Source organism: Lactuca sativa, chromosome 3 (genome assembly GCF_002870075.4).
Source record: "Lactuca sativa cultivar Salinas chromosome 3, Lsat_Salinas_v11, whole genome shotgun sequence".
NCBI lineage: Eukaryota > Viridiplantae > Streptophyta > Magnoliopsida > Asterales > Asteraceae > Lactuca > Lactuca sativa.
In genome coordinates this window covers 277568273-277640361 of record NC_056625.2, presented here as the reverse complement: position 1 = coordinate 277640361, position 72089 = coordinate 277568273, and the positions used below count along the sequence as shown (strand labels likewise).

The 72089-nt window shown below is 39.6% G+C and overlaps 1 protein-coding gene across 17 annotated transcripts; it reads left to right on the top strand.

The window, feature by feature from the left end:
- The first annotated feature begins 38948 nt into the window (after positions 1-38948).
- Positions 38949-69916, top strand: LOC111884864 (phosphoglycolate phosphatase 2). 17 transcript variants are annotated; one of them, XR_006189657.2, is made up of 6 exons: positions 38949-39249; positions 39347-39410; positions 39692-39802; positions 40507-40937; positions 42354-42523; positions 45719-47036. XR_006189657.2 is itself a non-coding variant. In XM_042900422.2 (6 exons), exons 1-5 carry the CDS (start codon positions 39224-39226, stop codon positions 42367-42369), a joined length of 258 nt encoding a protein of 85 aa, XP_042756356.1. In that variant the 5' UTR covers positions 38949-39223; the 3' UTR covers positions 42370-42523; positions 45719-47036. The 17 variants fall into 17 exon arrangements, 2 of the variants coding, with proteins under 2 accessions (XP_042756356.1, XP_042756355.1); XR_006189658.2 differs by having other exon boundaries at positions 40496-40937; XR_006189656.2 differs by having other exon boundaries at positions 39347-39802; positions 40507-40559; positions 40839-40937.
- The last annotated feature ends 2173 nt before the right edge of the window (positions 69917-72089 follow it).

The window sequence follows — 72089 nt, the reverse complement described above, 5'->3', positions numbered from 1 at the left end:
CAGAGATAAGATTTTTGTGGTTTTCAGTTTCGCTTTTAATGAATTCCGAGCAGTCAACCGTATCCTCTACAGAAATTTCACTCATGTTTTCGTCCTCGTTAAGCTCAGATGCATTTTCAACATCGATTTTATTTTCTGAGCTTACGTTGGCGTTGAGAGAGTCAAACTTTTGCATGGTTTCAGTTCTCAGTTTAAGTTTGTCATTTTCGTCCAAAAGATTTTTGAGCATGTCCTTGTGGTCTTTAGATTTAATGAAGGACTCAATTTTGTCCAGTCCATACATGTAGGTCGGATTGACATCATCAGATGATATCACACTCTCACAATTATAGGCTTCGGCATCGATTTCATCCTCCTTAAATTCTAGGAAGGGCAAAATCATGCGATGGATCTTTTGGCCTATCTCACAATCCAAGTGAAGTTGAGTAATATTGGAATATAAACGTTTAGCTATTAAACAAAAAACATTTCGTTGTTTTAACAATTTCAAATTGTCTCTCTGCAAATAAATGTTTTCGTCTTTAACTTTAACTAATTCCGACTCTTTTAACTCAATCCACATTCGCCGCTCCTCACTCTTCGATGCCACCCTGCTTAATTGATCAGTCAGGTTAGAATTGGTGACTCGAGTTTGAGTTAAGCTACTATCTAAATGAGAAATTCTTGTATTAACATTTTTTAGTTCTTTCTCATATGAGGATGATGGTACTTTAGATGAAATAAAAACAGATTGTACATTCTTTATCAGTTCATCGAGCTCATTGAACTGTTGGCTGAGTGGTTTGGCCGTAAAGCACATATCCTCCTGCACCTTCGGCCCATTGCTTCCTCCATCGGTATTGTATCCCCTCATTTGAGATACGTCAGTCACCATGAAGCATTTTCCACCACTGCTTTCCTCCTTAGCCATATAAGCCTTTCCATGAGTAGGCTTCCTCACTTCTTCGTCTTCTGAGTCAGTAGACCAAACTTCTGTGCTACCGAACTCATCGTCATTAACCGAACCCTGCACAATAAGAGCATTAATAGAAGGGTTAGCGGTAGACTTCTTCTTTCTCAACTCATCCAATCTCTTCTGCAGCACGGCTTCCTCATCCTTTCCATCGTCCTTTTCAGCCATCTTCTTAAGAACACAGTCCTTAGCATAGTGGTTCTTGCCACCACAATAGAAACAGCTTACTCCGGAATCGCCATCTGCCTTCGGTTCCTTCTTGGGCTCCTCAGCCTTCGGTTCATTGTTTGCTTTTTCAGAGCTGTAACTCCCCTGCCAGTTTTGGTTTTTGTTGCTGGGGAATCTCTTCTTTATGAACCTCTTAGGATTGGATACCATCATGGCATAATCCTCAGTTGTGAGGTCATATTCTTCCAAGTTGAGTTCTTCATCCTCCATCACAACTTTACTTTTAGATAGGAGGGCCAACGAACCAAGACTAGAAACAACGTTCTTTTCTTAAACCACAATCTTCTCTTGGGACTTTAGAATACCCACCAGTTTCGCCAAAGAGTAAGATTTAAACTGTTCATGGGCTTTGACTGTGTAAACAACTGCTCTCCATTCAGATCTCGGTCCGTTCAAGAAAGTAACCTTTTGTTCGATGAGCTTCCTTTCAATGTCGTGTTTGATCATCTTGCTGAGAAGATGATTGAAGCGATCAAACGTCTGAGTCACTGTTTCTTCGGCCCCTTGCCTGAATACACCAAACTCAGATAGGAGCAAGGTTTGGATGGAATGTTCAAGATCTTCGTCTGTGGAATACAGTTCACGAAGTCTATCCCATACTTCCTTCGTCGTAGTGCATGAGCTGACTAGTCTGAATGTGTCGGACTGAAGGGCGAATCTGATCAACCTTAGCGCCTTAATATTGCACTGGAATTTGTCTTTTTCATCTTGCGCAATATTCGTCACGTCCTTAAGCAGATCGTTGTATTCTTTTTGCGTCTTAATGATTCTGGATGTTGCAAAATGTGAAAACGGTCCATTGATGATGGCTTCCCAGATGAGATAACCATTGTCCTCCGATCCAATCACGTAATCTTCAAAATGATGCGCCCATACCTCATAGTCATGGGTGTATAAGATTGGAATCTTTGTCGTCGAACCGATGCTATTGGAAATATTAATGGGGTTTGATTGCGTCGCGTCCATTATGATCGTAAAAACATGTTCAAAGATCAGACTTGTAATAAAGCAGATTAGGGCAAAACAATAAATATTAAGATACGTCAATTAAGATGACGGCTCAATAAATATCGATGATTGCGGAAAAACCCTAATGGAAATCTTTTTCACAGAAAAGATGTGTATCGATTACACAGCCTCCTGCTCTGATACCAATTGATGGGATTAAAACAACTTTTAATCTATGAAGATCGATTACATCTTGAACAAGTATATGAATATGAAACAGCAAGAACGCAATATTAATAACAAAGCAGAACGCAATATTAAGAACAAAACAGCTTGAATCAATCGTGTCGAATGATTAAATAAAATCCTTAGAAGAGCTCGATTAAGAACATCAACTGTAAAGGATTAGAAGATTACAAGAACGATTAAAGAAAATATAATACTCTTGATGAATCGCTATATCGACAATCTCTGCAATCTTAACCTAATATGCATGCAAGCATTAAACTTATATACAATACATAAAAGGCTCTCGGTTGGATAGGCCCAAACCGGAGAATACAAGGCTAAACTTACGAGCCCAAAAGACGCAACATTAAAACTATCTACAGCCCAACATATGGCTTAGGGCATAAGTGTTAGAACGAAGTTCTATCAGGATCGATTGATTCTAAGCATGCAAACAAATAAGTATGTAAATGTAAACACGAGTATGGCTTGAATACATTGAATGATTAATGCTTCAACACCTCAGAAGAGCTCGATTAAAAACTTCGACTGTAGAGGTGTTTTAGGGTTACAAAACTCAAGCGTAATTAAAAAGACGTCTTTCAATAATGCATACATGCATGCATATATATAGTCTAACCCTACGAGATAATCACGGATGGACAGGCCCAATCCAGATATATGCAAAAAGCCCTAAGACGCAACATAATAAGCCCCAACAATCTCCCCCTTTGCGTCTTCGGGACCGAGACTTCAACTCTATTTAGCAACCGAAGGCTTCTTCACCATCTTGAATAGTCTCGGAATGATAGCTAACAGATGGTACCGAAAGGTAATATACCACCGAAGCATATCAGTAAAAAATTTCTTGTCAGCATCCGAGTTCTGCTTGCACCGATGTATCAAGTTGATAATGTGCTCCAAGCAGTCAGTAGAAAACAGATGTTTATCTACCAAAGCAAACAAAAACCTGTGAGCTTCACCTTTCATAAACATCACAGTCAGATGTATTGAATCAATTTGTCCAATTTTCATCTTGTTCACATCCCCTGGCTTTTTAGTAGTCTTGACTGTCGGCTTCTTATTCATTACTTTTGGTATCTCCTGATCCATTGTTGCAACTTCATAGATGTAGGAGGCCAACATTCTCTTTAAGTGCTCTAGAATCGGCTCATACTCCTTCGAATTAGTGAGCAGAATGTTGTATAGCAATATCCAATCATGAGGATTGAGATTGGGAAGATCTGCTAAAGATATCCTCGAAACAGAGTTTGCAGACCCTCGTGTAATCTTGAAATGCACGTTCACTAATTTACCAGTGGGAGTCGGTTTCAATACCTTGATAGTTGTAATTTTCTGCGCACTCCATGTCAAGTATTCAGGTTGGCCATACTTTAAGTAAAAGTCGATAAGCTCTCGGTCAACCTTTGGATTTGGAAAAGGAACCTCAACAGTTGAATCAAAACAATGAAATGTAAATGCCTTCCTTGTAATTGGCATATCAAACTGTGAGTCCTTTGAGTTATCACAGTCAAAAGAGGCAATCGGTTCCAACCAATAAATACTTGGTGATTCAATTGCTTGACTGATCAGCACCTCCCTAGTCCATTCAGGAAACAGAGCCTTCTTACACTTAAAGATATCTTCTTCTTCTTTGTTACGCCTCTCTGTTTCCTCAGCCTCCTTTGTTATTTTTAGATTGTCATCTAACTCTTTATCTCTCTTCTTTCGTTTAAGGGCTTCAACAATAGTTTCTTCAACATCACTATCACTGTCATTGACAATCTGTTTCAGCTTATCTTTTGGACCAGAACCTGAAGCTACATTAACCTTCAGTTCTTTTGTTACAATTACTTTCTGTGGTCCCTCTCCCCCTTGTTTTGGAGTAACGAAAGGCTCCAAAACACCTTTAATTTCATGAAGCATGACAAGAGCAGGGAACAGTTTGCTAGTAAGATGATTGCGGATGGTGAGAGTGAGAATCAGATCATGAGCACCAAGGAGATTGGTCAACATGTCCTTGACATCGTTTGCACAGCTTCGAAAGACAGCTCTCTCGGTTTTTAACAAGGAAATCTCCTTCTCTGCTTGAGCAAGTTGAACTTGCTGAACTGCAATTGTAGAGGCTTGACGAGATATCTCTTCTTTCAAATCACTCTCTTTGGCAATGTCTGCATGCAGTGAGTCCAGTCGAGAGGATACTGAACTTATCAGAGAAGTGTTGTCAGCATTGATGGAGGAACGAACATCATCAAACTTCTGTTGTTCTTCCTTTAAAAACTGTGAAAGAGATTCAACTGATTCACGAATTTTGGCAGCATTCTTATCAGCATGCCCTTTTAAAGAATCCTAAAATATTTGTGTGGTTTGAATAACTTCAGCAACATCGGCAGAGGCTTTACGGCAAGTAGAAGTTGATTCTTTGATTGCATCAGTGGATTTATCCATAGCCGTTGTATATTGCTCGATGGCAGTCTCCACAAAAGCTTTAGGAACCACCCCTCCATAAGCTTTGTTATCTGCAAGCAACTTATCCAGCTTTTCATGAATGCTCTGTAAATGTTGGCGATTGACAGGAGCATCATTGTCTTCATCAGATTGAAGTTGATAGGGACTAAAGTATGTAGAGTCATACTCATCATTGTCTCTGTTGGGTTTTGAGCATTCTAACACTCCTAAGTGTACATGCAACCCTAAATACCTTGGATCTATGTTTTCTCTATTATACATGCAAATAAGAACTTCCAAGGTATTATCCTAATCTAGCATACAAAACAATAACTATAGCAAGAAAGAATACATACCTCTTTGGTGTAGAAAGTCTTCATGAAGCTTGAGTGCCAAGTGCCCCAAGTGTGACACCTCAAATGGTTCACACAACACCAAATACACATGGATTAACTTGAGAGAATTCTACACTTCATGAAAATCGTCTAGCCCTTTCTTACTCTCTCTAGTGACCGATTTTTCCCAAGAATGTGATCTTTATATAGTGTTACAATTAGGGTAAACTCTTAATTGTCATGGCTTTCCATTTCCTTGGATCCATGGGTTCAAATACACCATGGAGCATCCATGAACCATCCTATGGGTTTTAGCCCAACTTGATTATCCATGGAGCATTAGCCCACTATACAAGTATGGATGATTTACACAATCAACCCATATATTTAATTAGTCTTCTTTTGATCACTTAATTAATCCTAGATTAATTCTTGATCAATACTAATTAAATAATCTCATTATTCTTATTATTAATATACTAGAACTTATAATATATTAATAACCATAAGTGTCTTATTTCTCTCATTTAGTCTATCCAAGTGCATGATGCCATGCAACCCAAATGGACCATGCCGGGTCGGGTCAAGTCATACCAATTATAGTTATGGACTTACACATTAATCCAACAGTCTCCCACTTGGATAAGTCTAAAACTATTATTGCGTATGACTTCAGGAACCAACTGGCAATCGTAGCTCTCAAAAGCTTCTGTCGAACTCTGACCTTGTAGATGAACTCTGACCTTTGTCAATGACTTGTCCATTAGATAAGGGATCATATATTCCCCCATTCTAGATATCATATGGACTGAGACATGGATTATAATCATTCTCTCTGTCCATTTGTTGTTTCCCGATTTGCGATTTATGACGACTGACTAATTGAACAAATCAAATCAGTCCTGGCCCGGCCGAGCACTTCCATTTGTCATCATCAAATCATCGAGGGGCCCACAGATATCGCTTTTATCCCGAAGGTAAAAGGAACGGATAAACTTCGACTCATATGGCTTGTTCTACTACTTGTTGAATCATACACAAAGGCACGTTTTATAGCACCGAGTTACCAAATGCGTTTTCGTGCAATCAATGTACTATCAACTCATAGTAACAACTCATATCTCTAGGTTTGAAGAATATAAGATATTATCGTCTCATGATCACTCGTGATAAAATCCATGAAGTGATTCCAATGAGCGCGGGTTGAATCCAATACTCAGAACTTATGAGCACTCATGAGTGTTGTAGCTCTTTGTCCAACACCTTAGACCTCTACAAGCCAACCCATGACAGTCTTAATTCATATATACTTCCAACATATGACCGACTGTGGATGATTTGAATAACTTAGTCATTCCGGAAGAATAACCTAGTTTATTCGGGAAGTCAAAACATGCAAAGTGAAACACAATAATAATTGAATCCAATATGGTATCAACCCTTTGAACATAAATAAAACACCTTTTATTTATCACCATATGATTACACATTATTCATTGTATACTATTTCAGCTATCAACTTTATTCTTGAATTTAAAACAATAGTTGTCCCATGCTCCAAGCATGTACACTATGTTTTCTAAACACTAGTCATGCCAGACACCAAGTATGCATACTATGTTTGTCTATGACCTTTACTTTGTGAACTAGATCAATTGAACATAACTTCAATGATTCTCTTTTCACACTCCCAAATCCTTACCGCAAATGCAAGAATTCCAAATTCATGTCATTTACTGAAATCTGTTAGATTCTAAACTTATATGCATTGATCCTCTTGTAATGATTATGCTTAAAGTCATAAAGACTTGACAACAAACATTACAGAGCATTCCAAAAGAGATCAGCTCCTTGGAAACATCCTTCTTGCATTAAGTTTCCTAATCTTACACAGATTGAAAATTCTAACTTTGAAACATTTCCAGATTCCATTTTTGACTATCTCTTCTGAACAAGAGTTGCCTCCATACAGACTATGTCAATATGGTCCTTCCAGAATTATCACTATACTTCCAACTGTCCTTGAGCAACCAATCTTTGGTAAACCTTAGATTGTTCTCGACAATTGTTTAATCCTTTTAGTCATATCCAGTTCTAAACCTTTTCCCTTCTTAATGCCCTAGGCATTTGGAAAATTTTAGAAAGGATAAATATAGCACATGTAATCGATCCTATATCCGAATCATATGGGACACGATTCATGAAGTCTCACATAAAGACTAAACCAGTCTTTTGCTATAACATTTCCATTTCTATTTGCCAAGTTCTCATAATTCAGATTATGAAAAGGGATGCCGTAATCATAATCAAATTTTAGAACGCAAATAATGGACCCATATACAGAATTTCCTTATGTTGAGCCTTTCCAACATGAAATTCATATATATATCCTTGACTAAATGATTAAAACCTCATGATCTAAGCTTATAGATTTGAGATGAAATATAATTTCCTCTCCCTTAATTATAGCAAAACAACTTTTCCAACCCCTGCAACCGCACGAATTGAAACTTTTTGTTTTCTATAATTAACATTGCTAACTTGCAATACTTATCATAATTATCATGCTCCCACTAACATGATGATTATTAGCATAACACTTATGCTCCCACTAGCTTTGACATGTACTCAAAAATCAGCTAACTTTCTTACCAAAGTTCAGATTTCTGATACTAGATTGTTTTGATAAAACTTTATCAAAAGTCATACACCTTCCCTTAGATAGCACACTTGTGTGTCTAAACAACTATGAAGAGGTATGTCGTAATCATAATGGTTAGACCTTTTTGCCATTTCTCACAAGTCCAGGTTAGTGTGCCGGTAAACCACACACGCTTCACTAACGACTTTAAGAATGCAAATATCACAATTGCTATCTAGATAAAATCTACTTAGTGAAAGTGTTTCCTCACCATCATTTTCATGAATCGGAGAGAAACCTTATGACACTTAGATTTACTGGTGTATGTGTTCTTATCCATGTGAATGGTCAAAATCATAGTCACAAGACAAGGATAATGACAAACCCAAACTCATATGGACTGAACTCAATCTTAATTTCTTGCCACCTGACAGCTCAAGGGCCTACCATTGCTTCCAAGTTGTTGTGCAACAAATTGAGAACTCTAAGAACTCATATGCATAGCCAACTTACTGGAATGGGCACAGAATATGTCGACACGATAGATTGTAAACCTCAAGTCGTGTGCTAGTGAAGAACTTCAGGTTTTATTCTTGATTAGTTCTTGAGACTTTCAAGACCTTTAAGACTCCCACTGTCCTCTTGACCTATAAGACTCCCTTGTCAAACATCCAAGAGATAGTGCGGATTCTAATCAAGACAAACACTTCACAACATTGGCCTTAGTTGGTCTTTGTTTTATCCAAAACATCACAACTTACCAATTTCAAATATACAAGAGTAGAAAACTTTTACTCTTACATTTGACAAGTGTTTTAAACCTTCTTTAAGACATGTCACTCAAGTTACAATCTTGGAGTATGACTCTAAGACTTGTATTGGAACGAAGTATGACTCATCTTCTTGATTTAACCATTTCAACAATTCAAGATCCCTCTTCTTAGTCATAAGAATGCACTAAGACTTCTTTAGAGAACTAATTGTGCTATGGTTTCTTAATCTTTAAGATGATCACAAAACTGATACTAAAGTACTCTCCCATCTTTTCAGATTTGAGAAACTTTTATCCTTCTGCCTTATTTGATTCTTCTTATTCGCTTTGCCATACATTGGAACCTTTTCCAATGTCTCAGAGTTACACTTAAGCTTGTAAGTATAATCATATTTACTGAGCTCTAGTAAACTATGACGAATAGTCTTATCAATCTTTTGTGGTGGACTTAATCAGTGCACAAGAATGTGTACTCGATCCCTTAGTCCTTTACTTGACTCACACATCCATGTGACCAAGTAATTAGTCTTAATTTTCCAAAACTTGAAAGTTCTCATTCATCATGCTATACAACTTGCATGATTCCAAGTTCCAGTCCAATTGAAACTTGGGTGATGAGAATCTTTCCTTATTTGGTAAATCTAGACATTACCACAAATGAAAGAATCAATTTCATATTTCCACTCTTGCTCTTAATGGAATCATATAAGCAACAATTTTTCCTCAAATGCCATTGTAAGGATATTTTAAAAATAAATAAAATCAAAATTTTCCTTAAACTTTGCGGAAAACTTACTTATCCTTACAATCCATATGAAAACTTGTTGTTACCTATTCCTAAGCAATATCTCATAACTCCTAAGAAGTAGCTCAAGAATCCGATCTTCAAATTATGCGATAGAAATCCATCTACGTGATCAGATTTAGCATATTCTTTCTTTAAGTTTCTTCACTTTTCTGTGATTCTTAAAACACCACCATGCGACCCGGTCACATCATGTATCAAGAATCTCATAATAGAAACTTAACAGAGTTAGATAGTGGACTTTACCTGAAGTAGAGTCAAACTTATTGACTTTAACATCCTTAGGTAAAATTTGGCAGCTTCGCAACCAATGCCCCTTCCTTTGGCAATATAAACATATGGACCCTTTGATAATGGTACACGGGACTATCACATACTTAGCTATTCTCTTTACCATTTGGTCAACCGAGTTGACTATGGCTGATCCCTTTCCACTGGGAAGAGAGAGCTTTACTAGATATCCAATGTCATCATTGTCAATGTCCATAAAGATTTAGGAAGTTGATCTTAGCAAATAGATAAGATCATTAAGGGTCTTGTCATAGTCTGTTTCATAGGTGTCCCAAAGGAACTCACTATGTGACTTAGAAAGTGATTGAACCACCAACTTTCTCAAGACTTTGACACCCAACTCTCCCGGCTTGTCAATATGTGAGTACATCTCCAAGATGTGTCCACACCTAGACCTTGCCTTGCCAATAAGGCTTGAGTGACCTTAAACTTTTTTTAAGAACATGTGGGTTAGGGAGAATAGTTGGAGGAGGTGAAAGAAGTATGATTTCCAAGGAACATCATCTTCATTTAGGAAACCTTGTTTCAAGAGATTTGGGAAGATCATAGGTGTCTAAACCAGACATCTTTTGGGAGATATTCAAGATAGTTGATTTAAAGTCCTTAATATGACACCCAATATGAAATATTAAGGCTAGGACCCAACAAACTATTTTATAACTTAGAAGAGGTATGCCGTAATCCAAGCTATAAAATATTTGAAGGTAGGTGAATGATGATTCACCAATTTCCACCAAGATAAACGAAATGTATAATTAGGTTTTAATTGGATTTGAAACTCCTAGATCTTTGAGATTCATTGAACTGTTCAAAGGCATGTTTCAATCTCGAGTGTGCCCTTCAGGTTTTGTGAGTGGGATGCCGAGGATCACAAAACAAGGTGTGAAGTAACCATGCAAATTACTTGGTACCCTTAAGTGTTTACCCCTTAATCGATGTGCCGGTTAACCACACACGCTCCATCGATACTATGATAAACATTAAGTTACCCTTTGCCTACCTTGTTAAATACGAGTTAGTGTGCCGGTTAACCACACACGCTCCACTAACCGACTTAAACAAAGTGCAAAGTGTAATTTCATGGATTAGCACCTTATTCACTTTTTCCTAAGTAACTAAGATTGGGTATTTATTAAGAGTTTAGTTGCTTAGTATTTATCATTAATAATTTTAATGAAGGGAGAATTATAGTCCTGTCAAACCCGTTCGGCTAACGACCCTCCACCAGTCAAGCAAGCGGTGGGTGAGAGTGGACACCCATTAAGTTGCCATTTTATAGGCAACAACCTTATACCCACCTTATAGACCGACTTCGTGAATGAGGCGTACTAGCGGTAAGACTGACTTTACTCTTATACATATATATATATATATATATATATATATATATATATATATATATATATATATATATATATATATTATTAACTTATAATATTATAAAGTATAAGGGTTGAATTCTAACTTTTAAAATTCTAAGGGCTAACTTGGAATTAACGTATTCATAAGGAAAACTTTTCAAATTCCAAAACTTGAGGGCAAGTTTTGAAACTATTCAAAACTAATTAATTCCATAACTTATGTGTTTAAAGTAGTTTTAATCCAAAAACTCTTCAAGTTCCATAACTTGAGGACAAGTTATGGAAGACTTTAAACTAATAAAAGAACTAAATTTTCCTTTATTTTATAACTTATGGATTTAATTATGGTTACATATTTTTCTTTAATGAAGTGACTCTTGAACTTCCATAACTTGAGGACAAGTTATGGAGTCATAAAAAATTATTCAATGACACAAGACTCTTCATTTTGTAACCATTGCCAACTTTTATGAATTTTATGAGTCTTTAATGTGACTCTTCATGTAACTTGAGGACAAGTTACACAAACACATTTTATACTCAACTCTTAGATTAAAATGGATTGAAAACAACTATTTCAATTAACTTTTCTATTAATCTAAGCAACTCATAAGTACAAGATAATTCAAATCAAACTTTTTCATGTAATTAGTCTAAACCTTAAACTAATACAAAACATGAATCTATTGACAATTATCTTTGAAAATGGATTAGCATGAACATTACCACATCAAAAACAAGTTTATAAGTTCAAAAACAACATAGGGTAATGTTCCTAGTCCATTTCTAGCCAAAAACGTCGAATATACGCTGTCTGGGGCTCCTACTCGGCGAGTGCATGAACCTACTCGGCGAGTAGGATGATTTTACTCATGGACTCGGCGAGTTCATCAGTGGACTCGGCGAGTCCAGTGCCCAGAAAGCCAGAAAATCGAGTTTTTCAGCATTTTTCAGCAATTTGCATCAAGTATAATAGAAAACAAGCCTAGGCTCTGATACCACTGTTGGGTTTTGAGCATTCTAACACTCCTAAGTGTACATGCAACCCTAAATACCTTGGATCTATGTTTTCTCTATTATACATGCAAATAAGAACTTCCAAGGTATTATCCTAATCTAGCATACAAAACAATAACTATAGCAAGATAGAATACATACCTCTTTGGAGTAGAAAGTCTTCATGAAGCTTGAGTGCCAAGTGCCCCAAGCGTGACACCTCAAATGGTTCACACAACACCAAATACACATGGATTAACTTGAGAGAATTCTACACTTCATGAAAATCGGCTAGCCCTTTCTTACTCTCTCTAGTGACCGATTTTTCCCAAGAATAAGATCTTTATATAGTGTTACAATTAGGGTAAACTCTTAATTGTCATGGCTTTCCATTTCCTTGGATCCATGGGTTCAAATACACCATGGAGCATCCATGAACCATCCTATGGGTTTTAGCCCAACTTGATTATCCATGGAGCATTAGCCCACTATACAAGTATGGATGATTTACACAATCAACCCATATATTTAATTAGTCTTCTTTTGATCACTTAATTAATCCTAGATTAATTCTTGATCGATACTAATTAAATAATCTCATTATTCTTATTATTAATATAGTAGAACTTATAATATATTAATAACCATAAGTGTCTTATTTCTCTCATTTAGTCTATCCAAGTGCATGATGCCATGCAACCCAAATGGACCATGCCGGGTCGGGTCAAGTCTTACCAATTATAGTTATGGACTTAGACATTAATCCAACAGTCTCCTCCTAGAGTAGCACCTGACTCGGTTGAGTGGGTTAGAGAGATAGGGTTAGAGATGACTGGGGGTTCGGTTTCAGTAGGTGCCCCCGTATCAGATACGTTGACCCTTGCTATTTGTTCAGGGAGTGTTGTGATGGTTGATTGGGAAATGATAGTAGTTGGTAAAGTTGTTGGAGGAATGGAAACATAAGAAATGGGTGGTGATGTTAAAGAGGTTTTTGTTGTGGAAGTGGTAACAACCGAAGCTGGGACTTTCGGTGTCGGCGTTGGAGGTTTCGGTTTCGGTGATGGAGGTGGGGTTGAAATTTTTTGAGGTGGAGATTCAGTTTGTGGAGGTGATCTAGGAGGACTATTACCTCATGGAGATTCCGGAGGAACTTCATCTTCTTCATCATCTTCAGGATGATCCGAACTTGGAGGAGTTTGAATTGTTGATCTTTTCGCCATTTTCTTAATTTTCTTTGGCTTTGAGGAGGACTCCTTTTCTGACTTTCGTTTCGTGGATTTGGAGGGCTTAGGTTGTTCCTCCTCGGTTGTTTCCTTCTTTGTTGTCACCCTTTTTCCTCTGTTGCTGGGCTTGTCAATAGCATCCAAGGCAACCTTTTGCTCAGGAGAAAGAACTCTCAACTCCTTGGGTGGAAGTTGTCTATAAGCAATCATCACCTTACTCTCGGTTGTAACACTCCTGTACATAGTCTCCGGAATGGAACCATAATGAAGGAACTTTTTTGGGTCCGAGATGATGATCTTCTTTGTATGAAAAGTTGCAATGGACGCGATGAGAGCATCCTTCATCACCGGAACTTCCAGAGTGTCAATTGCCCGTCTTGTAATGAGAGTCCAAAACCTTCCACGAGAATTTTCGGACTGACGAGTGGAAGTATTTAGGCTCTGCACAACCTGAGACCATATGATAGACCCATAGTCCAGGTTTATTCCATTGTACAGACCATAGAGAATGGTCAGGAATCCTTTACTAGTGCTATCTGATCCAGCACTTCTTTCTGCTAAGCCTTTGATAAGAAGAGTTAGAAGACCGTTCCACTGAGATGGCAGAAACGACATCTTGACTTTGGCAATGGATGTCAGCACATCTGTGTATCCCATTTCATACAACATTGAGAAGATTTGTGCTGTTGTGATAAAGTCGGGGGAAATCACAGAAGAATCCACGGCGAGATGAAGTAAGGAACAAAACCTCCCTTTTGAAATAGAGGCCTTCTTGGAGTGGATTTGAAAGAATATTCGTTCCTTGTTCTTGTCATATGATGCAGAAGAATAAACTTGAGACAATAAAGACATCGGAACAGCCTCGAATTGGGTTAGGGCAATAACCAAAGGAGAGTACTTCAAGCATTCGACAACTTGTAACATGTAAGAATCATATAGAAATGAATTTAGTTCTATAATCATGTTCTGATTTTGCTTGATGGTAAGAAAGGCTGATGAAGTAATCTGATCTTGTGCAGAAGAAGAGGTCGCCATTGTTGAACAAGGGAAGAAGATGAACAGTTGAAATCGCCGTTACAGTTTAGAAATCTTGATGCTGGTAGAAGACAAAGATTTGTGGAAACCCTTTATATACCACTGCCAAGAGAGAGAAAATCGTGATGATTGTGACGCTATCTCTAAAATGTAGCCTGAAAAAGCGTGATTTGACAGGTTGGGTGTTCCTAGGTATGCGGCAGCATGTGTGCGTATAGTGACCGTTCAAATTCACGCACCCAAAAGGATTTCAACAATCTGCATTTGAAATAGAACGCGCCATCCGAACCTGAATTGCCCTTGATGCACTAGAGGACAAATAAACTCAAATATACAAACAACAGAATGTGGGAAAATTAAAAAATTTCGTGATTAGAGTGACAAAAGATAAAGTAATAAAGCAAATGTGTATGGGATGTGAGTGATGTCTGATTATCAGACAAAAAACAGGGGATTCCGGGCAAGAATCTCTTCCTTCAAAGTCAAGAATGACTTGAAGTGCTTGTGTGGTTTCCCAAGAATACGATCAAGTGTTTGTAAATAAACATTGAAAGGCTTCTTTTCATGACATAGGCTCAAGGTGGCTTATCTTCAACCGAACATATACTCTTAAAATAAGAACGAGTTTTGGAAGAAGTACTTGTGAGACCGATGTGGTCTGTTGAACAAGTAGGCATGTTATATTTTGTGATGACAAAAGAGTGTATAGAAATCTCAAAAAAAATTAAATTGGATCTTTATGGGAAGAATAGTCTTGGTTTTAGACAAACTCGTAAAAGACCTCGCAAAGAAAAGAGATTTCATTAGGTAACAAGTAAGATCTTGAATATAGAAATTCACCATTAATTCATTATGGATGTTGAATTTTGGGTTTCACTCAGCACGTGGTATTCGCATCTAAGATCATAAACACAGATTTGGTGCAACCATAAACCACAGTGGTAAGAACCGAGAGTCTCAAGGGTTACAATTGTGAACCGAGAGTAGATGGAGATTGGTTTGAGGATGGTGAAAGAACCGAAAGTACCTTCTGCTATAAAACAGGACAAAGCAGAGAAACTCTTAACTCATGTGAGAAGAGTAAGGTAGCTCTAGACCGAGTAAATAAAAACAGCTTGATTGGGAAGAAACGATAGGTATTGATCGAATCATTAAGGCCTTGCTCTAGGTCGTAGAGGCTTAGGTCAACATGCAGCAGCATGTTTCTAGGGACCCTTAACTAGTTCATAAAATAAGCATCATACCTGTCCCAGCTCCAAATCGTGTGATACTTGTACCCTTGTGACTAAATAGAGGCAAGAACAAACAAATATACCACACAAACAAAACGAAAAATATTTTCGAGTGATTGAATATTCTGAAAAATAATAAAAACAGAAAGAGAAAATATTTTTGATTTTGAAGTGTTCTGAAAAAGAATAAAAACAAAAAAAGAAAATATTTTTGGATTTTTGAAGTTTTTTGAAAAAGAAAAAAAACAGAAAAAGAAAATATTTTTGGATTTTTGAAGTTTTCTGAAAAAGAATAAAAGCAGAAAAAGAAATTTAAATAAGCATAAAGCATATTAAAGATGAGAAAAGAAACGTACACAGTTTACAACCGAAACCTTATCTCAGTTGAGTGAAGCGAAATAGACCGAGCGGTTGGTTCATTTCGGTTCCCAAAATTTAAGGAGCCGAAATAGACCGAGCGGTCGCTCCATTTCGCTTGTCTAATTTTTAGTGAGAGAATTGAGGATTCGGTACCGACTCTGCTTCCATCATACCCAAGCCTTGTAATATTTTGTTAAAGAGTGCTTCAGGTAATGCCTTAGTGAATATGTCAGCCAGTTGATCACTAGATTGAACAAAATGTACTTCCACGTTCCCATCTTCTACATGATCCTTAATGAAGTGATATCTAATTGCAATGTGCTTAGTTTTTGAATGTTGCACCGGATTGTGACAAATCCTTATTGCACTTTCTGAGTCACAATATAGAGGTATCTTCTTCATACTTAGCCCATAATCTCTCAGTTGACTTTGAATCCATATTACTTGAGAAGTGCAAGAGGCTGCATCAATATACTCAGCCTCAGTTGTAGACAGTGACATGCAAGTTTGCTTCTTGGACTGCCAGCTAACAAGTTTTCCATCAAGAAATTGGCATCCACCTGTAGTGCTCTTTCTGTCCAGTCCACATCCTCCTAGATTAGCATCAGAATAAGATTGAATGAAGAATCCAGCTCTTGCAGGATACCAGAGACCGAGAGATGAGGTTTGCTTTAGGTAACGAAATATGTTCTTCACAGCTACCATGTGAGGTTCTCTTGGATTAGCTTGAAACCTAGCACAATAACACACAGAAAACATAATGTCTGGTCTACTAGCTGTTAAATAAATAAGTGACCCTATCATTTGACGATATTGTGTTATGTCAACAACAGGTTTTTCCAGAGATTGTGTTAATTTAGTGCCAAATGCCATTGGAACCTTCACTTTTGAGTCACCCGTCATACCGAGTTTCGTCAGTAAGGTCTTTTTATAAGCCTCCTGGTTGATGAATATACCTTCTGTTCCCTGTCTAATGTTTAAACCAAGAAAAAAGTTAATTGGACCCATTGCACTCATTTCAAATTTAGTCTCCATCAACCTTCTGAATTCAGCTGTTAAGTTAGGATTCGTAGAGCCGAAGATGATATCATCAACATAAATTTGAATGATCATTAGATGTTCGCCTTCTTTCTTTCGGAAGAAGGTAGGGTCAACCGAACCTCGCTTAAATTTTGACATTTTTAGAAAACGAGTTAAGGTTTCATACCAGGCTCTTGGTGCTTGCTTTAATCCACAGACTGCTTTATCCAGCACATAGCAATGATTAGGGAATTTATCGTTCACAAACCCAGGTGGTTGCTCAACAAAAACTGTTTCTTCTAATTCTCCATTCAAGAAGGCACATTTGACATCCATTTGGAAGACTTCGAAGTTTTTATGAGCAACATATGCCAAGAAGATTCTTACTGATTCCAACCTAGCTACTGGAGCGAAGGTTTCCTCATAATCTATCCCTTCTTCTTGACAATATCCTTTCACCACCAATTGAGCCTTGTTGCGAATGACATTCCCTTCTTTATCCAACTTATTTCTGAAGACCCGTTTCAAGCCAACTACAGACGCATCCTTTGGTGTAGGTATCAGCCTCCAAACTCAGTTATGTTCAAACTCATGAAGCTCATATTGCATTGCCTGGACCCAATTTGAATGATCGAGTGCAACATTTACCGTGTTTGGTTCAATCTTGGAAACAAACGAATTGAACATACAAAATTCAACTTTAGAGAACAATGCAGTTTGTTTTGCTTTCAATTGAGAACGAGTAAGGACTTTTTCTGAAGTGTCACCAATAATCTGTGCTTTGGGATGGTCTTTGGTCAATTTCACTAATGGAGGATAATTTGGGTCATATGCTGGATCCAATTCAGCATTCACTTCGACTTCAACTTCATATAGATCACCCTCGCCTTCATCAGTTGTACTTTCGTCAGTTGTACTTTGGGATTATCTATGTCTTCACTAATGATTTCATTCTGTGTGGGAGTTGGATTCTCCCCCTCGGTTGTACTACCGATAGGTGGATTTTGAGCAGAACCATCCTCTTTTTCTGAGCCTTTATGAGATGGAGACGAAATTGGATCCTCCCCCTCGAAAGATGCTTTGTTTGTTTCTGATGTTGTTGAACTCTCCCCTTGAAATGGTGGATTGCTCTTAGCAGTTGGAGGTTCATTTTCCATCTCTTTGGCAGCTTCATCGATAATTTTCTTGAGGCTTTCAATTGTGTTATATGGGGCTTTTGCTTCTGAGTTTGTTGCTTTCTCTAGTTCATCAAATAGGCGCATATATTCTTCAAACAAGTTGGCTATTGTAACCGAGACTTGTCCTGATTCTGGAAAAATATCTCCCAAGTCACTTTCACTTCTTTGAACTTTCTTCATGTAACTATCGTCGAAGGTGACATAATAGGTTTCTTCAATTCGTTTTGAGCGTTTATTCAACACTCTGTATGCTTTCGACGTTAGTGAGTAACCCAAAAAAATTCCTTCATCAGCTTTGACATCAAACTTATTTCGGTTCTTTTTGGAATTGAAAATAAAACACCTTGAATCGAATATGTGGAAAAACTTGACATTTGGCTTTTGGTTGTTTAAGATCTCATATGGAGTAATTGAGAATCTCTTGTTTAGCAAAGACCAATCTTGAGTATAGCATGCAGTTGCAACAACATCAGCCCAAAAATATAATGGAAGTGAAGCAAAACTGAGCATGGTTTTGGCTGCTTCACACAAAGAACGATTTTGTCTTTCAGCAATCCCATTCTATTGTGGTGTATAATGGGCCGAAAAATTATGATTTATCCCTTTGTCAGCCAGAAAGCTCTCAAAATCATTATTCTTAAATTCCAGACCATTGTCACTTCTGATATTCGTTACTATTTTCCTCAACTATACTTCCACTTGCTTGATGAATGTTTTCAGCTTGGGAGTCGCATCTGATTTCTGTTTAAGAAAGAAAACCTAGGTGAAGCGTGAAAAGTCATCTACAATTACAAGAATATACTTACTTCCACCAAAGCTTTCAATAGCCGAAGGTCCACATAAGTCGATGTGCAAGAGTTCAAGAGCTTCAATTATCTTTGTATTGATTCTTGTAGGGTGGCTCTTTCTGCTTTGTTTTCCCATTTCACATGATGCACATAGATGGTCCTTGTCGAACTTGAGAAGATGAAGTCCACGAACATGATCACCAAGCACCAACTTATTAATGTCTTTGAAGTTCAGGTGCGATAGTAGTCGATGCCACAACCAACTATCATCTGTATTTGCCTTTGACAGCAAACATATTGTTGGTTTTCCTCGTATAGGATTGAGATTTAAAGGATACATCTCTCCCTTTCGTTCAGATTTCAACAGAACCTTCTTGGATTGTTTCTCAATGATCTCAGAGCCCTCATCGTCAAATGATACTTTTAGACCTATGCCCACAACTAATTGTGACACACTAATGAGGTTGTGCTGCAAACCTTCTACATAAGCCACTTTTCGAATCGTGAAGTCTCCATTTGTTATCATACCATATCCCTTGATTATACCATATGAGTTATTTCCATATTTCACACAGCCACCATCTTTAAGAGATCGAAACTCCCTCAGCTCTTCCTTCCTTCCTGTCATGTGACGCGAGCATCCACTGTCTATATACCATTCTTCGTCGAACTGCTCGTCACTGATTACCTGCAAATTCAAGCAGATTTAGGAACCCAAAGTTGTTTGGGTCCTTGTGAGTTTTTCACAGAAAAAGGAATTGCAGTAGAAATATCAACCAAGTATGTTCTTCTTACTAAAGTGGTTTGATCTTTTCTTTTAATTGTATAAACATTGATTTTGGTTTTATCTATTTTGAATTTGAATTTGTTAGTTAGTTTGTTTGATGGCATTTGACACCTAGGATTAGCTGATGATTGCTTATTGTGGATCTTAGAATCAGATGTTAGCTTTCCTTTTCCTTTGATGTCTTCCCTAGAATTTGCTTTGCTTTGGGGTTTGGTGTAACCGAAACTTGACTGAGGACCGAAACTGGGTTTAGAACTTGTTGGGGGACCGAAAGTGGACTTAGGACCGAAACTGGTCTGTGGACCGAAAGTGGACTTTCGATTTTGAGTGACGTTCGGTCCGAAACATGACTTTCGATTCTTAGACTTTGAATAGTACGAACTTGGGCTGAAAATTTCCTTTACTTTTTCCTTTCCCTTGTTCGTTGAGATCTTCTTAGGAGGAACATAGTTGGGATTTTGGGAATGCTAGTAACTCTTTCGCTCATTCAGATTCTTTGCATATCTTTGATTTCTTAAGCGTTTCTGTTCAGCTAGCTCCTTCTGCGATTTGTGGATATTGAAGCTGGCCTTTGATTTCTCTTTTGGAGTTTCGGTTGTTTTGACTCGAACTTTCGGTTCTTCTTTTGGTTCCACAGGGATTTCTTTGGTTCCACTTGTGTCTGGTTTGTCAAAACTTGAGGGTTTGTTTATCGGTTCAGCTACGTATCTTCCTTTTACTCTCCAAGAAGTCTGGTCAGATAAGCCTACAATTTCGTCTGCATTATCAATAGGAGCAGACCAGAAGAAATCTTCGCACCCTTCTGCATTGTCTTTTTCCACCAAGACTCTTAGTTCTGCTGTTTGTCTAGAAGTGACTCCTTTAGCTGCATATACCTGATTCGACACAGTTTGAACCTTTTGATAAACCACAACCTTTTCTTTGACCTTCTTTTCCTTATCCTTTGCTAGACTCCAGTGAATTTTCTGAGATTAGTGGTTTCTCATTCTCAGTTTCGCTCTTCATAAACTCAGAGCAATCAACTACGTCTTTTACAGATATCTCACTCATCTCACTTTCTTCATCAAATTCAGACGTATGTTCTAAGTCTAATTTATTTTTAGAAGCTAGTTTGGCATTGGATTGGTCAAATGAGTGAATAGTGTCCGACTTAATTTTCAACTTATCATTTTCATCTAAGATGTCTTTTAACATACATTTGTGTTCCTTTGAATCAATGAAGGTTTCTATTTTATCCAGTCCAATTTTGTATGACATGGACTTCTCTTCTGATGATACTTCTGATTCACATTCTGCCATTACCTCGTCTTCCTTAAATTCAAGGAATGGCAAAATCATCTTATGAATTTTCTTTCCTATCTCACAACTTAAATGAAATTGAGATATATTAGTATATAAACGCTTAGCAATTAAAAAAACATTTCTCTATTTTAAAAACTTTAAATTGTCTTTTTGCAAATAAAAACTTTCATCCCTAACTCTAATTAACTCCTGCTCCTTCAGCTCAATCCACATCCTTCTCTCCTCACTCTTCGAAGACACCCTGCTGAGTTGGTCAGTTAGGTTAGAATTCGCTAAGCGATTTTGCATGAGACTACCACTTAAGTTAGTGAATTTAAATTTTAATTCATTTAATTCTTCTTCATACTTTGTTAATGGAACTTTAAGTGATTCAAGGATGGATTGTACATTTTTGATCAAACAATCACAGTCGTTGATCTGCTCACTGACGGGCTTTGTTGCAAAACATTTGTTTTCAGTCAGGTTCGGTTCTTCATCTGCACTTTCGGTTGATGATCCAGCGGTGATCATTAAGCACTTCCCAGCCGAACCTACTTACTTTGCTACATATGCCTTTCCATGAGAGGGATTTCTCACCTCTTCATCTTCAGATTCGGTTGACCAAACTTCCACGCCACCGAACTCATCTTCATCGGCATTTTCCTGCACAATTAAAGCATTCATAGTACCTTTTGCACCGTTAGTTGTCTTTTTGTTCTTGATTTCTTCCAGCTTGCGCATGTAGTACGCCTCATCATCTTCACCATCTCTTTTCTCAGCAATTTTTCTCAGCATGCAATCCTTGGCAAAGTGGTTCTTGCCATGACAATAATTGCAGTCATATCCAGAGTCTCCTGCAAGTTTGCTCTCCCTATTGTCTTCATACTTTTGAGAAGAGATCTTTGCTTCATCCTTCAGCTTTTCAGAGCTGTAACTTCCCTGCCAATTTCGGTTCTTGCTGACTGGAAATTTTCTTCTTACAAACTTCTTTGGATTGGTGACCATCATAGCATACTCCTCACTTGTAAGTTCACACTCAGACAAATCCGACTCTTCTTCATCTTCTGCAATACCTTTTGCTTTTGAGACAAAAGCCAACGATCCTACACCAGAAACCACTTTTGCTTCTTTGGTTACGACACTTTCATGGGACTTAAGTATTCCCACAAGTTTCGCTAGCGAGTAAGACTTAAATTGTTCATGTGCTTTGTCACACCCCAAAACCGATAACGGCGGAAAACGTTTCGGGGTGGAGGACGTCATGTACAGTATCATCACAATTGTATAATAGTAAACAAGAAACATACAACCATTGCATTTACATAGTGAATTTAATTACAAGCGTGTTTTGTATTGTTCAACAAACACCAAAAGTAAATCAAAAATAAGAGATGGGTGTTGTATGCTCCACCTTCTCCAAAAATGCTGCATCTATACCTGTCTATCTTTGACCTGAGGACACAAGTTATTTTGAAAACGAATATCAGCATAAAACTGGTGAGTTCATAAGAGTTTAGTGTGAGTTCTTGTATAAAAAGCATTAGAACCGATAGTGTGAAAAGCTGCCATTTACAGTCATATGTAATAGTAAAACCTAGAAAATTCTATATTTTCCAGAAATAGATTGTAAGTGAAAATCTTGAAGAAACATGTCATTCTCATCTTTGAAAACCATTTGTCATAAAAGTATAAAAGTGACTCTCAAATAAGTGCTACAATATGGTAAATTATGCCTGAAGTCAGTAATAGTGCTACCAACTTCCTTTAGTATTAGATACTTGATTACTTCGGGATATTAACTTAACCTTTCGTTTAGTATTTTAGTGTGATTATAGTGTATTTCTTGTATGCTATCAATAGCGTGAGTATAGCGGACCCCATGACCTTCCCGGTCATGCACAGTGTAGTGAAGTAGTGGCATCCCTGGGCCTGTACGGCGCGGACTGAAGTTAACAGTCGGGATGATATAGCGTCTGCCCCGTATAGATCTATACCTGTAGTGTCGTCTTCCTGTCGGAAAACTCCGGGCGTAGTGGGTAGCGAATAGAGTATCTCGTAGTGGGTTAGTGTGTTATCGTCTGTTTAGTGCTTTCTCTTTTGTTATAGTGTAGTAGTCTTTTAGTATGGATCATAGTGTATTCTCTTACTAGTGTATTGTCTGGTAATGGTGGGTATTATAGTGTAGAGAGTAGTGACTATAGTGAGTAGTCGCAGTAGTAGCATTAACTATACTTATTATAGTTAACTTAGTGTGTATGGTTCTTGTCATGATAGTGATTTTGGCATCTAGTGAAATGAGAAATATTCGTGTCCCATACTAATATACAAGTTATATAACTAAGAAATCAACGACAGTCGGACGGATAACCACTACCCTAAGCCCACAATCAAACAAGAACAGGAAATAAGGCGAGTTATCGGTCCTAAGTCCTCCAACTCTTACTTATATAAATATATTAGTGTGGTTATATTTTATAAGAAGACTTGTTTAATAAAAGTATTGTCCAAAAGAAACATTTAAAAACTTGCTTGTCTGTCCAAAATAGTTTTGAAAACGTAAAATCTGTTTATAAGGCATAGTGATAAATCACATGTGATTTGAACTACGGATAGTGAATCACATGTGATTAATTTTCGTAACGTGGAAAATCGTATTGTATAAATTTCCATAAACATGTATAATCAACTTGTATCCCCCCCCCCTAAAACATATAAAACATTTGAAAGGTTCATTAAAGGGGTATGAACTCACCTGAAATCGCGTAAATCAGGTGAATCGGGTAAATCGGTTAAAAGTGTCGGTTGAGCGTTTGGTACCAAATAACGACTTGTGCACCTTTTTAGGACCCTGATGTCATATGAAATATGCATTTTACAAGAAATTAATCATTTTATGCTTTTCATTAAAGTATTTAGGCATTCTAGCATCAATTCGGGGTTTTATGGCCTAGAAGGGGTTCCCGGGAGTGGTACAAGGCCAAGAAAGGTTTACGGGGGAGTCCATGAGCTCACTCCCTTGGAATTTACGGCCCAATGGCCACTCCTTGGGAGTTTACGGCCGTAAGCCCCCTAGGCTTGGCCGTAAACTCAAGTGGTCCTCCAAAATTGCAAGTTAAGGCCTTCATTCGCTTCCCTAATTTCCTAGCAAGTGTCTTGAACTAAATTGGAGGGTTTAAACCCTCGTTTTGTGACATTTTGGGGAGTTTACGGTCCAGGCTTGTGCTTGGGCCGTAAACTCCATTTTGTTCTTCAAAATGACATGGTAAATGGTCCAAAACACTCTCCTACATCTTAGATAAATTTATGAAGGCCTTAGGTGGGGTTTTAGGGGCTTTTGGAATATTTATTAGGTGTTTATGGCCCAAGCTTAGGCTTGGCCATAAACTCCTCTTTTTGTTCCCAAAAGGTGTGTTTTAATGGCCTTAAACATTTCCAAAGGTCATAGCAAATTTACCCCATGCCCTAGATGAGTTTTTGGGACTTTAATCAAAGATTTTTGGGTGTTTACGGCCTAAGCATAAGCTTGGGCCGTAAACTCCTTTTTAAGCTTCAAACTCTTATGTTTTAATGTCCAAATTCCCCTAGGTAAATCCCTTAATTAGTACATAAGCTTAAAGGAAGGAAAAATGAGTTATTTGGCCAAGTTTTGGGTGTTTACAGCCTAAGGGACTTCCTAGGCCGTAAACTCCACTTAATCCCCTAATTTCTATGATTTTTGGCCTCTAAATGCTATGGGCTATGATTAGAACAAGATAGGGAAGAAACCCTTACGTTTGGAAGCCGGAATTCGCGGTTTTGGAGTCGGGTTCGGGTCTAGAGAGAGAAAGTAGTGAGAGAGAGTGAATGAGTGGTAAAAGAGCTTAAAAGTGGTGTCCATTTGCTTATATATGTCTCGGGTATTGCACCCGATGCACAGCTACCCGATGCTAAAGTTTAACGGGGTTAAAACTTTTTACCCGGGTGAAGTGGTTGAAAAGTAATATAACTCTATTTAGTTAAACGGGGTTAACACATACAAGTTATAATTACTTATAATAATATCAAGACATATAAATAACTAAATATTTATTTATTGACGACTCCAACATTACAGAAAATAACATATAGCGACGCATTCCGCTAGTGAAGATGGAATTTGTAACGGCAATAAATTTGGGGTTGTCACATGCTTTTACAGTAGAAACCACAGCCGCCCATTATGGTCTGAGTCCGTTCATGAACGTTACTTTCTGCTCAATCAACTTCCTCTCTATTCCATGCTTTATCATCTTACTTAAGAGATGATTGAACCGATTAAAGGTCTGTATTAGCTTCTCTTTAGGTTTCAGTTCGAAAACTCCAAATTCTAACAGCAGCAAGGTTTGAATGGAGTGTTCTAGATCTTCATCAATCGAATATAGCTCCTTCAACCTATCCCAGATTTCTTTAGCCATTGTGCATGAACCGACCAATCGAAAAGTGTCAGATTGCAAGGCGAATCTTATCATTCTCATGGCCTTCACATTACACAGCAACTTGTCTTTTTCATCCTGTGGCATCTTCTGTTCATCAGTAACCAACTTGTTATATTCCTTTTGCGTCTTGATGGTTGTGTTTGTCCCTGAATGAACAAACGACCCAAGTGTGATAGCTTCCCAGATGAGATAGCCGTTTTCTTCAGATCCAACCACATAGTCTTCGAAGTGATGTGCCCATACTTCGTAGTCTTGAGTGTAGAGAATGGGTATCCTGGTTGTAGATCCAATGCTGTTTGAGATGTTGATGGGATTTGTGTGCGAATCTTCGTGAGACATGGTGAGCTTTTAGAATCAAACCTGTAAACTTGAGATTAGGGTTTTATCTAAAACAAAGTTTCCGTCGAAACAAAGAAGACGACTTCTTATTTATACGATAAAAGCGGAAACCCTAAGGAATTCTGAATACACAAGGAATGTGTATTGATCACATAGTCTCCTGCTCTGATACCAATTGTTAGAACGAAGTTCTATCGGGATCGATTGATTCTAAGCATGCAAACAAATAAGTACGTAAATGTAAACACGAGTATGGCTTGAATACGTTGAATGATTAATGCTTCAACACCTCAGAAGAGCTCGATTAAGAACTTCGACTGTGAGAGGTGTTTTAGGGTTACAAAACTCAAGCGTAATTAAAAAGACGTCTTTCAATAATGCATACATGCATGCATATATATAGTCTAACCCTACGAGATAATCACGGATGGACAGGCCCAATCCAGATATATACAAAAAGCCCTAAGATGCAACATAATAAGCCCCAACAATAAGGCTTATGACATAGGAGATAAGGTTAAGGGCTTATGCCTTATGGCTTATGGCTAATAACTTAAGACTGATGACTTGGGGCTTAGGGATTAGGACTTAAGGATAAATGCTTATGCTTATGGTGTTTAAAGACTTATGGCTTACAACTTATGTTTTAAAGCTTAAGGCTTATGTTTTATGGCTTACGACTTAATGCTTAAGGCTTATGACTTAGGGTTTAAGGCTTGGGGCTTAGGTGATTAAGGTTTATGTTTTATAACTTATGGCTTAAGGCTTATTATTTAAGGCTTCTGTATTAAGTCTTATGTATTAGGGATTACAGTGTGTGGTGTATGAATTATTGATTATGTATTATGGTTTATGGATTATAACTTATGATGTATGGCTTAGGCCATATGGCACATGGCTCATGGCATAAGGCTTGGGGTTTAGGGCTCGGGGCTTATATTTTATGGTGTAGGGTTTCGGATCAATGCTTATGGTCTATGGCTTAATGAGTAGTTGTAACATCCGGAATTTCAGGTATTATATTTATTCGATTTAATTTCTAGATTTGTGGAAGAACTCGGCGAGTTGATGCGTAGACTCGCCGAGTAGGGAAGCGAATCATTATCCGGGTGGACGGCTGGACTCGGCAAGTCGCCCCAAGGACTCGGCGAGTCCACGCTGTTTAATGAAACCCTAATTCCTCGAGTTTGGGGCATATTTAAAGGGCCTTATGGCTGTCAGTTGTGGCTACCAGACCCCAGAGAGAAACCCTAAGTGAGCTAGAGCGTTTGTGAGAGGAAACAAGCTATTTCTTGATCTTTGTTGGTGTTTTTGCAAATAGAAGAGGATCAAGACAAGAGGAGGCTGAAGAGGGTGCTAGTCTAGTGATTCCAGGGCTCAGAGATTTCATTTTGAGGTATTCATTCGACCCTTCCATCAGTTTATGGTGTAATTCTTAGAGTTAGGGCTTTTTAGCCCCATTAGAGGATGGTTTTATGGAGTAATTGGTTCCTTCTCGTGTTGGTGCTGTAGATCTGGACCCAGAGAGGTCCAGAGACTCTTTTCCCTTGAGCTTTATGGGTATTAATGGAGGTTATGAACTTAGGATGTCATTTTAGAGGCCATATCTTCAAATAAGGCCTATGAGCCTTTGCATGTGCACCAAGATGTTAGATTTACGTGATTATAATGCTTTGGGAAGCTGGATCTATGGTTTAGAGGAGCGGATCTGACCTCAGGAGGTCAGTTCAGCTTGAGCACGGCATGGACTCGCCGAGTCCTTTAGCCGACTCGCCGAGTAGGACGAGGGTTTTCCCGATAATCACACAGTTGGTGACTCGCTGAGTTGGGGAAACGACTCGGTGAGTCAGAGGGACTCTAGAGGACAGAGGGCACGATGGTACTCGCCGAGTCAGGAGCCGGACTCGGCGAGTTGGGTCGAGACATTTCACAGATGGTGATCAGTGATGATTTGCAGAGTTGAGGTTGACTCAGTGAGTCGAGTGAGGACTAGGAGAGTAAAGAGCATGTGTGGACTCGCCGAGTCACAGTTGCACACTCGGCGAGTTTGGTCAAGGTTGACCGTTGACTTGTTGACTTTTAGGGATTAGTCAACGTTTGGACTTTAGAGTCATCGGAAGGGTAGGATAGTCTTTTACCCTTCCTAGAGGATGTATTGAGAGGAAGAGATTAGCCTAGCCCTGAGAGTCGTATTAATTAGAGTATTTATTTCATGTGATTAGGCAGGGGCTAGACCAGAGTTACCGAGTCAGAGATTTACTGAGATATCCAAGGTGAGTCTTCTCACTATACTTTACCTTGCGTAGGTAAACAGAGTTATATGATACAGTGTTTGTATGCTATATGTATATGTTATGTGTTGCACTGCATTCTTCTATGTGATTTATGTTGTGCATGCCTGCAGAGTTAGAACCTGAGGGTTCACAAAGTTTGGGTGCACGGACCCACAGAGTTATAGCCTCGAGTGGCTAATATGTGTTATATGTGGTATTTTGGGGAACTCACTAAGCTTTGTGCTTACAGTGTTCTGTGTTATGTGTTTCAGGTACTAGTAAGGATCGCGGGAAGGCGCTGACTTGATCAGTACTCACACGGGATTTTTATGCTATGAGATCTTGGGATTGATATATGTTATGAATTGAGTTTCCAAACAAAGATGTTTTTATAAATAATAAATGAATTATGTTTTATAAAATGCGAAAAATTGTTTTGGAAATTTACATTGTTACAAGTTGGTATCAGAGCCTTGGTTTGAGGGATTCGAGTACACTTTCGGGCGTATTTGAACTCAAACTGAGGATTTGAAAAAATATTTTCAAAAGAGAACCAAGTTTTCTAAAAGGAGTAAAAGATCTTTAGAAAACGCAGAGTAGAGTCGTGTGTACGATCAGTCCGCGCCCGAATGGTGATTTCCCAAAATACCCTTATGTTATATGTTATTGAGATTGATATGATGTATTCTCGTGCTAGAGTGGGCTAGGTATTCCTATTAGGACTAGAGTGGCCTGATTTGTTATGCCTTAGCCAAGGGGGAGGTGAGCTGCTATGAGATGCTTGAGAGTGAGTAGGTAGCAGTGAGGAGCTTATGAGAGATCTGTAGAGAGTGGATTATGCATAATAGAGTACTTGGGACTTGGGATCCTAAGAGGAGAACTTGGGGTGTATACTGATATGGTGCGGACAGTAGTATTGGGCCCGTACTACTGAAAACATCGGGGCGGTGTACAGTTCAAGTAAGAATCTTCGGGATGCCAGGGATCAAGGAGGGATGAGTTATCGAGTGCGAGTATGCTCGAGTGAGTTTCTAATATATCGTTTGTTGTATTTCAGAGGCAGATCATGGTGAGGACACGTCATATGCCAGAGAGCAGCGAGACTAGTGATGAGGAGATCTGCCAGATCATCCATGAGGAGGTGGCTGCGGCCATCAGGGCAGAGATACCAGAGATGTTCGGGTCTATTAAGACCACATTGATTGAGACTTTTGACGAGCGTTATGCCGCACTTTCTGAGGCTGCTGTTGCAGCGGCCACTGCAGCCGTCGCTGCTGCTAGGCCGCAGGGGGGTGACTCGTTGTTGTTCAGGGAGTTCAGCAACACGAAGCCACCAGAGTTTGATGGTACGCAGGATCCGATTACAGTGATGAGATGGGTATCTGACATTGAGGGGTGTTTCTATACTTGCTCGTGCCCAGAGCACTTGAGGGTTTGGTTTGCGCTGAACCAGCTTCGCCTGGGGGCGAAGGACTGGTGGAAGTTCGCGAAAGCACACTATTCTCCAGCAGAGCTTGTTGCGGTGACCTGTGAGAGGTTCACCACCATGTTTCGTGATGAGTACGTTCCCTCGGTGGAACGAGATCGGTTGGCACATGAGTTTTTGACCCTCAAGCAGGGTACGGAGTCTGTTACGGTTATTACTTGGATGTTTCATGAGAGGGCAATGTTCTGCCCTGAGCACGTGTCTTCTGAGCAGGCACGTATGAGCCGTTATTTGAGTATTTTGAGGAGAGACATTCGGGAGTTCGTGGCGAACTCCTCGTACCGGACATTTGCCGAGCTTCAGGCAAATGCCCGGAAGAGGGAGATCGAGCTAGAGACTCAGGCTAGGGAGGAGGCGGAGTCTTAGGGGAGGGATCGACGACCGACACAGTTCTAGCCGGCAGCCAAGTGGGCCAAGCCCGCCGATTCCAGAGCAGGGAGCCAGAAGGGCCAAACTTGTGGAAAGTGCGGCAAGGGTCATGATGGAGTTTGTAGAGCGGGATCTTGCTACAAGTGTGGAAAGGAGGGGCATATGGCCAAGGACTGCCCCAATGGGTTTGCAGTGTTTTTTCACTACAACCAGACCGGACACCGGAAGGCCGAGTGTCCGCTGTTGCGAGGGACAGCACAAGGAGCTTCTCAGGGGTCTGCCCCTGCTGCTGTTAGAGCTTCTGATAGTCGGCCGGTGAAGACCGAGACGCCAAAGGCTCGGGTGAGAGCCTTCCAGTTGACCGCGGAAGAGGTCCGCGTAGCGCCCGATGTCGTGGTTGGTATGTATTCTTTCATGTATTTATTTTAATGTTTTAGATTTTGTGCTTATATTATGATATGCGTAGGTACTTTTCTTGTGAGTTCTGTACCTGCTTTGGTGTTATTTGACTCGGGTGCGAGTCGATCTTTTATATCGTTGGCTTTTAGTCGGCACATCAGTATTAGTCGAGAGGCGTTTAGTCGACCTCTGAGAGTCTCCATCGCCGACGAGAGAGCAGTGTATGCCACGGAGGTGATTCGAGGATGCGTACTCGAGATATTTGGTGTAGAGTTTCCTATTGATTTGGTCTCGATTGCGACGGGGGACGTCTGTGTCATCGTGGGCATGGATTGGTTGAGCAAATTTGGAGCAGTTATCGACTGCGAGTGACAACTGGTGACTATACGAGACCCAAGTGGGGGAGTTCTTACGGTGTACGACGAGGGTACCCGTCCCGATTCAGCGTTTTGTTTGGCTGCTAGAGCGAGGCAGAGTCTACAGCAGGGCTGTAATGGTTTTGTAGCATATGCGATGGATTCAAGAGTTGGTGCAGAGAGAACGAGTACGGTCAAGGAGGTCCCGATAGTGCGTGAATTCCTGGATGTTTTTTCCGAGGAGTTACCGGGTGTGCCTCCCGAGAGGCAGGTTGAGTTTCGCATTGATTTGATTCCAGGGGCGGCACCTATTGCCAAGGCACCCTATCGCCTTGCACCTCCATAGATGCAGGAGCTATCCTCGCAACTTCCAGAGCTGCTGGGGAAGGGGTTTATACGGCCGAGCAGCTCGTCATGGGGAGCACCGATCCTTTTTGTGAAGAAAAAGGATGGTTCGCACTGAATGTGCATAGATTATCGAGAGTTGAATAAGTTAACGGTCAAGAACCGTTATCCTTTGCCGAGGATCGACGATTTGTTCGATCAGTTGCAGGGAGCATCTTGGTTTTCCAAGATTGATCTGAGATCTGGATATCATCAGACGAGGGTGCGCGAGGAGGATATCCAGAAGACCGCATTCAAGACTCGTTATGGGCATTACGAGTTCGTGGTGATGCCATTCGGGCTCACCAATGCGCCTGCAGCGTTCATGGATCTCATGAACAGGGTATGCAGACCGATGCTGGATCGATCAGTGATTGTGTTCATTGACGACATTTTGGTGTATTCGAAGTCCAGGGAGCAGCATGAGGAGCATTTGCGAGAGATCCTCAGTATGCTGAGATCGGTGAGGCTTTAGGCCAAATTCTCCAAGTGAGATTTTTGGTTACGAGAGGTACAGTTTCTTGGTCACCTCGTTAACCAAAAGGGGATTTTGGTCGATCCGGCCAAGATCGAGGCGGTGATGAGTTGGGAAGTGCCGAAATCTCCTTCTGAGATCAGGAGTTTTCTAGGGTTGGCCGGCTATTATCGGAGGTTCATCAGGGATTTCTCCAAGATTGTTTTTCCTCTCACCAGGTTGACCCGGAAGGGTGTGGTGTTCAGCTGGAGCCCAGAGCAGCAGGCCTCATTTGAGACTCTTCGCCAGAGATTGTGCGAAGCCCCGGTGTTGACTCTTCCGGAAGGGATGGAGGACTTCGTGGTGTATTGTGACGCATCGATATCTGGGTTGGGCGCGGTGTTGATGCAGAGGGGGCATGTGATCACGTACGCATCGTGTCACAATTAGAAATTTTGTGTCATGTAATCTCTACACTCAAGTTAAATGTCGAATCAAAAACTCAAAGAGCATGTATGATGCTTACTCTATGACATCTAATTTTCAAACAAGTACACCATACAAGTGCTACAAATAGTCAACAAGCAATTGGAAACCCTAGAAATTCTGGTTAGGTCCATTTTGGACTAGGACTTCCTTATTGGACTCATTGGGCCAATAAGCCTCCAATTTGACTATCATGGGATTAGAACCTTTAAATGGGCTCTAATTGGACCCACATCCATTTATTTCGACATTTTGGGCCATATTGGGCCTAGAATGAAATAAATTAAATATTATGAACCATAATTAACTTAAACTAGCCCAACAAAGTATAAAAATCACACTTATATTTTATGGGGCCAACAATCATCAAACCTAACTCTAATATGGGCTTAGGGGCATTAAAGCCCAATACTCTTCTTTTTTTTTTTTTTTAAATCTCGGCCCAAAAGCCCAAACCCAAAGGTGAAGAGTTGACTTATGGAGTGCCACCTCACTTATACCCCTCATACCTCCATGCATGGACCAACATGCATCTAGGAGTGTCACTTCAACTCCTCTCTCTCTTCTCCTCTTGATTCGGCCGAGAACACACACACACATCAAAAAAATCCATTCCAAATCTCTCTAAGTCTTCACAAAAACCATCATCTAAGGTAAGAAATCTCTTAGATCCTTAAGCTAGCTACTTCATTTCATCCAAAATTCACCTCTTAATTCATTCAAACTCATGATCTAGCACCTAAGAAGCATTCAAGTTCGAAATCATCCAAGGAAAGGTTGCTTAGGCCGAAAATCATCTCATTTTCTTCCATCTCTTCTCCACCACCGAAACCACACCCAAGGTGAGCTTCATACCCCCTTATTTTTGGTTTTTATAAGTTTTGTGAGGGGAGAATACAAGAAAATGTGTAGATCTATCATTATGTGTATGCCTTGTATGATTTCTATGTTTATTTACATACTTTTGTGTGTTTATGGTGTTGAAACTAGTCAAAAGGATCTAAAAATCGAGATCTGTATTATGATGCATGAATCAAGTGCTAAAACATATCATTATACATAAGTCATTACTAGAAAAATAACCAAGTTGGTTTAGATGAACATCTTGGGCTAAAAATCACATTTTTGGACTTAAAAGGCTAAAAATATGAAATTTAAGGGCTCAAAATGTCAAAATACAAATTCTGGAGGCTAATATGTGTCAAAACAGTTTCATAAAGGAATTTTCTAGAAATTTACACTTTAGAATGATTAAAATGTAAATTTTTAAACTTAATGGGCTAAAAGAGAACTTTTCGGCCCAATAAGGCCCAATATGCGAAAATTTCAAAGTTGAGGGGCTGAAAATGCAATTTTCTGTAAAAAAGGGGACTACTAGTGTCCCAAGTCCATTTCAAAGGTTAAAAATGCTTTTCACATTTAAAAGGGACCAAAAATGCCAAAATTCTCTATTTTGGGCCAAAAGTGTAAAATTTGCAAAAATGAAGGTTCCAGCCGAAAAAGTTTCATTTTGAGGGACTAAAACTGTTTTTCAAAAAGCTTTGAGCTGAAAAATACTTTTTCTACAAGTTTTGATACTAAAGTGCCAAGAAAAATGGCTTAGGGACTAAAATATAAATTATTTTATATAAGGGTCCAAAAGTGTAAATTCATCTAAAAAGAAGGGTCTGAAAAATGTAAAAGACTAATGTCTTAAGAAATGAACCCGACACGATGAAATGCTAGTACCTCGACTATCGGCAAATTACAATACACCTACAACACCAAAAATCGTTACCAAACGAATTGATTCGGTCTCGAATCAATAACAAATCCGAAACTACTAACGCGACGATACTTCAATACACACATGGAAATCTCGGAAACTCGATACACACGCGGGAATACACCAGACGTCGATACACCGTCCTTGGGCCCAAAAGTTTCAAATCATGCTTGTTGGGCCTAGCTAGCCCAATGACATGATCTTTAGGCCCGAAGGAAATTTGCTTACATGTAGTTGGGTCTAATACGACTTAATTCCGTGTAAAAGGACTTTCAATGGCAAACGTGCTGCTGGTCCCCAAGGGTCCTTCGGTACTGCTAGCGAAGTCGAGAATTCACCAATGCGAGTTGGGCTAAGGGCCCTTCGCATTCACGATAGCCTTGAACGACGTAGGGAATTACCGGGGGCTTCGCACCCTCTTTTTCCCCTCGGTCGTGGGGCTACATGAGTCCAGGGGGTTGGGTTAAGTGAATTAGTGCAAGCGACGCCTAAGGGATCATTTGTACGGTTGTCAATTGGTCGTTTTCATTAATGTACATTACAACGATTCACAATCCACAATTAATCCAACGTCTCCGGAGCTCAACGAATACACCTGTCGTAACGAAATAACAACACATAAACTAATTAAGGCGAAGTGATAGGAAAACGTCGGGTTTTCCTAGGGTTTTCAATTATTACACCTACGAACTACATATCGAGTTTTACAAATCGTACACTTACATTTATAGAAACAAACAAGCATACTTATGGATCTTCACACCTTTTATACTATACTATTTTCAGAAAATATCGGATTTTCTAGTGGTTTTCAAAAAAATACAAAACATTGGATTTCAAACATTACTTATGAACTCACCAACATTTCATATGTTGAAGTTTTTCAAAATACTTGTATTCTCAGGTAACAGATAAAGTGAAGGAAGAATTGTACTATAGGACGTTTTGCTATTGTTTAATTAGTAACGAACAATTTACTTTTGGGCATGTAATATTATGGAACAATGTAATGAATGTAAACACTATCAGTTGTAATATTCTAATGCTTGGTGATGAATGATGTTATGTTTCATGTATATTCATTGTGATGGTATTCAATTGAGTCACAACAGCCCCCGGACGTTTCCGCCGTCTGGTTCGGGGGATGTGACACATCGAGGCAGCTGAAGCCCCATGAGGCAAGGTATCCCACCCACGATCTAGAGTTGGGGGCTGTGGTGTTCGTTCTCAAGATTTGGCATCATTATCTGTATGGGGTTCGATGTACGATATACACGGACCACAAGAGTTTGAAGTATTTGATGGATCAGCCAAACCTGAACATGCGTCAGAGGAGATGGTTGGATGTGGTAAAGGATTATGATTGCGAGATCCTGTACCACTCGGGCAAGGCTAATGTGGTAGCCGACGCCCTGAGTCGTAGAGTAGAGAGCGCCCCGATTCGGTATATTTGTATGAGATTGACGGTGATGACTCTGGTGTTGGACACCATCAGAGGGGCTCAGGCTGAGGCAGTGAGACCGGAGAACCGCAAGAGATAGCAAGTTATCGGATAGGTGTCAGAGTTCGTGACCGATAGCAGAGGGATTATGACCTTCCAGGGTCGGATTTGGGTACCGTTTGTTGGAGGAACGCGTACCATCTTGATGGAGGAGGCACATAAATCTAGATTCTCGATCCATCCCGGGGCCACTAAGATGTTTTTGGATCTTAAAAGGGAGTATTGGTGGCCTTGTATGAAGAGAGATGTAGCGTGGTTTGTTGAGAGGTGCCTAACCTGTCGTAGGGTTAAGGCCGAACATCAGAGACCGCTTGGTAAGTTGCAGCCACTGGAAGTCCCAGAGTGGAAATGGGAACAATTATCCATGGATTTTATCACCAAATTGCCAAGAACGACGAGGGGTGTCGATGCAATTTGGGTGATAGTAGACCGCTTGACAAAGAGTGCTCACTTTCTCGCCATTAGTGAGAGTTTTTCTGCGGAGAAGTTGGCAGAGATACATGTGAGAGAGGTAGTATCGCGGCATGGGGTTCTGATCTCGATTGTGTCAGATCGAGATGTGCGTTTCACTTCCAGATTTTGGAAGAAATTTCATGAGGAGTTAGGTACGAGGCTGCATTTTAGTACCGCATACCACCCACACACTGACGGACAGAGCGAGCGGTCGATTCAGACGCTCGAGGACATGCTTCGAGCATGTGTGTTGGATTTTGGCGGAAGTTGGGACACGTATTGCCCTTAGCGGAGTTCTCCTACAACAACAACCATCATTCGAGCATTGGTATGCCACCCTTTGAGCTGTTGTATGGGAGGAGGTATCGGACTCCCATTTGTTGGGGAGAGGTAGGGCAATGAGTGATGGGTAGCACGGAGATCGTGCTTCAGACGACAGAGCAGATACAGCAGGTCCGACAGAGGTTGTTGACCGCTCAGAGTCACCAGAAGAGTTATGCGGATAGGCGACGATCCGAGCTTGAGTTCGAGGTTGGTGGTTATGTTCTCCTGAAGGTATCTCCTTGGAAAGGAGTGATTTGATTCAGGAAGAGGGGTAAGCTAGGGCCCCGATATATTGGGCCGTTCAGAGTGATCGCGAGGGTGGGCAGGGTAGCGTATCGCTTGGAGCTACTTGCGGAGTTGGAGCGGATTCATAATACCTTCCACGTGTCTCAGTTGAGGAAGTGTATAGCCGACGAGTCGGCGGTAGTGCGGTTAGAGGACATTCAGGTGGATGCGAGCCTAAACTACGTGGAGAGACTAGTGGCAATTGTGGATCGGAAGATCAAGGTTCTGAGGAATAAGGAGGTGCCGCTGGTGCAGGTTCAATGGCAACATCGGAGAGGATCCGAGTTGACTTGGGAACCAGAGCGGGAGATGCGTGAGTAGCATCCGGAGCTATTTCAGGGATGAAACTTTGAGGGCGAAGTCTGATTTAAGTGGGGGAGAATTGTAACATCCGGAATTTCAAGTATTATATTTATTCAATTTAATTTCTAGATTTGTGGAAGAACTCGGCGAGTTGATGCGTAGACTTGCTGAGTGGGGACGCGAATCATTATCCGGGTGGATGGCTGGACTCGGCGAGTCCACGCTGTTTAATGAAACCCTAATTCCTCGGGTTTGGGGCATATTTAAAGGGCCTTATGGCTGTCATTTGCGGCTACCAGACCCCAGAGAGAAACCCTAAGTGAGCTAGAGCGTTTGTGAGAGGAAAGAAGCTATTTCTTGATCTTTGTTGGTGTTTTTGCAAATAGAAGAGGATCAAGACAAGAGGAGGCTAAAGAGGGTGCTAATCTAGTGATTCCAGGGCTCAGAGACTTCATTTTGAGGTATTCATTCGACCCTTCCATCAGTTTATGGTGTAATTCTTAGAGTTAGGGCTTTTTAGCCCCATTAGAGGATGGTTTTATGGAGTAATTGGTCCCTTCTCGTGTTGGTGCTGTAGATCTGGACCCAGAGAGGTCCAGAGACTCTTTTCCCTTGAGCTTTATGGGTATTAATGGAGGTTATGAACTTAGGATGTCATTTTAGAGGCCATATCTTCAAATAAGGCCTATGAGCCTTTGCATGTGCACCAAGATGTTAGATTTACGTGATTATAATGCTTTGGGAAGCTGGATCTATGGTTTAGAGGAGCGGATCTGACCTCAGGAGGTCAGTTCAGCTTGAGCACGGCATGGACTCGCCGAGTCCTTTAGCCGACTCGCCGAGTAGGACGAGGGTTTTCCCGATAATCACACAGTTGGTGACTCGCTGAGTTGGGGAAACGACTCGGTGAGTCAGAGGGACTCTAGAGGACAGAGGGCACGATGGTACTCGCCGAGTCAGGAGCCAGACTCGGCGAGTTGGGTCGAGACATTTAACAGATGGTGATCAGTGATGATTTGCAGAGTTGAGGTTGACTCAGTGAGTCGAGTGAGGACTAGGAGAGTAAAGAGCATGTGTGGACTCGCCGAGTCACAGTTGCACACTCGGCGAGTTTGGTCAAGGTTGACCGTTGACTTGTTGACTTTTAGGGATTAGTCAACGTTTGGACTTTAGAGTCATCGGAAGGGTAGGATAGTCTTTTACCCTTCCTAGAGGATGTATTGAGAGGAAGAGATTAGCCTAGCCCTGAGATTCGTATTAATTAGAGTATTTATTTCATGTGATTAGGCAGGGGCTAGACCAGAGTTACCGAGTCAGAGATTTACTAAGATATCCGAGGTGAGTCTTCTCACTATACTTTACATTGAGTAGGTAAACAGAGTTATGTGATACAGTGTTTGTATGCTATATGTATATGTTATATGTTGCACTGCATTCTTCTATGTGATTTATGTTGTGCATGCCTGCAGAGTTAGAACATGAGGGTTCACAGAGTTTGGGTGCACGGACCCACAGAGTTATAGCCTCGAGTGGCTAATATGTGTTATATGTGGTATTTTGGGGAACTCACTAAGCTTTGTGCTTACAGTGTTTTGTGTTATGTGTTTCAGGTACTAATGAGGATCGCGAGAAGGCGCCGACTTGATCAGTTACACACGGGATTTTTATGCTATGAGATTTTGGGATTGATATATGTTATGAATTGAGTTTGCAAACAAAGATGTTTTTATGAATAATAAATGAATTATGTTTTTATAAAATGCTTATAGTTTATGGCTTATGGCTCATATGTTATGGCTTATGGACCAAGGCTCAGGGTTTAAGGCATATGACTTTTGGTATATGGATTATTTCTTATGAGTTAGGACTCGATGTATAGGACTAAGGGCTCAAGACTTTTGGCTCATGACTACACACATACAATCACCTATATAACTACACCCATACCCCTACACATAAATACTTGTACACTTATTCCCATAAGCTCATAAATTGTCATGTATGACTTGGGGCTTTAGAGTTATACATGTCTTAAGACTTATGACTTAGGGATTCACTTTAATTTATTTAATATTTCAATATTTTTTGCATCCAAAATGAATAGTCACAAAACAAATCCTTCTGTATCATAATATTGCATTCGTCTCAAAGAAACTCACATATATATATATATATATATATATATATATATATATATATATATATATATATATATATATATATATATATATATATATATATATATATATATATATATTAAATACCATCATTCAAAATTTCAAATGAAATTTTCATTTCCCACTCGAGATTTTATTTGAATTTCATTTTCACACACCTTAAATTTAAACTCCCTCCCAAATATTATTTCATTTTATCTTTGTTTTCTCTTAATTTTTTTTTTTTTTTTTTTGAACTCTTCCCAAATATACAAGGGCTAGGGCTTCGTTCTCTCATATCTGTTTCTACGCTCAAGAATCGCTCAAAATATGCTTTTGCTCTACGATCTATGCTGCTGACAAGCCGATTGGTCTTTGAATGAGTTGATTTTAGCCGCTGAACGAGATTAAGTAGTTTTTCCTTCCTAATTTCTTTCTTAATCGGCACACATGGAGGTGACTTTCAAGGAACCACATGTAAAATTAGGTCGTCTGTCACCAGAACTTTGAGAGCACTTTCTCTATCGATGAGTTCTTGTCCGACCGATGGAAGGTAGGTATATCGATTTGTTGTTCTTCCTCCGCCGGTGAACAGAAGCCACCGTCACTAACCTTCTATGTCTCTTCGTCATTGCCTTCTACTCCTCCAGATATCCTCCAACATCATCTGCTCCTCCGGAACCCCTCCAACATCTATCCTTGTTACTTGTGAAGGTTAGTTCTTCTTTCGTTCTAAAATCATTTGATTATTTGATTTTAAATAATGTGAACCTACTAACTGATTTTACCTTATTAGGGAATATGATTTAACATGTTTAGAACTTATTTGTTAAGTTATTAAGCATTTTTAATTTGGATGAGATCTTATTTCCATCTTGTTTTCTTATGAGAAAGGTCAAGGAGCACACTTCTACTTTCCCATGAAAATGCCCAGTTAAGAATTTAATATTTTTTTCTTGTCCTTATAGCTTGGTTATTTGTATGTTGCATTGAAGGATTCCTTAGTAAAATAGATGCATTATGAGCTTCAAGAGACCAACAAACAATGTGATTCAACATTAGTTTCTACGAATCTTACCATGGCTTCTTTGGGAAGCCTTTAATAGGTACAAATCTTTATATCAAATTTCAAATGTTTGATAAAAAAATGGAATCTTTGTTATCTATTTACTTGTTATGGTCTGTTGTTTAGTCGTTTTTGTGGAAATTGACCATGTCTAAAATAAATATGTTAAAAGAAAGGTCAGGTTATGCATAATGGTAATTTAAACTGAACAAATTTCACAATTTTACTTTCTATCATAACCACCAATGTTCATTAGCCCACCTGTTGTTCAGTGGACCTCAGGTTAATGCACAAGTTCACAAGACACAATGAATACAACCACAACCGTTTTAGTTTTTTGAACCAGGAGTTTCATATGAGTTGCTAAAACTTAACCCTAAATTCGAACTTTTTGATCAAGAACTTGTAGGTAATGAAAAATATGTCATTCTTCTTTTTCCATTACATTTTTTACGTTACAAATCATACAAAGATACGTAATTCCAAGAAACTGATGAAGCAAGATAGAAGTAATTTTCATTCATGAACAACTTCAAGAAGAGAGCAATAACGGTGAAAAGAGATTCAAAATTTAGGGTTTTTACCTTTATTCCCTTCCGTTTATTCTTTTCTAATTAAAAATTGACAAAAATATACATCATAAATGGATTGGTTGGACAGTAGTAGATGCATCTACAGGAAGAAGGGTCAAAAACTGCTTAATAGTACGTTATCAAATAATAGTTTTTTTAAGTTATTATGCAGATTGGAGCAGTTGTGGTTGGACATGATACAAATGTAAACTATGAAAAAATACAGTAAGATACCCCATTTACTCATTTTAATAACATCTTATATACCTAGTGTTCTTGAATTATATCTATTTTTTGAAGTTAAATTTATAAAAAGATGTAAGTGGTGAGTAATTTGCAGGTATGCAACTCTTTGCATTCGTGAGAATCCAAGATGCATTTTCATTGCTACTAATAGCGATATCACTATCAATATGATTGATTTACAACTCTTTGGGTGTGAAGGTTTGACTTTGTTGATTTAAGGGTCATATGGTAATTAAGTGTAATGTGTTGCATTGTTAGGTGTTGGGTGCATGGTTGTTGCTGTTTGTGGGGCAGCAGAGAAAGAGCTAAATGTATTTGGAAAACACCAACCTTTTTGATGGATTTATTACAAAAGATGTAAGTAGTCAATTAATTCTTACTTCATTTCTTAATCTATTACACATTATACTTCTAACTTTTTCTTATAAGGACATTATACTTTGAAAATTCTATCCATACTTCTATATTTTTTCTTATAAGGACAACACTATAATAGGAAAAAATGAAAGTATGATGAAATAAATGAAATTAAAGATTACAGTCGTTAGGTCGACTAATGCACAAGTATAACACATTAACACTAGTTAATTATTCATATTTATCTTAATGTTTGACACATATAGTTTTTGTTGCTCCGAATACCAAATCCACCATCCAATCAAAATTAAAACATGGAACTCCACGATTTTAAAAAGAAAAAGAAAACTTATACAACGTTAGAGGGCATGACAATAATGTTGAAGATATAGTTCTTAGTTTATGTGTAAAGCCTTGCATATATATCTTTTGATTACAAGTTAATGTCTTTAGTATTTGAATTGAAAAATTATGTATCGAATTTTTTTATTAATGTTAACATCATTTTCTTTTAAGTTTTATCATGTTTATTTTTGTTTTTATTTTACAAAAAATTGGAAATAAAATGGATAATATGTCCATTTATAATTATAGCTTTACATAAACATTAGTTACACCATATTAAAGAAAATTCATGCGACTTTATATAAAAATTAGTCACACCAAAATTACAATATTTTATGTGACTTTATATAAATATTAGTCACACCATTGAGTATAAATCAATTGTGGTTATTTTTAATTAATTTTCTATGTCGAAATGATATAAAATAGTTATACTTACGACTTTTTATATGTCTAAATAAAAGAAGTGGTCATGATAAGTAATGCAAATATTACTCTAAGCTAGTATTAAATCCATAATTTTAATAAAATGTGTCTTTATAACACTTACAGTCATGTTTCACGTAATTGTGTGTCTCTATATGCTAGTCAATGGTCACAATAAAATATTGTTTGTGTGGCTAATTATTAACAAATCGTCACTTATGAAAGTAATTACATGTGATCATTTAGTGAACATGGTCATGTTCATCGTAATTGCATGTCTACAAAACACACCCAATAGTTTTAATAAACTTCGAATTGTGTGAAAATTTATTAGCAAAACGCCACATTGAAACAACATGTATATCGTCAGTCGGTGATATACAGTCACGACAATTACTAAAAATGTTTGTCTACTGACAATTTAACGCCATAATATTGGATAAAATGACTGGTTTCAGGAACAAAATTCCCTACACAATTGCCACACTTTTATGATACAACCACATGTTTTCATATCATAAGAACATTGCATTTTAAAGTGACCATAAGACCCATAAGATGATGTCACCTTCCGTCACACTTTTAGTGTAAAAAAATAAAATGTCACTATACGCATATAGTCACACTTTTTTGTTGTGTATATAGGTCATTTTTGTACTAGTGGGGATTGTTCGAGGGAGCAGTGGCGGCGCTTACGCCAGCCACCTTGAGGATTACTGATGGCCTCCAGGGCAAGGCGGAGGCTCCTGTGGCAAAGAACAAGGTTTTTTAACCGACCACCGATGAGGCCCGTGCAGCGTCGGATGTGGTTACTGGTATGTGTTTTATCTCTATCTTTTATTGCTTTCTTTGTGTATGCTTATGCTTATTTGGATCTTGTATAGGGAACTTTTTGGTCAATGTTTTGACTGCTCATGTTTTGTTTGATTCGAGGGCTACCCGATCTTTTGTATCTCTTGCACTCAACAATAAGTTTTGCGATACTTTAGGGACTTTGGATTCCTCATAGAGGTTGAGATTTTGGATGACTGTACTATGAGTGCTTTGAGGGTTTTCCATGGGTGTGTCCTGAATCTGTTTAATGAGAGATTCTCTATTGATCTGGTGCTGATCCCCCTGAGAGGATCAAAAGTTATCATCGGGATGGATTGGTTGGGTACCAATGGGTACATGATTGATTGTGAGTGGAAATTACTGAGAGTTTGAACCCCACCTGGGGGAGAACTAGCTATTCCTGGCGAGAGAGCTTCACATGGGCCAATTATTTATTCAGCTGCGAGGGTCATGGGATATCTATAGTAGGGTTATTCTGGGTTCTTAGCATATGTTGCAGACACTCGAGTCGAGGTCACGATCGGATTGAGTAGGGTTCCCATTGTTTGGTATTACCCCGATGTGTTTCATGATGATTTTCTAGGAGTACCTCCTGAGAGGCATATTGAGTTTCAGATTGATCAAGTACCTGGTGCGGTTCCGATAGCCAACGCGTTGTATCGCCTGGCGCCACCTGGAATGCAGGAGTTGTCTATGTAGCTTCAGGAGTTGTTAGACAAGGGTTTCATTTGTCCGAGAAGTTCTTCGTGAGGAGCATCGACTCTGTTTGTGAAAAAGAAGGACGGTTCATACATAATGTGCATTGATTACCAGGAGTTGAATAAGGTAATAGTGAAGAACCGTTACCCACTCTCGAGGATTGATGATTTATTTGACCAACTTTAGGATATAACTTGTTTCTCCAAGATTGATTTGTATTCCGGGTACCATCATATGAGGGTCAGGGAGGATGATGTGCAAAAGAAATCCTCCATGACTCGTTATGGTCACTACGAGTTTGTAATGATGCCATTCAGACTCACCAATGCACCAGTAGTGTTCATGGATCTCATGAACCGAGTCTACAGGCCGATGCTGAATCGATCCGTGATTGTATTTGTCGATGATATTCTGATATACTCAAAGACTAAGGAGCGGCATGAGGAGAATTTGCGAGAGGTACTGCAGACCCTGAGGAAGGAAAGGCTTTATGTCAAGTTCTGATTACGCGAGGTGCAATTTTTGTGGCACATCGTCAACCATAAGGGTATATTGGTCAACCCGACGAAGATCAAAGTCATGATGTGATGGGTGGTTCCGAGGACCACATCTAAGGTTTGGGGTTTCTTAGGCTTTTTAGGGTACTACTAAAGATTTATCCAGGATTTCTCAAAGATCGTAGTGCCTTGGACTTGTCTGACAAAGAATAATGTGACTTTTCGGTGGAGCCCTGATCAGCAGTTGGATTTTGATACTTTGATGCAGAAATTGTATGAAGCCCCGATTCTCACACTGCCTGAGGCTTTGGATGATTTCGTGGTTTATTGTGACGTCTCTAATTCAGGTTTGGAAGCGGTTCTTATGTAGAGGGGTCATGTGATTGCTTACGCATCGAATCAACTTAAGCCCCATGAGGCGAAGTACCCAACCCATGAATTGTTTGCAAGATGGGTCCCCAATGGAAATTTCGTGACTTTTGGGTGTTGCTTGAGTACGCTAGGCATACATGTTGGTACGCTGGGCGTACTTAGACCCATACAAGTATGTTGCGTGTACTTTGGTACCCTGGTCGTACGTGGTTTAGACCAAAACCATAATATTTAGGGTTTGTTCACTATCTAAGTACCATCATAGCCCCAAGACCTTCCCATTTACCAGCATCCATCCTAATATCGACCCTCCTTGCAAACCCTAGTTTATTTTGAGCATTTTATGAGCTTTTGGAGTGAGTTGTGTGCTTTCTTTTTTGTGAAGAAGGACCTTCAAGGAGTAGGCTTTGCTCTCAATACTTTGGATCCAACATCTTCTCTTCATTGTGCACCATCTAGAGGTATAAAGCTCCAAACTTGGCTTATGTGTCTTTAGATCTTAGTTAAGCCTTTTTTTTCATCTTTTTTTTTTTCTTAAAACCAAGAGCTTGGTGAGTATGAGGTACTCCAAAGCCTTAAGGTGTCCTTTTAGACGTTTTAAGGCATTTTAAGTCATAAAAATACAATCTTGGATCATGATTTGTCCCCATGCAAGAGTTATAGTGTAGGAAAATGTTTGAGTAATCTAGGTTTTAGTGTTGGGCTTCTTGCAACCGTGCAAAGGCATACAGTTTGCAACTTTATGGCCTTAGGGTTCTTATTAAGCTTAGATCTGAAAATTAGTCGTAGGGTTGTAAGGCATTATGACCTTAGTTTGTTTTTTGCCTTAGGGAGCATGCACTGGGTGTAACTCCCAATACGCCGCATGAACAAGGCCTCTGTTGTAATACATTACCCGCATCGGTTGAGTATGTTGTGCGTACTGGTTGTTACACTGGGTGTACGGCCCAATCCAGCTTTGATGATTTTGGTCCTTAAATCGTTGGGCTTTGCTTGTCGGGCTTGGACTATTGATTTTCTTGGTGATGGGTCACGTCTGGGTTTGGACCCATTTTGGACTTTGGATGATCTTTGGGGTTGAGCCCAGGATTTTATTGGGCTTAAAAGAAAAGGATAACTTGGCCCCTTTTTTTACCTTGGACATTAGGCAAGTGATGTAGGTTTTCAGCTTTAGGTTATGTCCCAATTATTAACTGGGGCTTTGTTTTTTTAGTTAGCACGAGGATTTTTCTAGTCCATCAGCCCAAGCATTTATATAGTTTTTCAGCAGTTGAGGTGATTTTCCTCGCTAGAACCATGAGTTGAAGGCACCAATGTCGGTCCATTGTTTGTTGTGTTGAGTGTTAGATGACTAATGATAATTATATAGAAGACTAGGATCTGGACTCTATCATATATAAAAGACCATGATTTGACCCCTGACATTTATATGCAAGACTCGGATTTAGCCCTTGGCACTGAACATGAAGACCACGGTTTGGCCCATGGCAGGAAATGAATACGTCACTATGATTTGGCCCATAGCATTTATCTTCTTTCATGTGTGGTATATGGTACTTGGGGGAGCTAACTAAGCTTTATGCTTACTGTTTATGTTTATGGTTTCAGATACATCCAATTCAAAGGGAAGGGCCCGACATGATGTCACAACATCCTCCCCTCACGATTTTCGCATTTGATATATTTATACTTTGATGCTTTGGATATTATGACTTGATGTCGATTAGGAATGATTTAATGAATGTTTTGATAAGTTTTAAAAAGAAAAATTTTACTATGGTTTTTCGGACGTTCCAAGCTAGAGGGTGGGTTTCAAAATGCTCATGACTCTGCTTCGCCCTCAACAAAGGATACTACTGTTGCAGGTTCTTCTTCTATTCCTCAGGCGACTCTTGACGTCTACATCCACAAGTAAGGGCTCACTCAGGAGTCTCTTCTTATGCAACTTCTTGTTGCGTATGAGTAGGGTCGTCATGCATTCCCTCCTGTTACCATTAAAGACTTGGATTTACTCTCCAATTCTCATATGTCCAACAATCTCCATTATGCGGCAGCTCAGGTTGCTCCTTACTTGGTGGCTGCCTCTTGGTGCCTCCGTCAAGTTAGTTTAGATTCAACAGGGCTTGCTGCTTCTAGGGCTGAGTGGGACGAGCTAAGGAAGAAAGTGTTGGGGCTGGAGAAGGAGAAGCAAAAGTTCGGGGAGTGTTACGACCTCATGGCCGGAGAGAAGACATCCGTAGAGGAGCAGGTGGAGAATTTGGATGGGTCAGTGGAGCGGTTTTCTCAACGGATTGAAGCCTTAGTGGAGGAGAAGAAGGTTTTGGGGATCCTAGTAGAGGAATAACATAGGGAGTTGGAGGCATAGGTGTTGAAGAGGAAGGCTACATAGGATGATATAATGTGGCTGCTTCAGATGGGTGTTGTCCAGGTAGTGGACAAGGTGGTCGAGAGCACTGAGTTATCACTTGTGTTTAGGCAGATGAACGTGGAATGTATGGCTGTCAGCGTGGAGGGAGGTTAGTAGAATGTGAGGGAGCAGGTGTCTTCTAGGATGTTTGATCCTGGGGAGTCGAGCGTCGTCATGGAGCTAACTCAAGCCATGCATGCCTCTATGAAGGCTTTTATGAAGATAGACTTCGCTTCGTGTCTCCTCTTGGTTGATTTTGACCTAGGAGGCCTCCGCCAATTATGCAGTGATCTTGATGCCGAGGATGTTCGTCAAAAACAAGATTCCTCCAAAGTTGTTGCCTCCTCTGATTCGTTTGGTAAGTGACCCTCCTTCCTCGTGCTTGTTTGTGTGAAACAATGTTTGGTTTTTTGATGTTTCAGATATGATGTCTCAAAGATAATATTTTTAATTATTGTTTGGCCCTGCATGTAAGTCCGAGGTTTGTCTTGGAGAATAAGTTTTTTTTCCTTTTGATAACGTAGTAATCTCTGTTTCTGCAATGCTTTTGCTTTTAATCACAGGTGGTTTATGTTGGCCACCGGTGATCATGTGCCCTTATTTTCCTTGTTGAGGCAATTCTTACCCCATGTTTATGTTAGACTCGGGGGTTGACTTGAGACAAATTTGTCTCTTTTCTTGGTGGGAGGGTGTTTGGGTTGGCGATTTAGCAATGTTACTAGATTCGCCCAACTTACAGCTCTAGGGCTCATGTTTGCTTTGGGTCCTTTGGGTTTATCTTGGGAGCTCGCAAATTGGCCCGATTTTGTTTTTGGGTCATAGACCATTGTTTCTGGACTGTGTCTTTTGTCCAATTTGCTTTGTTAGGGTGTCCTTTTTAATTAAGGTTTATTGATTACCCTTTTGGGACTTTGTTCTAAGTCTGGGGCCTTGGAGTGTTGTACTCCGGTCCTAATGATATAAGTCGAGCTGAGATCTTCACCTTGAGGCATTTAACACTTAGGTATTATTTGTTTCAAGGGAAAGGTTATGAGGCTTTGAAGCCTTTATTCATGTCTCGTTCGAGGTTCATGGATTTTTTGTCACACCCCCAAACCAGAACGGCGGAATCGTTCGGGGGCGGAGGACGTCATATTCAGTATCATAACAGTTCATAGAAAGGAAAGTACACACCACCATAATATAAATATGTTTGAAAAGTTTACATGATTGCAGGTGTTACATGTTTGCAAAAGAAATCAAATATAAAATGGCGATCCAAAATATGTTACTAACGCCAGTGCGTTAGTCTTCAGAAGTAGTTGCTACCTGGCTAGCGGTTTCCTGTGAATACAAGTTATTTCAAAGAAAAAATGTCAACATTTAAGTTGGTGAGTTCATAAGTAGTGTTTTGAGAAGATGTATGCCATTCGAAAGTGTTTGCATGTTTTCCAGAAAAACCCTTATTTTCCCTATAAAAGTATGAGATGCATATGGATGTTCATGATGTAAATTGCAACTATTTGTACCGAGAAAATCCCTTATTTTCCTATTAGTTGTTTGTTTTGTATACAGGAAAAACCCTTATTTTCCTGACATAACTGGCAGTCTTGAAGACCGAAAATTGCAAGCAAGCGACGTGCTTGTAAGTCGTGTCATAGTTTTACATAGTAAAGCTATACGAAAATCACCCTTATTAAATGAAGAGTAGTTTTAATGACTACTTGTTCATAAAAGCATAATACCATAATAATTGTATATCCGATGAGTTTTATAACCATACTAAACATAATATGCCTGTAGCGACGTTCTTCAGGCGTCGTAGCGTTATGACAACTGTCACCCCAAAAGACGGACTGTAGCTAACAGTCAGGGCGCGGGATCATGACTTCCCGTATAGATCTATACACATTTGACACGTTCTCCGAACGGGAGACTCTGGTTATAGACAGGACTTGTAGCATTATTTTCTAATAAAGAAAGTAACGTTTGAAGATATACACGACTCATGGATTCTCAACTAAGTCCATAATAAGGTAGTAGTTTGTATGCAAAGATTAACCTCTTTCACAATGTTTGACAAAGCATAATCATAAGTTCTTTGAATGCATGAAATGACTTAGTAAAGAATGTTACCCTTGATATGATGTGTTTGTATGTAAACGTATAAATAAAACATATTTCTATTTATAAACATATTATATCCCAAAGAGGGTAAAGCTGTGTTGTGAGGGGTTTTGTATCATAATAACTTCACAAGATAGTTAAAACAACAGTATGAACAGTATATCAAAAGGTTAATGTTTCACACGAATTTAGTCATGTGTTAACTTGTATTCCTCCCCAAAAAGAGTATAAAACATTTAAAATGTATTTAAAGAGTGTTCAAAGGGGATATGAACTCACTTGATAGTTTGAAGATTGTGAGGTGGAAAACCGAGCAGAGTTTCGTCTCGGGAAACTGATTTTTCTTGGGATTCTCGGGAATCTCGGGAGTAGAATCGGCCTTCGGGACTTGAGCCAAAAAGACCAGAGCTTCGGGTTTGAACGGACACGGAAAACGAGGAAATGCTGAGAGAGAGAGAAGAGAAATGAACCCTTTCTTTGGAAACCCTCGCATTCTATTTATAGGAAGGCAGGTCTGCCTCGGTACGCGGGGCGTACGCTCGTACGCGCTGCGTACGCGTACGTCATGCATGACCGAAGCCTCGACTGCCTCGGTTCGGATGGGACGGGTTCTTGGGTTCTCGGGTCGGATGGGACGGGTTGCTGGGGAGGTGGGTCGGATGGGACGCCGGGTCGGATGGGACGTCGGGTCGGACGGGTCGGCTTCCTCGGATATGGCGACGTGGACGATCCGAGGCCAATCCTCTCGGTTACGCGGGGCGTACAGGAGTACGCAGCGCGTACTTCGGAGAAGGACGCTGACTCCTCTTCGGATAATATCCGAATTTTGAATTAAATAAATAATTAATTTATTTAATAAACTTCAAAAATCCATATCTTCTTCATACGAACTCCGTTTTCGATGGTCTTTATATCCACGCGTAGGTGAGACTACGATCTACGACTTTCGTTTAGACTCCGTTGGCAAATTCCAAAATTATTTTTATTATTTATTTTATAACTAATCGTTTTTAAGGAATTTCTTTGAAAAATCATAACTTCCTCATGCGAAGTCAGATTTGGACGTTCTTTTTGTGTACGCTCACGGTTTAATGTTATCTATGACTTTCATTTAGATACCTAAGGCTAAATGTTATCGTATTGAAACTTTGCGTTTTTCGTTTGATCGGTGTTGTCGGTTTTGACAGAAATCTTAGAATGGTCATAGCTTCTTCGCCATAACTCAGATTTTAGTGTTCTTTATTTATTTGGAACCTTTAAGACGATATCTACTACATAGCGTACTCCAAATCAGAGCTTTTGAACAATTCATTTATCGATGATATTCCCATTACATTCAAAAGGGGTTACAAGACTCGGTTTATAATGCCCGGGATAACGGGTTGTTACATTTTTGGGTTGAACTGATATGTTTAGGGAAAGATTACGATCCTTTGACGCCTGTGGTTGCATTCTCACAACGGTTTTTCTCAAATGATGTGGATGATTAGTCCTTGTTACCATTTGGTAAACATGTACAACCTCTTATGTAAGTGTTATCATGCTTGATTTGTAAAAAAGGTTCTAATAGTTTTTTTCATAGTCAACTTCCTTCACTTCATTGATAATGTTTTAGAAACAACTACATTGTTTGGTGAGTAAAGAAAGAGAGATCACTACATCATTGCATAAGCCATGGCCTATCTCTTGTGCTGACTTGATGGATTTTGATTATCCTTTTGGAGTTTGATGACATTGCCCTTGCCTTGGATGTATCTTATTTGGACCTTTTTCCCAGCTCTAGAGGTGATGGTGCGAACTACACGCACTCCAGGTATAGAGGATGACTCATCCATCCTGAACTCTTGGGACACCAACTCCATCTTAGTGAAAATTTGTGGCCCTAATCGCATGCTCCTTGGTGGGGTATAGTTGACTATGGGTTTGCACGTAGCTAGACCCATTCTTTTTCAAATGCCTAGTCTTTTGCCTCAGAGCTTTCCACTTGCATACAACAAGTGTGGTGATTTTTGGTGTTTCCCCTGTGGGCGGCTTGGCTGAGTCTAACCATCTCATGTTTCCCATTAAGTATGCTCATGCTTGGACTTTGCTCCACTTTGTTGGTGGTTGCACCAAAGTTTGGTGCTTGCAACGACATGTTTGCAATCCCAATTAGGGATATTGCTTTTTCCCCTTGTATCGTATTGAAGGGTATTCCTTTGACGTCTGGCCTTAGGTCCTGACGATGGAGCTGAGGCATTATTGGTAGTTCTCCGACCTAGGATTTTTTCGACCCTGATGGATGCTTACCTATCATCCTCCTAATGAAACGGGCGGGGTGACTAGAGGGAAAATGGCTCTACCTGGGGTGATCGGAGGTGGCCCTCTAGTGTTAATACCCCATTGACCGATGGTTATTGGTCAAAGTCATGGCGTGTTGTCGTATAGAAGGAATGAGCACCTGGTATTCTAGGCATTGCTCAGCAGCAACTTCCAGGATTTCGGTCTTGTCTTTGAGTGCGATGGGCTAACGTTCTCCTAGGAAAGACATCATTACGTCAATGGCTCTTGGGCCTCCTTATTTTGGTTCGTTTTCTTGATTCTTTTCTACAGGAAAGTATCTTTCTTTTCCTTGCTGCACCTTCTTTATTGTGAGTCGTGCAATTTTTATGTTGGCCCTCTTGTCGTTTGGGGGATCGCTTGGATCTATTGGATATTTATGTGGCATTGGTGATCTATTATGTGTCGACGTCTCTTCCCTAGAGAGCTTCAGTTGGTACCTTCTTGGTTTGGTTGTCGAAAGGTGCTAAGGGCAGCCTGTTCAGAGTGTCAGTATCTACGACTTTCTCTCAGGGATCTTCTCGACTTTCGGATCCCCAATGGATCGTGTCAATTCTTGCTCTACGTTTTGGTATCTTCCGCCCTTCTGATTTCTAGCTATATGGGTGACATCAACCCTATCAGTTCCTATTCCAAGTCTTTCTTTGTTTGTTGTTTCATTTTCCAGTGAGGGGCTTTTAAATCTTGCTCTAATTCAAAGTGATTTCTACTTGGTCATCCAAATATTGACCCTTCCCCTCCTTTAGAATGAACTCATCTGGACTTGGCATTGTCTGTCTTCTCGTGGTATTGTGGAGTAGAACTGCCTCGCTAAGGTCAAGGTACTCGATGCGCTTTCGCTGTGGCTTGCCATGTTTTCTTGTTGCCATTCGGTTTGTAACCGGCTAGGGAGATCGGTTCCCTAGGAGTGCTTCCACCCACTGGCCTTACGACTTTAGGTTTTGTTGTCATGTTTTTCTCATCTATTTGCCCCCCTTTTTGTTTATCGATTGAGGCTTGCGCTAGCCTTGGGACAGCTCGGGTCTGGTAGTAACAGCGTGCGCTTAGGCTGAAGGCAACAATAGTGGTTAATCCAGTGCTCATGCTAAACTTCAGAGTGTCGTGAATCGTTGATAGTATGGCTTGTAGTTAGAAAAGCGTCGGTTGCCCGAGCAGAATGTTTTGTTTTGTTGGGGAGCGTACTACTGAAAACCTTATCGCACATGTGACCTAGTCTTTCCCGTTATTACTAGTTATAGTAAGAGGGAGATATATCGTTCCTACCGGCCATAAGTTATTCCCTAAAAACCTTGTGAGGGGACCAATGGTTAGAGGCGTTAAGATTTCCTTCTAGGAGGCCGAAAATTATTGGAAACAATTCTCTTAGAGGATGTTGGTGCCGCTGCCATTGTCTATGTAGACACGGTTGACTTGTATTTGACATATGCAGGCGGTTATCAAGAGCGGATTCCTGGGGTTCTAGCCTAGCATCCTCGGATCTTCTGACGAAAAACTAACATTGAGGATATTTTTAGGGAGTACCTCAATGTCGTCATTCATTTCACAGCACTCATTCCTCTTAATGGGCCTCGTGATGGTAAGGATCTCCTCCTTAACTTGGCGCTTGCTGACATCTTTCCAATCTTGGGCATTCTTCTGGTCAGCGTCAAACTTGGACCTCAAATCCTTTACAATTTCCATTAGGTCGCCCGTTAGATGTTTGTCATCCATTTCCTTCCTCGAATCATGCACTTGCCGTATCATGGATTTTGCTCTTGTGGTACTTACAAAATTTTCCTTTCTCTTTGTCCACCTTTGGAGGTGTTTTCTCAACTACATGCACCTCAGTTCAGTGGCTTCTACGCTCATCTTTACGAAATGGACGAAACCTGTTAGGTGGGTGTCTTGAGTGCCGGTTGTGCTTGTCCTGGTGGTCTCGGTGGTTGAGGCTTACGCGGGAGTTTGCTTCTTCTTTCTTGATGTACACATTTGTTACAGGCTTTAGGTTAGTGTCCTTCCATTCCTCAGCCTTGATCTGTCGGAGATATTTCTTGACTTTGTATTTGAGCTCATCTCTCAACTAAGGTGACATCCCCTTCATCTTCTTTGACAAAGTCGGGGACTAGACCTTGAGCGAAGTTTCCAGTTAAAAGGAACTCTTCATGCCCCAGACGTTGAGCGTCGCTAGCGTGAATCTATTGTAATATGCCCGTATCGACTCTCCTTCATTTTTCATACATGCCATTATAGAGTTTTCATCTCCCTTCCCTTTCCTCAATTGCATGAAATTGTTGAGGAAAAGGAATCATAACTACTCGAAACTCGAGATGTTGCTCGGTCACAGCACCTTGAACCATTTTCTGGCGTTTCCTAATAACGTAAAATGGAAATACGTACAAATGAACGGCTTGTCCATCCTCAGTGATGTCATTGTCCATTCATTGGTGACGATGTGCTCATCGGGGTCGGTTGTGTCGTCATACTTGGGGATGTTTGGTATCATCCCCTAGTGTGGGATCTCATGCTACAAGAGCTCCTGAAAAAAAACAGAGTTGGTGCTTCTCATCGGATTTTCCTTGAGAGAGTATGGAAAACGACTGTACATCATAAACTATTAAGAGAAATACAGGTTCCTATATGCTTGGTTGTACATTGCTGCTTGAAAGATGTATGGTTGCTGCTGGGAGCTCGATTGTGTGCTTTGCTGCAGTTGTGAGCTTGCTTCGGGCTTCTAGACCATGCTCTGAATTAACCCCTAGGGGTTGGTGAGTGAAGGTATTGAACTACTGTGCTAATAACAAGTGAGGGATAGATTCTTGCGATGGTGGTGTTTGGGGGTTGGATCTGTGCAACTACTAGAAATAGGGGTTGAACATTGGAGGTTGTTGAGTGAAAAGCGAAATATGTGACATTCCTGATACTAGAGATAATAGATAAACTAACATTAGGTATTGTGTTGAGGACAATATGGTCTTTTCCTATTGCGGTAGCAATTGCGGCTGGGAAACCGTCGGTTGCCACTATTGAGTCGACAGTTGTGACTGTCGGGTCAGTGGTTGCGACTGTCGAGTCGCTGTCGAATGCAATGTTGCATTCGTGGTTGTAACCGACTGCTTTGTTGTGACGGGTGACGGTCACCGTAGGTCGGCGATTGCGGCCACTGTGGTTCCTATTATTAGATTTGGCATTTGTGTTGTTGGCGTATGGGTGGAGGCTTGTCCGTCTGAGGCAGATTGTTGTGTTCCATCAAGCGACAACATTGATCTGAGTGGGCTCGTTTCTTTCTTGCAAAACTCCGCAGGTGCCTTTCCCGTCATTGCCTCCATCTAGGGTCGTTTTAAGGTTATGTAACTATGAGTACATGCCCGGATGACGCCAACTATATTGATATGTATGCAAGCTTAACATGTGTTTGTGGTGTTTTCGTCTGAGTTAAGCCTGAAAATCAAAACAATGAAAGAACTGACATATGTCGTCATCCGGGAGGCAGTCTCGGAAAGAGGCTCCGACAGTCAAGTCAGTAACTAGATGAGAGAATTAGGCTTTAGCTTTAGATAGAGAAATAGGTGATCCGGTCTTCTAGAGAAGAATGATCTCTTTTGTACCTTTCGTTGAGGGAGGATGTCCCCAATAGTACCTTTTGTCTTGTCTGGACCACCAGGACGTTGAGGCGTCCTATTAGTGGATCATACACCACTAGAGGTTATCTGCTATTGATGCAGAACCGTCGACGAGTAGCACTCTGAGCGCTACACTTATCGATCTAAGGAATGGTTGATATTGTTTTGGCTTGTTGTGGACCAGAGCCTCTCATTCTAAATTTCACCTTGGAACTAGAGCGTCGGGGTCTAAATGCGAGACCGCGAGGGCGAGGGCCTGGACCTAGCACTTACACTGGGTAGCGACCATTAATTAGGTCATCCTATATATAACTGTCTCATTTCCCAGAGAGATACATTAACACACACACACACACACACACACACACACACATATATATATATATATATATATATATATATATATATATATATATATATATATATATATATATAACATTGACCTCCGGGATCTCTTCTGGACTTTGCTACGGCAGAGATCTGAACATCACAGAGCAAAGTTGTTAGAACTGCCCCAAGGACTGTGCCCCAGGAGCAGGCTCCGGCGATCAGGTTAGATCAGCTGGTAGAGATGATATTGTTCTCCTTAACTGGAGAGAACCATCTCGGTGTTGGGGGTAGTGTATGGAAGTTGTACGAATGGCATGTAGTTGAGCCAGATGGAAGGTCCGAGATGGTAGATGAGCCACTGAGAAAAGTCTCTCTCCAAGGAGGAGGCACTATTCACTTCATAAGGGTCAATTAGGTTAAGGGGAATTAGGTTAGGCCTTGGGCCAGTCCAATTCAAGACCATGTAGCAAGGAGCTGGGTAAGGCCGCCCGGAAGCCCTAAACGAGGCTGGCGGGCACACACCTAATAAAGATGGAAGGTGAGCATCGGGCAGGGCTGACAGGAGAGCGTCAGGAAAGACTGACAAGAGAGAGCCAAACATGGATAGCAAGGGAGCACTTGGAAAGGCCTCATGACATGAGATCTTAGGAGTCACATCATGAGTGACCATTAACTCGTTGACCAATATTTTTGGAGTTTCACGGCGTGATACATAAGGTCTCACGACGTGTGTATGGATTAATGACCCTAAACCATGATTTTCAAGTATTTAATGGAATGAGAGGCTAGGGTTACCCATCCTCAGCTTCTCTCACCCTCTAAGCCTCTAGAGACCCTAGATTTCGTGTCATATTGAGTTATTTGGTATTTTGCTTATGGAAAGGAAGGAAAAAGAGAGAAAAAGAAGCATATTAGGAAGGAAGTTTCTTGCGATCTTCATCATCATCATCTCTCATCTTGTTTGGACCATTGTAAGTATCAAGACTCAAGATTTACTTCATTTCATGTCTAGATCTAGGTTTTTGGTCCATTTCCTATGTTTTGGCTTGATTAGAATGGAGTAGATCCATAAAGTTAGCAACTTTATGGATTCAAATGGTCTTTTGAGTCTTATATCATTTAGGTCTGGGATTTTGTGGAGTAATAGAGCTTGCATGAGGACTTGAGGCCATATTTACATTTTTAACCTAAAATGGTGAAGGGACATACATGGTGCATGCATGTCCATAAAGAAAGCATTTTTACGGACCATTAGAGTCTCCTTTAACTTCTGGAAGGGGTGAAATTAAGGGCCGAATGGATTAAGAACGTTGAAAAGGTGGTTTTGGCTTCAGACTATTCTCACGACGTAAGACATAAGGTCTCATGACGTGAGCATGAGTCACCATCCCCGCTGAGTCGTCTAAGTCAGGAGTGAGTCTTGGAATCAGATCGGACACATCTCACGATGTGACCAAGGATTGGTCATGATGTGAGGTGTTGTTTTGGGCTTTTGGTTCTTAATGGGCCACTAGTATCTGACTTTGAGTGTTACTATATTTCGGGGCCCGTTTGGAGCATTAGGTGTTATTTAGGGTTTTGGGCCTTCTTGGATTAGGCCCATGATGGATTTTGGGCCCACTTAGGGAGATGGGTCACTATTGGGCTTTTTGGTGTTAATGGGTCGGGCCTTGGTTTTGGGTCAAGTAAGGAAAGGGTAAAATGGTCTTTTACCATGGATAATGGGTAGGTGATTTAGATTCTTGGTTATAGGTTAAGACCCAATTATTAATTGGGTATTGTTTGATGGTGTTAGCGTGGAGATTTTCCGGATCAACAGATCGATATTCTATCTGGGGGATTCAGTAGCTTGAGGTAAGTTTCCTCACTGTGTTTAGCAGGTCGAAGGCACCAATGCTGGCACATGGTTTATTATGTTTAGGATACTTGTTGTCTGTGTGACTCTTGCATGTGTTATGCGTTTATATGTATATCGGGCGGGGCCTAATGATAATATTGTATGCTATTTATCTTTGCGATTTCTGCATGTGTTTATATGTTTTTATGTATACCAAGTGGGGCCTGATGTCAGGCAGGGTCTGATGACTGACAAATCTGTTCCGAGTGGGGCTCGATGCCGAGCGGGGCCCGATGATGGGCAGGGTCCATTATATGTTTGATATATATGGTATGTGCTATTTTTGGGAACTCACTAAGCTTTGTGCTTACAATTTTCAGTTTATGTTTTAGATACTTCTAGTTCAAAGGGGAAGAGTCTAGGATGATTGCAGTGCACAAACCACATTGTTCCAGATTTTAAATTATTCTGATGCACTTGGATGTTTATTAATATACTTTGATTCACCATGGTTTCTATGATGTTGTTTTGGATAATGGTTTTATTAATTTAAAAATCAAAATTTTTAGTCTTACTTTTTGGGACATTACAAGTTTGTATTTAGAGCCTTAGTTTGAGGGATTCGGACTTACTCTCGGGTCTGTTTGAACTCAAACTGAGGGTTTGGTAGAATTTTCAAAAAGAAAAGTTTTATAAAAAGAATTTTCTAATAAATGAAAAAGGGGTTTGGTGCATGTAATCGACCGAGCTAGAGTAAGTTTTCCCAAAATACCCGTACAAGTTTTATGATATGCTTTGATTTGTAAATTTGTGAATCGCATGTTATTTAGGGCAAAGGATCTGCTCAGGAATTTCATGATAGAATGCTTGGAGAGATGCCTTTATATGTCTGATGTATGAGCTCGTAGACTTGCATGCTAGTACTGATCAATAAATGATAGGATGGCTTGTTTAGGTTATGCTTAATTCCGATTACTCAATGCTCAAATGTTGCTTGCTTTGTGATTTCTAGGAGTTCTCATTAACTTCAACTAACTAATAAGCAAATATGCTAAGTTACAGATTATTGAAACTAAATAATTTTAGAAGGTTAGGTTTTAACTCTATTGTGTATCTCTTGTTTGAGTCCAACCGTTGTAGTGTGAGACCTTTCATTCGAAAATTTATCTAGTGTAGGTGATGTGTATATTTATTCATGAAATAGCTAGAGGGTGTTAGTGGGAGTTCCCTCTACATCTGATGGCGGAGAGTGGTGTGATGATTGCACTAGGAAAACCTAGGAAGAAATTTAGTGTTGGGAGTCTTGTCTTGTTGTGGATTATATATGGATAAGGAGTGACTTGGAGGACTCACAACAATCCTTGAGGAAAGTATGGATACATGTGGAAGATAGTATGGGCCCGTACTACCAGAAGCAGAGAATCCATACTCGAACCAAAGAGAGCTGCGATGATACCAGGAAGCTTATAGAGTATGAGACTCTTCGATGTATATTTATGCGTTTTCTGATGATTTGAATGGTCAATTTTCAGTATGTTGACTCTTTGAAGAAGACCAGTTAGTGGTTCTGGTGCTGGTGAGGGTTCAGGCTTAGGTTTTGGAGCCGAACAGTTGGATGATTAGATGTGGGAGTTCGTTTTGTCTGAGATTACCCGCAACATACTTAAGCAGACTCATGTGATCCTTGCTAGGGTCAGGGAGGGAATTATGGAGATTTTTGGATGAGCATTTGAGCTCTTTTCAGTCTAAGATGGTGGAATTGATGAGAGCTCGCACATTGACCTTGCGTTAATTCCGAGCATGCGGGGTTCAAGAGTACTTCGAGGAGAAGGGCCCAATCGCGAGCAGATGGTGGTTAGTAGATATCGCTAATGCCTTTCGTACTAGCAGTTTCCCCGTTGGGGGAAGAGGTCAGACTTGCTTCTTGCCTTCTGAAAGAGAGAGCTCAAGATATTTGGGAGGAGGTTGGGCGCTCTGTGGGTGATGCATCAGTTGATATGATGACATGAGATGATTTTGTGACTAGATTTCAAGCTGAGTTTGCACCGGTGATTGAGGTGCAACAAGTGGCAACGGAGTTCCAGGACCGTCACCATACTATTAAGATGGTGGTTGAGATCATCGTGATGTTCCGTGAGAGGGCTTTGTTGGTTCCACAGTATGTGACAGATGAAGAGATGAAGAAGGCAAGATACCCTGAGATGTTGAGGAGCGATATTCGGTAGTTCATGAACTGATCCTGTTGCAAGACACTGGAGGGTATGATTGCAGGAAACAAAGAGAGAAGTATTGATCTAGAGATGGAGAGGAAGAGGAATCCGGATCAGGGTCAGGGTTCAACAGGTTCGAGCAAGAGGACCAATGTATTTGATTCGAGATCGAGAGGCCAATAGGGCTGGAGCCACTGTGGCAAGTGCAACAAGATGCACGATGGGGCGTGCAGGGTGGGTGGTTCTGGATGCTTCAAGTGAAGCCAAATGGGTCATATTAGCAGGGATTACACTGCTACTACGATCATCACCACCCCGATATCTGATATGATTTGCTTCCATTGCAATCAGAGGGGCCATAAGAAGTCCAATTATCCAAGTTTAGCAGAAACAGGACTAGTAGTAGCACACGTTCTAGAGACTTTACAGATTACTGATGGCCTCCAGGGCAAGGCGGATGCGCCTGTGGTGAGGATTAGGGATTTTCAGCTGCCATCCGAGGAGGCTCGCATAGCACCTGATGTGGTAACCGGTATGTGTCTTCTCCTTATCTTTATATCTATACTGATTTGTTTGCTTATATTTGTGTTTTATTTTAGCATCGTTCCTCGTGAACGGTATCTATGCATTGATCTTGTTTGATTCAAGGGCTACCCGATCTTTTGTATCGCTTGCACTTAGCAAGAGGTTTGTGTCACCAATAGGAATTTTAATACATTATAAACACTTAACAAAGAATGACAATGTAACTGAAACTTGAAAACATGCATGGTGCTTGTTCAATGACAACAAAATTCCATCAAACACTCCATACAAGCATTCAAATAGTCAACAAAAGGTTGGAAACCCTAAAAATCCCGGATTAAGTCCATTTTGGACTGGGATTTCCTTATTTGGCCTAATGGACCAATAAGCTTCCAATTTGACTATTTTGGGCTTAGAACTATAAAATGGGCCTTAATTTGGACCCATTTACATGAAACATAATATTTTGGGCCTCATAAGCCTAAAATGGACAAGTTATATTTAATGGGCCTTATTGGGCCATAACAAATCTATTTAGCCCTAATGGGCCATAAAACTCATCCTTTGACGTATTTTGGGCCATGAATTACTCTAAAGGCCCAATGGGCCGAAAATCATCAAGTTAGGCCTCATATTATGGATTCAAACACAAAAGGCCCAAGCCTTTCTTTCCCTTCTCCCTCTCTCGGTCCAACTACAAAAAATGGGGGAAAAGAGTTAACTTTTAATGGTGCCACCTCATAATTATACATGGGGTATCCATGCACTCTTCTCATGTTCCCATGCATGTCAACTCATCTTACTCTCTCCTCTCTCCCCTCCTCTTATTTCGGCCGAGACACACACACACACCCCCATCACCATTGCAAAGTTTCTTCAAACTCTCTCTAGAACACCTTCACTTTTCCTCCAAAATTTTGAAAATCACAAGGGGTCTAAGAAGATCTTTCCCTAATATCACTAATCCTTGGTAAGTTGTTGTTTGATCCATACTTTAACTTCTTGATTACCTCAAAAATCTCCCATAACTCATGCAAAATTCGTGATCTTGCTTCTTAGAACACATCTAAGCCGAAGACCTTCCAAGAAGCTTGCTAGGCCGAAAGATCTCACCATTTTCTTTCATTTCTTCTTCAAAACCGTGATCCACAAGAAAAGGTGAGTTCATACCCCTCTATTTTCGGTTTTCACATGTTTGATGGGGGAGAATACAAGTAAAATGTATAGATCTATGTGTGTTTGTGTGCTATGTGTGATTTTTGTGTTTATATGGTATTTATGTGCCAAAAATGAAAGGGAGTTTGAGATCTATAGTTCAAAGAGGAAAAACATGTGATCTAGGATGTATTACACTTAACAAGTTAAGAAAATCTACCATATAAGGGTTAAAATAAACAAGTTACAACATTGGACTCGTTATTGAGCTATTTTTGTCAAATAAGCAAATGTTTGGGGAAAAATTGTCATTCACGGTTTTCTTAAGGACCAAAAGATCCAAAACTGTAAAAATAAATGTTTTTATGAATAACATACTCTTTAAAGAGCTAGAAATGTAATTTGTAGCTTAATGGGCCAATTTTTGGGCTTTTCGGCCCATAGGCCCAAAAATGGCGAAAAAGGTGGTTTTCAAAGGATCAAAATGGTAAAATTCTCAGAACAGGGGGGAAAGGGTAAACAAAACTAATTCAGGGGTTAAAACTATTTTTTTTTCCAAACAAGGATAAAAAATGTAAAGTTTTTGGATTTTGGGCCAAAATTGTAACGGTTGCAAAAAGTTTTGACTTTAACTGAAAAACACTTTACTAGAGGGGTTGAAACTGCCAAAGAGTAAATTTTGAGCTAAAAACATCACTTAAACAAGTCTATGGGTCAAAAGTGTCAAGAAAATGGGTTAAGGGCCTAAAATGTCTTTTTTTTTATAAAGGACTAAAATTGTCATTTTTATTAAAGAAGGGTTGAAAGGGGTCAAACCGATATTTTTGAGTCAATTATTTTATTTTTAAGATATTGAGTCAAAAACACCAAATTACAACTTACGAAAATAGAAAGACGAATATACGTATAATTTCAAATATCGTTATAAACAACCGACCGGCCTCGTGCCGTTACGAATCTAAAAATCAATCTTTTCGACAATTATACAATACCTAAAACAAGTAAATATTCAAATCTTTGGGCTTGAAAGTTCTTAATCATGTTTATTGAGCCTTTGTGACTCATTAACATGACTTTAGGGCCCAATGATAATAATAAATGTTTATTGGGCCTCCTGTGACCCAATTTCATATTTAAGGGACCCTCAATGGCTTTCAAGTGCTATTGGGCCTCATTGGCCCATTAGCATTGCTATTAAGGTCCAAATAAATCAAATGCGTAATGGTCCAACGTGTCCTTCGTATACACAATAGCCATAAATAATACGTGGGATTAGCAGGACCTTGTAATCCTCTTCTCCTCGTTTATTAGGCTTACCTTCAATTCAGTAAACATATACAGGTCGTTAATCAATGGTAATCAAATTCATGTTGGATTCAGTGAGTAATAACGGGCGGCACCTCTATGGGTCGTTTGTAGTCTGTAGTTATAATCAAAGTCTCCTGGAGGGAGAGCGAGAGTTTGTGTATAGATCTATACGGGGGTGACTTCCCCACACCTTAGCTGTTTGCTACAGTTAGACTCGGCCAGTCTAGGGTGACAAAATCTTAGATCAATTCCGGCGTTCGTTAGAATGCCAAGACAGACGAACTAGTCATTATCATGCGTGGTTATAACGACTCACATAAACAAATCCAATACTATCCGAGTAATCAAGGAAAAATCATAATCATTCGTTGTGATGGTAGAACAATTTGAAACAATTATATTTTTTGATCGGAAAATATCTGTTTTTTCGAGGAAATCAACACCATTCATTTGTACTTTTCAATAACTATAATGCAAAACTTCTCATTTATATTTTTTGATCGGAAAATATCTGTTTTTTCGAGGAAATCAACACCATTCATTTGTACTTTTCAATAACTATAATGCAAAACTTCTCATTTATACACGCTTTGAAATCATTCATGCATAAACCAATGGATCTTCACATTTTGGTATAAACAATTGTCTTTTTTAGAAAATATCGGATTTTCTGGGTTTTATAAACTACACAAACATTTTCATAACAACCGTGCTTATGAACTCCCCAACATTCCATATGTTGATGTTTTTCAAAATAACTTGTATTCTCGGATAATAGGTAAGCTGAGGAGTAATACCAAGTGTGTTAGGGTATTATGCTTTTGAAAACTATCAAACAATTTATGCTAAGGATATATAATGTTTAAACAATGTACTTGATGTGAACAATGTCAGTTGTAATGTATTCATGTCTGGTGATGTTTATGTTATGATTCATGTATATTCATTGTGATGATATTCAATTTAAGTCACGCGAGCCCTCAGACGTTTCCGCCGTCTGGTTCGAGGGCGTGACAGTTTGTTAGAACTCCGGGGGAGCTGGATTGTCCTTTAGAGGTTGAGATTGAGGATGATCAGTATGTTCGGGTATCGAGGGTTCATCGGGGTTGTGTTCTCAAGGTGTTTAGCGAGCAGTATCCAATTGATTTGGTTCCCATTCCTTTGCAGGGAAAGAAGGTTATTGTAGGGATGGACTGGCTAAGCCCCAATGGGGGCAGTGATTGATTGCGAGCATCAGTTGGTATGCATTCGGACCCTAAGTGGGGGAGAGTTAGTGGTTCATGGTGAGAATGCTCAATGTCGGCCGATACTGTGTTTGGCAGCTAGGGTCAGATGCTATCTTCAGCAGGGTTGTTTTATATATGTTGCTTATGTTATAGATATCTGGGATAAGAGTAAGGTGACTATAGATGATGTTCTAGTTGTTCGGGAAAACCCGAATATGTTCCCAGAGGATTTTCCTCGGGTGCATTTAGAGAGGAAGGTGGAGTTTAGAATTGACCTAGTTCCGGGTGCTGCTCCGACAGCCAAAGCACCATATCGGTTAGCTCCTCCAGAGATGCATGAGCTGTCTACACAACTGTAGGGGCTGTTAGACAAAAAGTCCATTCGACCAAGCAGTTCGCCATGGGGAGCATCGATCCTGTTTGTGAAGAAGAAAGTTGGGTCGCATCGGATGTATATTGACTACCAAGAGCTGAATAAGCTAACGGTGAAGAACCGTTATCCACTCCCAAGGATTGATGGTTTCTTTGACTAGCTTTAGGGTGCATCATGGTTTTCCAAGAATGATCTTCGTTTAGTTAATAATCAGATGAGGGTCAGAGAGGTGTATATGCAGAAGATGTTCTTTTGGACTCGTTATAGTCACTACGAGTTCGTGGTGATGCCTTTAGGGCTCACCAATGCTCTAGCTGCGTTCATCGACCTCATGAGCTGCATATGTAGGCCAATGTTGGATCGGTATGTGATTATATTCGTTAATGACATAGGGTGTCGAGGATTTTGTGGTTTATCGTGATGCATCAATCACAAGTTTAGGTGTAGTTCTGATGCATAGGGGTCGTGTGATTGCTTATGCTTCGAGGCAGCTGAAGCCTCATGAGGCGAATTATCCAACACATGATTTAGAGATGGGGGCAATGGTTTTCGTCCTTAAGATTTAGCGACATTACCTCTTTGCGGCCCGTTGTACTATTTACATGGATCACAAGAGCTTGAGGTATTTGATGGATCAGCTGAATCTGAACAAGAGGCAACGCCGATGGTTGGATGTGGTGAATGATTATGATTGTGATATCCTTTACCATCTGAGGAAGGCCAATATGATGGTCGATGCTCTCAACCGTAAGGCCGTCACGACTCCAGTCAGGGATATCTATATAAGGATGACAGTGATTACACCACTCTTGGATAGGAATGGCAACGGGGCGGGTTTGGGGTGGGGCATGGTTTCCCAAACCCGACCCGATATCTTTCGGGTATCTTATCGGGGTGCCCCATTGGGTTTCGGGTTTTCCAGTTGGGTTTCGGGTATCTTATTAGGTTTATAACAAATCATAACGAAATCTTTATTTCGTTTTAGGGTACCCCGATGTCATATAAAAAATACATGTTTGAGCCTCCCTTTTAAATTAAAAATATGATGAATCACTTTAATAAGATAAATTGGACATTATATTAAAAATTATTTGATTTAAGTTTAGTGTAATAAGTCAAAACATAAAAAATGATCATTCACACTAGATTGTTAATAACTAAAAAGATTGTCGACAGTAAGTATTTTATCTTTGAATGTGTTCAATTAATATCATAAGGATTCAAATATATATATATATATATATATATATATATATATATATATATATATATATATATATATATATATATATATATAATTGGGGAGGGGTAATGAAAACCAACTCCCTGCCCAAACCCGATAAAAAACCCAATAACAACTCATTACTCGACCCAAAATGATCGGGTTTCGGGTTTCCCTGTTGGGTTCGGGCTTTTTTGCCATCCCAACTCTTGAAGCAGATTCGAGAGGCTCATGTTGAGGCTATGAAGGAAGTGCATCGAAAGAGTGAGCGCTTAGTGGGTCAGGTGGCTTCCCTCGATTATGATAGTCGGGGATTATTGACTCTCCATTAGAGAGTGTGGGTTCCTTATTGGGGTGGTGCGCATCAGATTCTGATGGAGGAGGTACACAAATTCAGATTCTCCATTCATCCTGGGGTGACAAAGATGTATAGAGATCTTTGTTCTGATTATTGGTGGCCTTGTATGAAGCGGGATGTAGCTTGGTATGTGGAGAGGTGCTTGATTTGCTGCAAAGGCAAGGTCGAGCATCAGCGACCTCACGACAATATGCAACCGTTAGACATTCCCGTTTAGAAATGGGAGGACATCACCATGGATTTCAATACGAAGTTTCCTCAAAAAACGCACGTAGTGGATTCGATTTGGGTCATTGTGGATCGATTGACCAAGAGCGCGCATTTTATTCCTATCCAGGAGATTATCTCTAAGTAGAAGTTGGCCTATATATATATATATATATATATATATATATATATATATATATATATATATATATATATATATATATATATATATAGGGAAAGGTTATATGGAAAATAAAGAATTAGGGCAACACATGTTGGAACCAATAAAAGAATGACAACACATCACTTTGGAATAACTACATAAATAACTTCCATAGTACATTGCTTATGAATAAAGAAATGGACACGTGTCACTTGATCATTGGTTCCAGCATATGTTGCCCTAATTAATCATTTTCCATTGAACCTAAACTTATATATATATATATATATATATATATATATATATATATATATATATATATATATATATATATATATATATATATATATATATATATATAGAGGTTGTGGCATGGCATGGGGTGACAGTTTCTGTTGTTTCAGACCAGGATGTCCAGTTTACTTCTAGGTTTTGGAAGAGGTTTTATGAGGAGTTGGGTACTCATCTACTTTTTAGCACAACTTTCCACACACAGACTAAGGTACAAAGCGAGCAGACTATCCAGACCTTGAAGGATATGCTTTAGGATGTGTATTGGATTTCGATGGGAGTTGGGATACGTATCTTCCATTAGCAGAATTTTCTTATAACAACAGTTATCACACCAGCATTGATAAACCTCGGTTTGATATGCTCTATGGGAGGAAATGCAGGACCTCAATATGTTGGGGTGAGCTCAGTCAACGAGTTTTGGGGAGTACCAAGGTGGTACCGAATACTATTGAGTTGATTCAGCATGCTCGGGGTAGACTCTAGACAGCTCAAAGTCGGCAGAAGAGCTATGCCGACAAGCGCTGGTCAGAACTAGAGTTCCAGGTTGGGGATATGGTTCTCATGAAGGTGTCACCTTGGAAAGGTGTCATCCGATTTATGAAGAGGGCAAGTAGGTTCCCAGGCACATCGGACCTTTAAGGGTTTTGGCCTGGGTAGGCCGGGTTGCTTATTGCTTGGATCTCCCCGAGGAGTTTAGTCATATCTATAGCAGGTTTCATGTCTCTTAATTACGGAAATGTTTAGTGGATGATTCAGTGATGGTTTTGTTGGAGGATATTCAGGTGGATGATCGCCTGAATTATATCGAGAGACTGGTGGCAGTTCTTGATAGAAAGATGAAAACCTTGACGAATAAGGTTGTTGATATGATAAAAGTTCAGTGGCAACACCACGAGGGTTCAGAATGGACATGGGAGCCAGAGGACAAGATGGGGGAGCACTACCCGAAGTTATTTGGGGTAGCGGTCTTCGAGGATGAAGTCTTATTCAAGTGGGGGAGAATTCTAACATCCGGAATCCTAAGGTACTAAATTCATTCATTTTGAGGGTCCTCACGACGTGAGAACTTGGGGGTCACTTCATGAGTGACCATTGACTAGTTGACCCGCATTTTTGGAGTCTCACGATGTGAGACATAAGGTTACATTACATGAGTGTGGCATAATGACCCCAAACCCTAATTTTCAGGTATTTAAGGGAATGAGAAGCTAAGGTTACCCATCCTCAGCCTCTCTTACCCTCTAAGCCTCTAGAAACCCTAGATTCGTGTCACCTTGAGTTATTTGGTATTTTTCTTGTGGAAAGGAAGGAAAAGGAGAGAAGAAGAAGCATATTGGGAAGCAAGTTGCCTGGGATCTTCATCATCATCTGCCTTATCTTGTTTGGACCATTGTAAGTATCAAGACTCAAGCTTTACTCCATTTCATGCCTAGATCTAGGTTTTTGGCCCATTTTCTTATGTTTAGGCTTGATTAGAGTGGAGTATATCCATAAAGTTAGAAACTTTATTGATTCAAATGGTTGTTTGAATCTTATATCTATCAGATCAAGGATTTGGTGGAGTAATAGAGCTTGCATGAGGACTTGAGGCCATATTTTCACTTTTGACATAAAATGGTGAAGGGACGTGCATGTCCATAAAGCAAGCATTTTTATGGACCATTAGAGTTCCCTTTAGCTTCTAGAAGGGGTGAAATTAAGGGTTGAATGGATTAAAAAAGTTGAAAAGGTGGTTTAGGCTTCAGATCATTCTCATGATGTGGGACATATGGTCTCACGACGTGAACATGATTCACTGTCCCCACTGAGTCGTTTGAGTCAAGAGTAAGTCCCAGAATCGGATCAGACATGACCCATGATGTGTGCAAGGATTGGTCACGACGTGAGGTGTTGTCTTGGGCTTTTGGGTCTTAATGGTCCATTAGTTTCTGACTTTAAGCCTTAGTGTTTTTGGGCTTATTTGGAGCTTTGCGTGTCATTTAGGGTTTTGGGCCTTTTTGGATTAGGCCCATGTTGGGTTTTGGGCCCATTTAGGAAGATGGGCCACAGTTGGGGCTTTTTGGTGTTAATGGCATGGGCCTTGGTTTTGGGCCAAGTAGGGAAAGGGTAAAATAGTCCTTTACCCTGGATAATGGACAAGTGATATAGATTCTTGGTTATAGGTTAAGACCCAATTATTAATTAGGTATTGTTTGATGGTGTTAGTGTAGGGATTTTCCGGATCAGCAGACTGAGTTTCTATCTGAGAGATTGTAACACTCTAAATCTGGTATTTCCTTAAAGTCCTTGAAGATTCTAAAAGTTACATAATTAGTCCCTTAAGTACGTTGGACATACTCATGGGTACGCTTAGCGTACTAAGTATGATTGATCGCGGAGGGACACCACATACGCTGGGCGTACCAGAAGTACGTTGGGCATACGTGACGGATGTCCAAACCCTAATTTCTGGAATCGAGGCCTTTATAAGCATCCTTATCTAATTTGAGCCTCACCCTAATCAGCCTCCTTCACCTTCAAACGTCCCTGAAAACCCTAATACCATTTGAGATTGTGTTTTGAGCTTAAGGAGTGCATTTGTGGCCATTTTAATGTCCATTCAAGAAGTAGAAGTTGTCAAGCAAGCTTGGAGTGACATTGGGTTTCAAGAATCTGTATCTAGTTCACCGTGAAGAGCTTCTAGAGGTATAAAGCTTTGATCTTTCCATCTTATTCAATAGATTTAGCTAGGGTTTTCTAGTTTTGTCCCTTTTGTTGGTTTTGGATCCCTTCTTGTGAGTTGAGAAACTCCAAAGGCTGGAAATGTTAGATCTGAGGTCCTTTGGTCCACATAACATAAAATGAAGTCTTAATGGGTGTTTTGACCTCATGCATGGATTAAGACAATTGAAAAGGTCTTAATGGGATTCTGGGGAACATATGAGACATGCAAAGGCATAAAGTTTGCAACTTTATGCCCTAGATCATCTTAACAAGCTTAGATCTGACTATTGGACATGAGAAAATCGGGTATTAAGCACTTATGGAGAAAGTTCTTAATCTATTAGTACACTGGGCGTAACCTAGCATACGCAGCGCATACGACCCAGGGACTCAGTACGCTGCACGTACCAGGGTGGTACGCAAGGCGTATGCAAAGCAGATGGACTTGGATTTATTTTGGGCCTTTGAGCTGTTGGGCCTCAATTAGTCATTGGGCCTGGTCATGTTTTGGGGTTAGTAGGCCAGTTTATCTGTTTTGGGACCATGGATGTTATGATTAGGCCTTATTGGGCCATGAGGCCCATTAATGATTTTGGACATAGACTTTGGGCCCATTAACAAAGGAATACTACTTGGGCCTTTATGAAAGGACTTGAGGTTTGGGTTCTCCACTTAATTGGTGTTGATCCTAACATTGGGTAATGTTATTATTATTATTCAGCATGGGTGGTTACGGGCTGTTAGACGAGCAGCTTATGGATTCTTCAGAAATAGGTGAGTCTCCTCACCATACCAATGGGTCGAAGGGCCCTAAGGCCGAACCATCTATGATATGTGATACTCTAGATGAAGTTATATTGTGAGACATGGTAACTGATTATATGCTAGTTGTATGCGTATATGGAAGACCATGGGAGAGCCATGACACCTGATTGTAAGACCATGTGGAGAGCCCATGACATTCCTACTAAAGACCATGTGGAGAGCCCATGACAACAGGATGTAAGACCACGTGGAGAGCCCATGGCTTTCCTATAAAAGACCATGGGAGAGCCCATGTCACTTAGGTGTAAGACCATGTGGAGAGCCCATGACATCCTAGAGTAAGACCCTAGGGACGAGCCCACGACATCCCAATCTATTGTATGCATGGCTTATGTGATATGTATACCTGTTATAGCTAGTATGATATGTTGTATGTAACTTGTGTGTGGGTATGCTCTGGGGAACTCACTAAGCATTAGCTTACATTTTGTGGATTTGTTTCAGGTACATCTGAGCCCAAGGGCAAAGTCAAGGCTTGATGGCGCGATGTGCACTCTCTCAACGATATTTTTTGGGACATTATGATGTTTTTAAATAATGTTGTAATGCATGTGGATTTGAAAAAAATTGTTTTGGGATTTCATGGTTTATGGAAATGTGTTTGATTAATTAATAATGAAAACTTTGAAAATTTGGGTCGTTATAGAGATTCAACAGCTTGATGTGAGTTTCCTTACTATGTTTAGCGGGTCGAAAACACTAATGTTGGCGCATGGTTTATTACATTTAGGATGCTAGTTGTCCTCGTAACTCTTGCATTTGTTATGTGATTATACGTATACCGGGTGGGGCCTGATGATTATATTGTATGTTATTTATATTTGTGATTTTTTTCATGTGTTTATATGTTTGTATGTATACCGGGCGTGGCCCGATGCCAGGCGGGACCTGATGATTAACAGATCTATTCTAAGCGGGGCTCGATGTTGGACGGGGCCCATTATATGTTTGATGTGTATGGTATGTGGTATTTTTGGAAACTAACTAAACTTTGTGCTTATGATTTTCATTTTATGTTTTAGGTACTTTTGGTTCGAATGGGAAGAGCCCGGGATAATTAAAGTGCACACACCATATTGTTCAACATTTTATATTACTCTGATGTACTTGGATGTTTATTGATACACTTTGATTCACCATGGTTTCTATGATGTTGTTTTGTATAATTGTTTTATTAATTTAAAAATTGAAATTTTTAGTTTTAATTTTAGGGACGTTACAAACCAAAGAACCGGAAACCTATTTAGTAGCAAATGAAAAAAATTTCAAATAATGATAATAAGAATTACAAACTTAAAATTGCTAACGATAATAATTATGGAAAATTTTAAAACATATAATCAATATAAAATTTAACCTAATTATTATTTTAAATAAATAGAAATAACAACTTCGATTATTTGGTGGATCATCCAATTAAAAAAATGAACATTAACAAAATAAAATTAAAAAAACATTACCGGTTCAATTTACAAATAAGAAAAATTAAATAAAAAATAGTTCTTACATAATTTATCGAATTTGCGTTTATTTACTTGAATCAAAATAAATAAAAATATTAGAAAATCCATAATTAACTAAAATTATATAAAAAAAAGAAAAAGTCAAAATGGTAAAAAAACTTATGAAACTGATGAAAGAAAACAATAAGTGTGTTAGTGTATATATATATATATATATATATATATATATATATATATATATATATATATATATATATATATATATATATATATATATATATATATAAAATATCAAATTTTTAGAATTGATCCTTAATGTATATATAGTTTCAGATTTGGCCCGATGATCTTTTGGTCATTTAGAAAAAAACTAACTAGTCAAAACTTAAAGTTAATGTTAGAAGGACCATTGATATAAATTTTTAAACCATATGGAGCAGTGGCATTATGTTTTTCATTGAAGTCATCAAAGTGAAATATTTTGCAAACCACAAGGACCAATTATGAACTTTTGTCTTAAATCTATTTAAAGAAGAAGAAGACAAAACTTCAAAAATTATCCGTGTAGTATGCATGTTTTTCGAGTTTGATTCAAACCCCGATTTTTTTTGGATTAGTGGTCCTTTTGAGCTAGTTTGGTTGCGGATTTGGTTCCTCGGTAAACTAAAATGACTTTAATACCCTTAGGTATTGATTTTCTAATTTTCTTTCATTTTTTGAAAATCCAATACATATTTATTTATTTAAATAATTAGAAAAATAAGAGTCTATCTTTCTCTCTCTCGCTATCATATTTTTGTGTCGATTCCAAAGAAACCTAGATCGATTGGTGCACATATATCTTAAAATCGATTACTCCAGTAAAATCACACCCCTTTTTTTATTGAAATAGATTTGAAATATAACCTACAAGAACAACCATGAAATTAGAGAACGGCTTAGTAGGAGGAGGATGTAAGCTACCGGAAACCACATCAAGATTTCTGAGAAATGTTCTATCACAAGCTTCATTATTTTTACTTTAGAATAGGAAAATGAAAAACATGTGTTGATCGGTGTGTACAACTTTTTGGATAAAGAATAATGATTATTCTCAATTTATTGGTGAACGTCGATGGTGAAGAGGGATACATGAGTTGTGATGCTGGTTTCGATTGGATTCTCGTCTAGGGTTTAGGATATCGGGTTTGTTCTTTGTACTCTAACTTTGGGGGAGATTGAACTGATCTTTGAAATTGGAATTGTAAGATGAGTAGGAAGAAGACAAGTTGTCATAGATTAATTGGGAAGTGAGGATTAACAAGAAGACGAGTCGATGTTCATCTTTCATCATGAGAAAGAGATAACAA

Coding starts and splice junctions, on each gene's coding strand:
- LOC111884864 (XM_042900421.2), top strand. CDS start 39,224: ATGAGTTCTTGTCCGACCGATGGAAG. Junction 39,250..39,346: donor TCTTGTCCGACCGATGGAAG/GTAGGTATATCG, acceptor CTACTCCTCCAG/ATATCCTCCAACATCATCTG. Junction 39,411..40,506: donor TATCCTTGTTACTTGTGAAG/GTTAGTTCTTCT, acceptor GTTATTATGCAG/ATTGGAGCAGTTGTGGTTGG.